A 60,948-nucleotide genomic window follows, 5' to 3' on the forward strand; every position below is an offset into this window, starting at 1 on the left:
GCTTACCAACTGAATCGACAAATACTGCTGAAATACAGTTAAATGATTGGGCCCCGGGAAACCCATACAATGACAGTGATCTAGATGTAGAAAGACCCTGACTAATGATGTAACATTTTGTTCCCTTGATTGCTAATGTCTTGTCTTGAATGTGTTGACACTTTGTGTCAAAAGGGGGGAATGTGGGATTTTACGACAGAGCAAATGGTCACTAACTTAAACCAATGTGGGGGGTGAATGTTTGCTTGACCCTTTCATGGTATGTGGTTCTGTCTGTTTTATTGGTTTAGTGTTTTAGGGTAGGAAGTTGTAAATAACTGCCAACAATTTGTTTCTTTGATGGTAAGAAGACTGGAGATAGCACCTGAACAAACAATGTGGGGGTCTGTTCAGGATTAGTTTGACGTATGGTATATAAACTACTCTTGTAACACAGACGGGAGAGGACTTTCTGCAAGGACGTCCTCTCCGGGCCCGTGATTAAACTGAGATGATTCATCACACTTGTGGTTGTTTTCTGAGAATTAGCAACTCTCAAACTTAACGAAATTTCTACCACACTTCCTCATCATCTTCGGAGAGCTCCAGATTTGACCCTCCATCCACAATCCTTAACAAGATTCTTTCTGCTTCTGTCAATCCCCTGTCACCTGAAGTGCCTTGCATTTTATATGAAAACAGATTTAGTAAGTCCCCATGTCCACTACGAAGGACATTGGAAAAAACTGTTGTATTCAGTAAGTTTGTATGACACCAAAACACCTCAAAATATAGCTTAACACTTATGTTTTAAAAAACATCCAATATTCAGCTTTAAAAGCACAACATCTAGATAAATCTGATAACTTACCTGTCTTGTGTCCATAAAACACAGTTGTCAGTATGGCAGCCATTTTAGAAGGACAGATCTTCGGTTTAATTGGATGAAATCCCAACAAATCAGATATCACTGGAAAGCCCAGGATGTCCTCTACTTAGCACAACAGGTTTTATGCTTGCAGACCATTTAGTTTTTTAGATAAAGTTTTGTAAATCATGTCCCCTCCAGAGGACAAAAATACATTGCTCGGTCTCAAGAGGCTAGGAGCCTTGAGGGGCCGCGGAGGAGCAGGAGGCATCTGGTCCGAGGAGGAAGGGGTCGAGCTGGAGCGACTGCTGGTTGAGGGCGGTGACCAGGAGTGGGAGCTTGGGACCCGGTGGGATGTCTCGCCCATGGGCAATAATCATGGTGCCCACGCCCTGCCCAAGGGGTGTGAAGGGTGGCCATCAAATGGCGTCGAAACCTCTCCGCCTTATCTGCGGCGGATTGGAAGTGTGGTCCAAATAAGCCGGCACGGCTAATGGGACCCTCCAACAAATCCTTCCTTGCCATCTCTGGGATGAGAGAAACGTGCAGCCAAATGTTCCGTTGCGCCATCGTCTGCCACATGGCGATGCGGACCGCTCCCACAGCAATGGGGATGTAGAGAGCCAGAATAGCGCTCGCTGTCTTGCTAACCAACAAGCTGACGATCCCTCTCCAGATCACGACAAGCTCCCTATGGTCAGATGTTGTAATCTGGTTGAACCGCAACTAAGAAAGTTGTAATGAAGAACTGACTGTGCTGTGGGAAGAGGTTGTAGAGGCGAATTTTGAAATAAGGAAGGAAAAGTGCAACAAAGCTAGCAGCTGTGTACTCCAAAGCAATAAAAAAGTGCTCACTTATCCAGTGATAGTTGGCTGAAGAGGCAGCACTGGGTCATCCATCCAATGGTTTCTGAAATCTCTTGGGATCACAAACTCCAAACTGAAGAAGGATCTCAAAAACCCTGCACTGGAGGCAGTAAATGCAAGGTTTTGGATGTGCCTTTGAAGCAGTGTTCATTTCGCTGACGAAATATTTTCGTTATAATTTTCGTCGACAGGTTTTCAATGACGAAAACGCGATAACTAAATAAAAATATATTGACATTTTCGTTAACTAATAAAAACAAGATGAAAATGTGAGTGAAGGATGTTTTTAGAAGAGATTCAATCCGACTTCTTGTAAGACACATTGTAAGACAATTTGAAAAGTAACTGATCCACCTGGTGACACGGGATGCACAAGTACACGACATCATCATAGCCTACATTGGGTCTGACTTAAACTATAATGCAAGTTAAAAGCAATGCATATCTAATTTTTGGTCTTTTATGGAAAGGCCATTTTGCATATATTTAATGAAACTTGTTTTTATTTAATTTTAAGAAGAATTTAAATTTTTAGAATATTTTGTGTATTACAATAATTTAACTAAATTACACTTAAATCAAACCCAATATATTTTAGTCGGCTAAATCTACAGTAGATTTAGTCGACTAAAACTAAAACAAAGCAGATGACTAAAATATGACTAAAACTAAAATTGCATTTTAGTCAAAAGACTGACTAAAACTAAATTAAAATCTGCTGTCAAAATTAACACTGCTTTGCTTAATTACAGCACAACATGATTAAAGTTGTAAATAAAGCATTATGGCTCTTTTATAATCTCAGGGCAGAGGTATAAATAAAACTACATCAATGTATCAATAGGTTGGAAGATTGAATTTTTTTGACTCATGTAGTCTGAGGCATGAGGACCTCTTCAGTCATACATTTAATAAATGCAAGACAAAAGTAATGGTTAGATTCTGAAACCAAATCTATCTATGCCCCTGAGTTCCCTACAGAGGGGTCAACAATGAAACATGTTAAATTGCTTTGTGTTATGAGAAAGATCCACATTGCAATAAACACATCTATAAATCACCACCAATCATTGCTTTAAGGCATTTCAATGTATTTCATGCTGTTATGATATTGTGGTGTCGGTGGTGAAGGAAGGAGAAGTGAGGACCCAAGTGCAGGACTCATTTATTCCCTGGATCTCCAGGCTCAGGCACAAAACACAAAATATACTCCACTCCTCGGCGGACGGGCAGGCAGGCAGAAATGGGAAACAATGATCTCTTCACACATGTATTAGCAATGCTCCGGCAGGGAACAAAGGAAGGCAGGGGACGTATATACACAGAACTGAAGACCAATTGAACACAGGTGAATGTAATCAGACTAATCAACATAATGCTACCCAGGATCAATACAGAACAGAAAACAGGAAGTAACCAAAATAAGGGATCAAAACCGGAAACAGATCTCAGGGCCTAACACATGCAGTATGTTTTATGTTGTTTTTACTTGCCTGTAAGGTGAGCTTGAGACTTTGAAAGGCGCCATGAAATAAAATGTATTATTATTATTAATAATAATATTTGATATTACTTGTAATTAGTTACTGGATTGCATTATGACACTTAGTGGCACAGTTGACAAGTGACGTCAGGAATTTAAGTCTCTGTGAGACACCTGCATTTAAGGAGGGACTTTCTTTAACATCTAATCTCACACCTCACCTGTGTGCAACACTAAGACAACTGTACATATACTGACCATGAACATTTCAACCATTTTTAAAAATTGCAACCTGTCTTCTAAACACTGTTTAGAAGTTTGACATTTGTGTTTTTGAAGATTAGCACAAAATGAGCAACACATCTAGTATCATTGTATTTACTTTGTCTGGCTTCAATGAAACAGTCAACTACAGATTCACACTTTTCTCTCTCACTTTATTAAGCTATTGTGTCATTTTAGTAGTAAATGTGTCCATCATTTTAACCATAATGCTGGATGAAAACTTACAAGAACCAATGTACATTTGTTTATGTAACTTGTGCATTAATGAACTTTATGGGACTACAGGTTTTTACCCTAAATTTGCTTCAGATCTTCTGTCTGATATTCAGGTAATATCATATGCAGGATGTCTTTTGCAAACCTATGTTATATATTCCTCTGCAATGGTTGGCTTTTCTATTTTAGCTCTAATGTCTTATGACAGATATGTGGCCATATGTCGACCACTGGAGTATCACTCTGTTATGTCTCTGAGAAGGACTGCAGTGTTAGTCAGTTTGTCCTGGTTTGTACCTTTCTGCTGTATGACTGTGAGCATCAATTTGACACCCACACTGAAATTATGTGGCTCACACATTGAGAAACTCTACTGTGAGAATGGGTCAGTTATTAAACTTGCTTGTAGTTCAACAACAACAAATGATATAGTTAGATTGATACTTATTTGCTTCTATTGTTGCCATGTCCTCTTCATTTTAGGTTCATATGTGCAGCTGGTAAAATCAGCTGTAAAATCCAGAGAGAGCAGGAGAAAGTTTACACAGACATGTGTGCCACATTTATTGAGTTTGATTAATGTCACAACTGCTTTGCTTTTTGATCTCATCTATTCAAGGTATGGATCAGCATCTGTGCCACAGAGTGTAAAGAATTTCATGGCCATAGAATTTCTGTTAATCCCACCTATACTGAACCCTGTTATTTATGGGCTGGTCCTGACTAAAATTAGAGGTAGAATTATATATTTGTGCATAAATGCAGGTCAAAGGTTGAAATTAAGAACAAATGTTTGATTTATGTAACCACATCAAAATTAAAACTCATTAACAATGTTATTGTTGGATTTAACATTTTTGTTAGTGTTATTGCTATGTTTATTGTTATTGTTGACGAAGATGCAGCAATATGCATGGGCATTTAGGGCCTAGGACCCCCCCCCGTGCCCTCGTGCTGCATTCTTAAAAAAAAAAGTATAAGAACACTGAATGAAACATATTTTACTCCAGAGCCAGCTGTGCATATTTAATATAATGTCATATTACATCTATTAAATTTTTACTTTACAATTACCTCTAACAAGAGGCTTTTCTTGAATTTCTGTACCTTTATTCATCAAGTCAGATACATCTGAACCTATTTCTCAATCAAATTATTTTAATATGTTAATGTGAACATTATACAGTATACAAGTGGGATACTGATAATAATAATTCCATGAACACAGGTGCATGGAGTTATTATGTGTTCATGGACCAGCAGACATTGGAAAAATCACTGATGAAAAGACTTTGGTCAGAAATAATTGATGGTGAGCTAATGAATTATCTTTTATTCCAAAAACTGTGTTTTGCGTCATTACTGCACCATGAAAGACTCTAGATCAAATCCTATGCTCTGAATTGTTATTTTGTCTTGTCAAGCATATTTTTGGCCTTAGTGCATGACTTTGCTTTGGTGCAGAACATATTTTGTTTTTATCTCAAGCATATCTCTGTAGATGTGTAACTTTATTTATGAAGTCAAGTTCAGTGTTAAGTGCCAAAGTTACTGTGAAGCACTGATGTAGAAAATAAAGTGTTCCTGAAGTTAGCCTACTGTTGTGGATATTTTGAGAAACACCAAACTCTTGTCACTCCTCTAGGATGAACTCCTCTATGGACTACAGCTTTTAAGTTGGCAATTTTCACTCTGAAATATTTTATATGATTTTTTATTACTATTTTATGCAATATTATTTCATATATCCCATATTGTTTGCTGTAATAACACCAAACTCTTGTCACACGTCAAGGACAACATCCTCTCTTCTGTTACTTTGGCCATTTTCACTCTGCAATATTTTTATTACTTTTTATGTAATATTATACTTGATATCTCACATATTGTTTACTGTAGTAACACCAAACTCTTGTCACACATCAGCGGTGAAATCTTCTACAGACTAGAACTTTAAAATGGCTGCAATATTTTATATGAATTTTTATTCATATGTATTATTATTATTATTATAAAATAAATATTATAAAATATTATTTTATTTTATTATTTTAATTTATTTTATTTTATTTTATATTATATTTCATACCTCCCATATGCCTCCCAAATTATATTAATTAATAGTAATTAATGCAACCACAAGGAGGCACAATCCAGTGTCTTCATGTGCCGTTCCCAAGTCCGGGTAAATGCAGAGGGTTGTGTCAGGAAGGGCATCCGATGTAAAATTTCAGCAAAATCAAACATGCGAATCACAATATTGACTTCCATGCTGGATCGGTCGCGGCCCGGGTTATCAACGACAGCCACTGGTGCTGTTTTATGAAATTGGACTACTGTTGGTCGAAGAAGGAGAGGAGGAATGCATGTTCATAGGCAAAGAGAGAAGAGGAAGGGCAAGAGTGTAGGACTTAGAGTAGGGACTTTGAATGTAGGGTGTTTGTCAGGGAAAACTAGAGAGTTGGCTGATATGATGGAGAGAAAGAAGTTGGATATCTTGTGTAGTCAGGAGACCAGGTGGAAAGGTAGAAAGGCCTATAGATTAGGAGCAGGTTTCAAGCTGTTTTATCATGGTGTGGATGGAAAGAAGAATGGAGGAGGAGTTATCCTGAAGGAGGATTTTGCTAGGAATGTTCTGGAGGTGAAGAGAGTGTCAGGTAGAGTGATGAGTCTGAAGCTGGAAGTTGAAGGTGTGATGTTGAACGTTGTCAGTGGTTATGCCCCAAAGGTAGGATGTGAGTTAGAAGAGAAGGAAAAATTCTGGAGGGAGATGGATGAGGTGATTCAGGGTATCCCTAGTGGTGAGAGAGTGGTGATTGGGGCAGACTTCAATGGACATGTTGGTGAGGGAAACAGAGGTGATGAGGAAGTGATGGGTAAGTTTGGTATGCAGGACAGGAATGCAGAAGGACAGATGGTGGTAGACTTCACAAAGGATGGGAATGGCTGTAGTGAACACATTTTTCCAGAAAATCGAGGAGCATAGGGTGACATATAAGAGTGGAGGCAGGAACACACAAGTTGATTAGATCTTGTGCAGACGTTCCAACCTGACAGATTTCAACCTGAAAGAGATCAGTGACTGCAAAGTAGTGGGTGGGGAGGGTGTAGCCAGACAGCATAGGATGGTGGTGTGTAGGATGACTCTGGTGGTGAGGAAGATGAAGAGGACAAGGGCAGAGCAGAGGACCAAATGGTGGAGTGTTGTGTGGCTTTCAGGGAGGAGCTGAAACAGGCTCTGGGAGGTCAGGAGGTTCTTCCAGATGACTGGACAGCTACAGCTAAAGTGATCAGGGAGACAGGTAGGAGAGTACTTGGTGTGTTATCTGTAAAGAGAAAAGCAGATAAGGAGACTTGGTGGTGGAATGAGGAAGTTCAGCAGTGTGTTAAGAGGAAAAGGTTAGGTGAGAAGAAGTGGGACACTGAGAGGACAAAAGAGAACAGACAGGAGTACAGGGAGATGCAGCATAAGATGAAGGTAGAGGTGGCAAAGGCCAATCAAAGGGCGTATGAGGATTTGTATGATAGGTTGGACACTAAGGAGGGAGAGGTGGATTTGTAAAGGTTGGTGAGGCAGAGAGAGAGATGGGAAGGATGTGCAGAAGGTTAGGGTAATCAAAGACGGATGGAAATGTGTGTGCAGAGTTGGGGAAACAACAGAAAAATAAAGCTGATGAGCCACACAATGAAGATATGGGAAAGAGTAGTGGAGGCTAGGCTGAAGTCAGAAGTGAGCATTTGTGAGCAGCAGTATGGTTTCATGCCAAGAAAGAAAACCACAGATGCAATAATGCTGATGGAGAAGTACAGAGAAGGCCAGAAGGAGTTGCATTGTGTCTTTGTAGATTTGGAAAAAGCGTATGACAGGGTGCTGAGAGAGGAGCTGTGGTTTTGTATGACGAAGTCTGGAGTGGCAGAGAAGTATGTTCGAGTGGTGCAGGACATGTATGAGAGCTGTAAGACAGTGGTGAGGTGTACTGTAGGGGTGACAGAGGAGATCAAGGTGGAGGTGGGTCTGCACCAAGGATCGGCTTTGAGCCCCTTCTTGTTTGCTGTAGTGATGGACAGGCTGACAGATGAGGTCAGACCAAAATCTCTGTGGACCATGATTTTTTCAGATGTCATTGTCATCTGTAGTGAGAGCAGGTGGAGGAAAATCTAGAGAGGTGGAGGTTTGTTCTGGAAAGGAGAGGAATGAAGGTTAGCTGCAGTAAAACAGATTACATGTGTGTAAATGAGAGGATCTCAAGTAGAACAGTGAGGTTACAGGGAGTTGAGGTGAAGAAGGTGGAGGATTTTAAGTATCTAGGGTCAACAGTCCAGAGCAACAGAGAGTGTGGAAAAGAAGTGAAGAGATGTGTGCAAGCAGGTTGGAATGGGTGGAGGAAAGTGTCAGGTGTGATGTGTGACAAAAACGTGTCAGCAAGAATGAAAGGAAAGGTGCACAAGACAGTGGTGAGACCAGCAATGTTGTCTGGTTTAGAGACAGTGGCACTGGGAAAAAGACAGGAGGCAGAGCTGGAGGTAGCAGAGCTGACGATGTTGAGGTTCTCTCTGGAAGTGACGAGGATGGATAGGATCAGGAATGAGTACATCAGAGGGGCAGCTCATGTTAGATGTTTTGGAGAAAAAGCCAGGGAAGCCAGATTGAGATGGTTTGGACATGTTCAGAGGAGGGACAGTGAATACATTGGTAAAAGGATGCTGAGGTTAGAGCTGCCAGAAAGGAGGCCTAGGGGAAGGCCAAAGACGAGATTCTTGGATGTAGTGAAGGAGGACATGAGGGTAGTTGGTGTGGGTGTGAAGGATACAGAGGATAGCGTTAAATGGAGGCAGATGATTCGCTTTGGTGACCCCTGAAGAGAGTAGCCGAAAGGAAAAGAAGAATTAATTAACAGTAATTAATAAAGTAATTAATTTGGATGGAGGAAAGTAATAAAGTAATTATTTATTTTTGGGCATTTGTGTGTGCATGTGTATGTGGTGTGTGTGTGTGTGTGCGCGTTATTTTTTATATTGTGAAATTATAGAGTCTTACGACCATGGACACAAAAGACTTCCTGAATCAGTCTTGGCTTTAGGAAGAATTAGTCTGTGGCTGAATGAACATTCCATTCGCCACAGTTCCTCATGAAGTGGGTGGGCAGGATTGTCCAGTATGGATTTGATTTTGTCCACCATCCTCCTCTCTGCCACAGCCTCCAGACTGTCCAGTTCCAGTCCAGCAACAGATTTTGCCTTCTTGATCAACTTGTTTAGTCTGTTTAGTCTGTTTAGGATGCCTCACCAGCCTTGATGCCACCTCCCCAGCACACAACTGTAAAGAACAGTGCACTTGCTACTACAGACTGATAGAACATCTTCAGTAGCTTGTGGCACACACCAAAGGTACAGAGCCTGCTGAGGAAGAACAGTCTGCTCTGTCCTTTCTGGAAGAATGCATCTGTATTGTTTGACCAGTTTGTTGTTAATGTGGACTCCAAGGTATTTGTAGGAGTCCACAATCTCTACTTCCTCTCCAAGGATGAACTGAACTTTAGACAGTTGTTACACCAATCAACAAAGCTTTTTATCAAGTGTCTGTACTCCAGTGCTGCTCATCACTGGGCCTGTGTATTGTGTTGATGAGGAGTCAGATGGTGAGGGCAGGGGAAGAGGTATTGGAGGTGAGGTATACTTCAATGTTGTATGGCTGCTGATAGAGGAGGTGGCATCAGTGGGTAATGGGGAGGCAGCATTTGCAGAGATGTTGGGTGGAGGGATGTGAAGAGACCCTAAGGCATCAACTAAGGTGGTGGAGGGATGGTGTGTGAGGACACTGGGTCAGAGTAAGAAGCAGAGGTGGTGTCAAATCTATTGAAGAAGAGGTTAAGTTCATTAGCAAATTTTGAGTCTCCTCCTGCTCTTGTCAGAGCACTGTGTGAATTCTTAGAGTTGAAGTCCCCCAGCAGAATGAAGGAGTCCCAAGTTGGAGCACTTTCCAGCACCCTTCCTAGGGAGTCCAAGAAGGTCAGGTACTGCTGTAAGAAAACTACAGTAAGAAACCTATCCCCAACCCAAAGGCGCAGGGAAATGACCCTCTCATTCATTGGGGAAAACTCCAGCACATGGCGGCTGAGCTAGGGAGCTATGAGCAAGCCCACACCCATCTGCCGCCTCACACCACGGGCAGCTTGAGAGTAGAAGAAGGTCCAGCCCCTCTCAAATAGTTGGGTTCCAGAGCCCAGGCTGTGCATGGAGGTAAGCCCATGGATGGCCCATATGGATTCATCCATAAGGGGGTTTTTGAACTGCTCTTAGTCAGACTCGTCACCTAGGACCTGTTTGCATTGGGAGACCCTACTAGGGGCATGTAGCCCCCAACAACATAGCTCCTAGGATCATCCCAGCACTAAAGCCCCTCCACCACAATAAGGTGGCGTTTCAAGGAGGTGGGGATGCTGGTGAAATGAATGAGTCAACCATTTGATCCTAATGACCCTCACCTGTGCTCACTTCTATTGTTCACCTAACAACCCTATTCAGGCCAGGTGTGAATTGAAACCAACTCAGGAGTGTGGGTCTAACAACTCTCGCCACACTTGCATAGTTCACCCAATGAGCCCTACACTCCTAGGGCTGGAGTGAAACCTGTGATGGACTGGTGACCTGTCCAGGGTGTACCCCTGCCTTCCACCCAAAAGAGAGCTGGGATAGGCTCCAGCAGATCCCCGTGACCCTTGTGTGGGTATAGAAAATGGATGGATGGATGGGTGGAATGAAGCTAACCTCAAGGATAAATTTGAGATTCCATACCAGCTTCCCTTTAGACTAATGAAGCTGCATTGATGAGTAGTGGAACGTTTCGATCTAAAAAGTAGAAGTCCAGTTGCCATGATTCGACCTCTAGTTAACTTCACCTGGACAACTGATAATCTCCACGGACATACATTAAATGTTGTTTTACATCGTACACAGATGGCTAAGTAGACAGTAATTTCTTAGAAATCGCACGAGGGAAATGGCAGCAGAGATCCTGATGATTCATGCTATGCAAGTGTGTGGTGGTGGGGGGGTTTGTGGGTGTGTGTGTGTGTGTACATAAACACATCTTATATGTATATATCATTTCAGTTTCCAGGGAAGACTTCTGCTCATTATGTGGAAACAAGAACCTACCTCAAAAGATTGGGTGAGTAATGACGTAATGCTTTCCTCTGTGCAAACGGGATTGACGCTGATGACAGCAGAATCTGCGGTGCTGCAGAGGTGATTTTGCAAATGCTGAAAACTACAGAGAAACAGTCATTGATCCGATCTGCTTCGGCTGCTTCATGAGATCTATTATGACCCCTTACATCCGGGGGTGTTAGGGGGTATTAACAATCTGCGTACAGCAATCCCCAGCTGTGAAGCTGCCAATACCCACCGTTTAACATTTTTTATTTGGTCAGGACGCTTACACCTTGCATGCATTAGCTAGGAAAAACTTCCTAAGGCGGAGGGTGTTGTAGCCGGTATATACAAAGAGTTTCAGGCTGATTTGGTGGACATGAGTGAATATGCTACAGAGAACAATAACATGCGGTACCTTGTAACATGTATTGATGGGTGAGATGTCTTACATGTCTCGCTGTGACAAAAGCATTTAAGGATATTCTGTATGAGGGGCGTGTGCCTCTGAAAGTACAGACGAATAAAGGCAGCGAGTTTTATAGTAAGTAGTTCAAACAGCTGATGAAAGAGTATAAAATCACAGATTTCTCTACACTAAAGTAGTAAGTATAGTGGAGCGGTTCAACCGGACATTAAAGACCCGAATGTGGAGTGTGAGGACCCAAGCAGGCCGAGCAAAGAGGACACAGGTATAGTTTCAAATAGAGGACTTTTATTTACCCAAAAATATGAACTTACAAAACTAAATACTTGTGGGCCCATAAAAGAGGTCAAAACAACAAAACTCAACTCAAGATAATTTAACTCAAGATTAAATGCAGCTGCGCGGACCTCCCAACTGAACACAAGGAGGCACATATATAATGGCTGATCAAACCATTTAAGACACATAAGGCGTAACTGAAAACAAACTTACAAACAACTGCTAAAGAACAAAATATAACAACAAATCTTATACATACAAATAATTAAATTAGAATATCAAAAGAATATCAAAGCACTTTGGTGTGTTTAGAAAGGCCTACCAGCAGACGTTCACCCATGAGTATTTCACCATAACAGATCGGGCAGTAGCCTACAGGTTGTGTACAGGCTGAGTGATATAGCTGGCGAGGCAGAACGGACATTTTACCAGCAAGAGCTCCAGCCTGTCATAAGAGCCTGTGATAAAAACGCGACTTTTAAAATAGAGAAAATACTGGCCAAACATAGAAACAAGGTGTTAGTGAAGTGGCAAGAATGGCCCGACAAATTTAACACTTGGGTGCTTGCAAAAGATGTTTTGAATAGGCTACATAAGAGAGGTTACACCGCACCACTTGGTCACATAGTTGCTAAACACGGTGGATGCTGACAAAAGAGGCACCCCCACTATTATATGCATTGTTAAAAAAAAAAAAAAACGATAGCCTGATACCGTGGGATCTTGGAGACGGGGAAAATACCTTTTGAAGCTAAAAGAGAGATGACCTCCATGCCATCATATGGTTAGTTGGTTATCACTTACGTTATCACTTAAGTTTCACATAAGTGATGAAAAAAACCGTTTTTGAAGATGGACAAGAAGGGCACTGGCTTTTACGTCACGTTGCCTAGCAACGCATCATCATACTTATATCCCAATAATAAAATATGGAATCAGTGAACTACAGTACCCTACTACTTGGGTCAGTTTTTTCCAAGATGATGCGGACATATCCATACGTGATCCTAAGAGTCCCTGTGATGGACTGGTGACCTGTCCAGGGTGTACCCCTGCCTTTCAGCCCAGAGAGAGCTGGGATAGGCTCCAGCAGATCCCCCAGTCTGAGCCATCACAGACACAGGTCCCTTTGGATTTCTTCATCTTCAGCAGTGGGGATGAGTATATTGACCTGAAAGATTCACATCTGTATGTGCGTGTGAGAATCATAAATGCTGATGGAAGCAACATAGCATACGGAGCAGATGTAGGGTTGATAAATTACCCCGGCTGCGCCTTGTTTTCACAGGTGGATGTGATGCTTGGGGACAGACTAATTACCCAGGCTTCTAAGACGTATCCCTATCGTGGGATTATAGAGTGTCTGATCAACTATGGGCAAGACACACTGGATACGCAGTTCAACACTGCGTTGTTTGGTAAGGATATGCCTAGTCACATGAATAACACAGCAGTGGATGGAGACAACAAGGGGCTGGTGACCAGAGGGAAATACACAGAGAACAGCAAGCTCGTGAAATTATTTGCACCTATACACGCTGATTTGTTTTTTCAGGAGAAATTTCTACTTAATGGAATTGACATTTCTATGAAATTCATACGGTCAAAAGATTAACTCTGTCTAGTAGGCCAGTATTCGTGGGAGTATTACCAGTTGATGAAAACAGCAGCCACTAACCGTGAATGGGAAACAGAAACCCACGTCATCTGGGCGTCATCTTAAAGACAGACCATTGGCGGAGGAGTTCGGACCTTGTTCTGTTTTAATCTGGAACCACAGCATGAACACCATTGAATTGACTTGTACTGTCAGAAGGATAACTAGTAAGGACACTGATTTTGTGGGGGTGTCTGTGGCCAGTCTCAATATATATAGCCACGTTGATTGTAAACACTGATCCATCGTACCTACCTGGCCAGCACTGGCTGGCAATATATTTTACAGGTGATCGGTTTTTTGACAGCTATGGACATTCACCAGACAGTTTTCACCCTCATATAAGTATGTTTCGAAAAAAAGGCCGCCAGGGTGCTTTATTCCAACAGTCAGGTACAGTCCAACCTACATACGGTCAAAAGATTAATTCTGTCTAGTAGGCCAGTATTCGTGGGAGTATTACCAGCTGATTCAGCCTACATACCTGAGTGGTACATCAGCATCTTTCCTCTCTTCTACTAACGATTACCTTGGAAAAGACGACCAGCACAGAACTTAACCACAGGGATTAAATACGGGGCCAACCGGACATGACATGACACGCATATGTAATATGCACATGTTACTGCGCAATCAATAGCAACTAGTGCCGCCTAGGACTAGGAGGAGAATGTGATGTCGTTTTATTGATGTAGTATAGTTATTAAAACATAGATTGTGTGATGTTTAAGTGCAATGCCTGTTGTTACAGTGGTCAACCACTAGAGGGTGTTGATTGTCATCCTCTCTTACATTTAAAGGACTATGAGATAGATTGGACTTATTACAGTTAAGACATTATGGTTTAATCCACAGTTGTTTTTTTTATGATTTGTGAGTAAATGTTAAGTGAGACTAAGTTTTTTGAAGGTGAGTACTGGGGACAAATACTGTTTTGGGATGGTTTGTGCTTCCTGTTTAAGTAGTACTAGATGTAGTATAGTTATTAAAACATAGGTTGTGTGATGTTTAAGTGCAATGCCTGTCGTTACAGTGGTCAACCACTAGAGGGTATTGATAGTCTATGATTTAGAATTATCCTGGATAAAGAAGAAGAAACACAGACCCAAGATGGGGGTTGCACCCTATCCATATTAGACACAGTTAAGACGATCCTGTATTAACTGCAGTTGACCAGTAAAGTTCTACAAACTGAGACCTGGCCATCTAAGTCTTTTTGGGGTTATGATACCACAATTGATTAATCATTTTATGATTTCCATATGTTCATATATACAGGCACACTCATTTTTGATGCCCCTTCTTGCGCCCATACCAGTTAGGCAATTCATATACTACTATCATGGTGCTAAATTCCCACAGAGATGGAGTTGATCAACATTGACCCTCCTCCAGATGCACCAGTTGAAGAGGAGATTGAGGCTAATGTAGATGAAAAGATTGACGAGCACCCCTGGCCATATTTAAAAGATTACTTTACTGGTAAGTTAAAAAAAGTTGTAAGTTAAAACACTAACAACGTATTATGCAATGTAATCGGTGTTTACATAAAAAGACTGAACTCTCTGCTTACAATAACTCTGCATCAGACCTACTCAAGCATGTGGAGATAAGTTGAATTACAGTGGGTAATTGCAGCCATTTGCCAAAATCAAAAAAGTTCATTTTATTTCTCATTAATGTACACTCAGCACTCCATCTTGACAGTAAAAACCAGAAATCTAGAAATTTTTGCAAATTTATTAAAAAAGAAAAAGTGAAATATCACATGGTCATAAGTATTCAGACCCTGTGCTCAGTATTGAGTAGAAGCACCTTTTGAGCTAGTACAGCCATGAGTCGTCTTGGGAATGATACAACAAGTTTTTCACACCTGGATTTAGGGATCCTCTGCCATTCTTCCTTGTAGATCCTCTCCAGTTCTGTCAGGTTGGATGGTGAACGTTGGTGGACAGCCATTTTCAGGTCTCTCCAGAGATGCTCAATTGGGTTTAGGTCAGGGCTCTGGCTGGGCCAGTCAAGAACGGTCACAGAGTTGTTCCGAAGCCACTCCTTTGTTATTTTAGCTGTGTGCTTAGGGTCATTGTCCTGTTGAAAGGTGAACCTTCGGCCCAGTCTAAGGTCCTGAGCACTCTGGAAGAGGTTTTCTTCCAGGATATCTCTGTACTTGGCCGCATTCATCTTTCCTTCAATTGCAACCAGTCGTCCTGTCCCTGCAGCTGAAAAACACCCCCACAACATGATGCTCCCACCACCATGTTTCACTGTAGGGATTGTATTGGGCAGGTGATGAGCAGTGCCTGGTTTTCTCCACACATACCGCTTAGAATTAATGCCAAAAAGTTCAGTTCTTGGTCTCATCAGACCAGAGAATCTTATTTCTCATAGTCTGGGAGTCCTTCATGTGTTTTTTGGCAAACTCTATGCAGGCTTTCATGTGTCTTGCACTGAGGAGAGGCTTCCGTCGGGCCCCTCTGCCATAAAGCCCCGACTGATGGAGGGCTGCAGTGATAGCTGACTTTGTGGAACTTTCTCCCATCTCCCTACTGCATCTCTGGTGCTCAGCCACAGTGATCTTTGGGTTCTTCTTTACCTCTCTCACCAAGGCTCTTCTCCCACGATTGCTCAGTTTGGCTGGACGGCCAGGTCTAGGAAGAGTTCTGGTCGTCCCAAACTTTTTCCATTTGAGGATTATGGAGGCCACTGTGCTCTTAGGAACCTTGAGTGCTGCAGAAATTCTTTTGTAACCTTGGCCAGATCTGTGCCTTGCCACAGTTCTGTCTCTGAGCTCCTTGGACAGTTTTCCTTCGACCTCATGATTCTCATTTGCTCTGACATGCACTGTGAGCTGTAAGGTCTTATATAGACAGGTGTGTGCCTTTCCTAATCAAGTCCAATAAGTTTAATTAAACACAGCTGGACTCCAATGAAGGAGCAGAACCATCTCAAGGAGGATCAGAAGAAATGGACAGCATGTGAAGGGGTCTGAATACTTATGACCATGTGATATTTCAGATTTTCTTTTTTAATAAATTTGCAAAAATTTCTACATTTCTGTTTTTTTCTGTCAAGATGGGGTGCTGAGTGTACATTAGAGAAATAAAATGAACTTTTTTGATTTTGGCAAATGGCTGCAATGACACAAAGAGTAAAAAATTTAAAGGGGTCTGAATACTTTCCGTACCCACTGTATTTGTACTGTGCCATATAATGTAGCATGACGGCCTGCAGTTAATAAGTTCTCAGAACTAAATACATTTGCCTTGCTGTAAATGACTGAAGCTGTTTGAGTCAAATGCAGTGATTTATTTTAGACAAAGAACATTTTACTTTTTATTTTATTTTATTTTTTTATTATGCCATGCATCAGTACAGATCACGCACATACATGATCGCACGCGCGATTCATTTGCAGTCGGGATGCGAGGCGTGAACACTTCCTGCTGTGACTGCAACTGGGAGGGAGGGACTGCTACGAGAGGACTGGGCCGCCTGTGAAGGCTTTGGGACGGGGGAGGGGCTTGCGGCTGCAGCTGATTTGCAGTCTTATGGCGGCAAATTGAGAAGTGTAAGAATGGTGCAGTACAAACACATCAGAGTCTCCAAAAGTCTCAAGTAACACCAGAAAAAGTCGCCAGATTTGTCGCTAGTCGCTTTTTAAAAAAAGTGTCGCTAGAGGGGTTTGAATACTCGCTAAATATAGCGACAAAGTCGCTAAGTTGGCAACACTGTTTTCATGTGTAACTTGCCTCTAGCTCTGTTTACACTGTAGCGTCGTAATATTTACCGCCTGGGATGCACAGACTTGATTGGCTGAGTGGTATCACGTGGGATGGCTCAAACCGCATGCAATTGCTCTGTGCGTTTCCACTACTGTAAAGTCTAAAAAAGCTGCTCCGGTGGAAATAGAAGCGCCCCGTTAGGTTTTAAATCACAATCTTCTGTTTTGGCTGTACGTCCGGGTCCGTATGGGGCGGCTTCTGGGTCCGCACCCGGACCGCGGTCCGCCTGTTGGTGACCTCTGGTATAGACCATATTACTATACTGGTGCTCTGAGCCTCTATGCCTTGTCTGATCAACTGGATCAACCATCGGGATGCTGCCATCAATTGATGTTCTGGTCTACCGTTTGCATGGAATTCCACTTGTGTCCTGTTTAAATCTGGGAATTTGAGGGTCAGAGAGTCTCTTAGTTCAAACACAAACTGGTTCTGTTTGTGGTTCTGTTTCACTATATGAAAGAAGGTCAAAGAACTCTAAATGTCACATGAACTGTATGGCAACAATTGTAGGGGGAAAAAAACTGCCCAACACTACTGCCAATCTACATTACAGCATATTTATTTTTTTAACTGAAATTCTTGTTTGAGCAGCAGTTGGTTTTTAAAGTTACTGGACTTCACCCTCAACAAGTCAACTTGATTTGATTTGACTCAAACGTGCAAATGGACATGGGTTAGCGCCACATTTAGTGGAAAAACTACAGTAGTTTCCAGTTCAGCATTATTTATTATTTCTTTTTTACTCAGTAATGGATGTGATTTGAAATGTACCGAAGTACAATAATTAAAAATATATATACTTACACAGTACACAGTAAACTTGCAAAGAGGTGGTTGAAACTCACCAAACCCACCAAAAGTCAGACCAGGCAAGGAAGGCACTGAATGGAGAAATATCCAGAAGACCAACAATAAACTTGCCCATTGCCATTGCCATTAATTGCCCATACGAAGCCTGCTGGCTCTCCTAATGATCCATGCCCCCCTCACCTTTTCAAGGAGGTTCTCCAAAGTTTGGCTCTCATCTCTCATAATGTGCTTGCCATTATTAATTGCAGCTTACTAAATGAGGTGGTTCCAGTAAGTTAGTAAGTTTTAAACATGCTGTGGTAAAACCATTGGTGAAGAAAGCTGGCCTAGACCAGTCAGTACTTTCAAATTATAGGCCAATTTCCAAGCTTCCCCTATTCTCAAAAATTTTGGAGAAAATTGTGTACACTCAGTTAAATTCTTTTTTAGATGAGCATTGGATTTCTGAGGTTTTCCAGTCTGGGTTTAAACCCCATCACAGTACTGAGTCTGCACTTTTGAAGGTTCTCAATGATCTTTTGTTAGCCATTGACTCTGGCCACACTGTCGCCCTGGTGCTGTTGGACCTAACAGCTGCCTTTGACACAGTGGACCATAATATCCTCCTGTCCAGTCTAGAGAAGTGGGTAGGCATTCAGGGTCGGGCCTTAGAGTGGTTTAGATCGTACTTGACTAAGAGAAGCTTTTCTGTTCAAGTCAGAGACACTATATCCTCTTCAGCACCACTGAGGTGGACTGCCTCAAGGATCAGTCCTTGGGCCTCTTCTTTTTTCTTTTTATCTGCTCCCCTTTGTATCAAAGTTTAGGAATTATACAATAATTATTGTTCGCACCGAGTGACATTGCTACCGAGGCCCCTATTGTCCAGGACATCTTAACCCAATCTTAAAGGTCTGTGGTCACAAACCTGGGAGTAAAAATGGATTGCAATTTTAAATTTGATGCACAGGTCAGTTCAGTGGTGAAGACTAGCTTCTTCAAACTGAGGCAAATAGCCAAAATTAAACCTATTTTATCTTGGAAGGACTTTGAAATTTTAATCCATGCTTTTATTACTACTCGTTTGGACTATTGCAATTAACTCTATGCTGCACTTAGTCAGACATCTATTGCTCGGCTGTAATTAGTTCAAAATGCTGCGGCCTGTCTCTTAACTGGTACACATAAATGTGACCGGATCTACCCAATCTTTACATTGGCTTCCGGTGCGCTTTTTAAACTTTAAAGTTTTTAAACTTCTTTTATTGGTTTTTAAATGCCTCCACAGTCTCGCCCCACAGTACCTGTCTGACCTGTGCCGGCATTATTCTCCTTCAAGTTCAGGTCAGCCGATTAGTCTCTCCTTGTTATCCCAAAGACTTGGAGAAGACTTAGGAGAGACCGCTCTTTTCAGTTGCTGCCCCTAAACTTTGGAATGAGTTGCCATTCATTTTAGACAGATTGAGTCACTTCATGTTTTTAAATCTCTTAAAACTCATCTCTTCTCTTTGGCATTTAACTCAGCTTGAGATGTTGGCTTTTATTTTATTTTTTATTTATTTATTTGTAAATCAGTTTTACTCTATTTTATTTCATTCAGATTTTACCATTTGTTCTTCCATCTTTTTGTGTTTGTGTCTATCCATAGGAACACTTTTAGCTGTACACTCCACAGAGCTGGCCTTTATGGAAGAGTGGCCAGAAGAAAGCCATTTTTGATTTTGCCAAAATGCACATGGGAGACTCCCCAAACGTCTGGAAGAAGGTACTGTGGTCAGATGAGACTAAAATTTAACTTTTTGGCCATCAAAGAAAACACTATTTCTGGTGTGAACCCAACACCTTAGAACACCATAGCCGCAGTGAAGCATGGTGGTATGATGCTATGGTGATGTTTTTCATCAGCAGGAAGCAGGTCAGAATTGACAAAATGTAGGATGCTGCTACATACAGTTCTTGAAGAAAGCCTGTTTCAATCTGCTCGAGAGCTGATCCTGGGGAGGAGGTTCACCGTCCAGTAGGACAATTCCTCTAAACACACTACTAAAGCAACACTCAATCGGTTTAAGGAGAAACATTTTAATGTGTCGGGATGGCCCAGTCAAAGCCCAAACATCAGTCCAATAGAGAATCTGTGGTCTGATATAAAGACCTGCTGTACAGCTAGATAGATGTGTTAAGTTCATAGAGACATACCCAAGGACACCTGCAGCTGTAATTGCAATAAAAGATGTAACAGTAACAGACCATCTGTGAATAGTTAAGCAAAACCAAGTTTTCTGTTTTTTATGCTTTATTTATTTGCTTCACAATAAAACATATTTTGCTTCTCAAAAGTTATAGTCAGATTTAGAGGCAGTGAATACTGAATGATGCAAGATGGCGCCGCAGATGGCCACCTCGGTCTGGAACTCTCCAGTTGTTTTTTTTTTTTTGCTACTTTGTCCTGCACTTTGTTTCTCTAATAAGTTTCACTTGAGACAAACTGCTAAACATTCGGTAGCACTCCCAGGACACTTTTCCTCCAATTTTTGTATATTCAGACGTTTTGTGGAGCACTCTAGTTGGCGGAGCGGTTGCGCTTCTCAGAAAGCGCAAACGAGGGAACAGCGCTGGTGCGTTGGTGAAACTTCGTCAGCGCGGCCTCAGGACAGCACTGCCCAGCATACATCTGGCGAATCTCTGCTCCCTATCCAACAAAATGTACGAAATACATCTGCTTATCCGGACAAACAAGGACTTTTCGAACTCTGCTGCTCTGTGTTTCACGGAGACCTGGATTAATGGAGCCATACCAGACAGCGCGCTCCACCTTGCAGAGGCCTGGAAAGCACCAGGACCAGATGGGGTTTCACCAGCATTCCAAAGAACCTGTGCTGACCAACTGGCTCCCATCTTCTCTTTGATCATCAACAGATCACTGGAGCTGTGTGAAGTCCCTGCATGCTTCAAACACTCCACCATCATCCCCATCCCCAAGAAGCCAAAAATCACAGGACTCAATGACTACAGACCGGTGGCTCTGACATCTGTGGTCATGAAGTCCTTTGAGAGACTGGTGTTGGCCCACCTGAAGAACATCACTGGATCCCCTGCAGTTTGCCTACCGATCCAATGCATCCTTGTATGATGCAGTCATCATGGTGCTGCACTACATCCTGCAACATCTGGACAAACCAGGGACTTATATGAGGATCCTGTTTGTGGACTGCAGCTCAGCGTTTAACACAATCATCCCATCACTCCTCCAGAATAAACTCTCCCAGCTCTCCATTCCTGACTCTATCTGTCAGTGGATTACAAGTTTCTTGACAGATAGGCAACAGCTAGTGAGGATGGGGAAATTTACTTCTGGCTCCTGCGTCACCAGAACCGGCTCCCCCCAGGGGTGTGTTCTCTCCCCACTGCTCTTCTCCCTCTACACAAACAACTGCACCTCCCATGACTCCTCTGTGAAACTCCTGAAGTTTGCAGATGACACCACTGTCATTGGTCTCATCCAGGACGGTGAAGAGTCTGCATACAGACAGGAGGTGGAGCAGCTGGCTCTCTGGTGCAGTCACAACAACCTGGAGCTAAACACGCTCAAAACAGTGGCGATAGTAGTGGACTTCAGGAGAAAAACCCCCGCCCACCATCATGAACAGCACTGTGGCACTAGTGGAGTCATTCAGGTTCCTGGGCACCACCATCTCTCAGGATCTGAAGTGGAGCCTGCACATCGACTCCAACCTGAAAAAGGCCCAGCAGAGGTCGTACTTCCTGCGCCAGCCGAAGAAGTTCAACCTTCCACAGACGCTGCTGACCCAGTTCTACTCAGTGGTCACCGAGTCTGTCCTGTGCTCCTCCATCACTGTCTGGTTTAGCTCTGCCTCTAAATTTGACATCTGTAGACTCCAGAGAACAGTTCGGATTGCTGAGAAGATCATCAGTGTTCCCCTACCCACCCTCCAAGACCTGTACACCTCCAGAGTGAGAAAAAGAGCTCAGAAAATCATTCTAGATACCACTCACCCGAGCCACCACCTCTTCCAGCTCTTACCATCTGGCCAGCGCTTCAGAGCTCCAAACATCAGGACAGCCTGGCACAAAGGAAGCTTCTTCCCTCAGGCCATCTGACTCTTAAACTCATAACTCTCCACCATTCCCTTCTACTACCTGCACTATAACACTGGAACCTTTTTTGCTCTTTGCACACTAAATTAGTTCTTCTTACATTCTGTTTTTAGGTTGCACCTTTTGTAAGCACACTGGACTCATAAGTTATCTGTAATTTGTTCACTTCTTATCTGTGCACTGTTCATTTTTGTATGTGCACCCACACACACACACACACACACTTGGCAATAAAGGTGATTCTGATTCTGATTCTGATTATAGTCATGTTGATTTGTTAATCAATCCATTTTAATTCCAGATTGTAAAATAATAAAATAGGAAAAAGGCAAAGGTAGGAGAGGGGTGAATACTTTTGCAAGGCACTGTTAAAGACATATAGGTGTCAGTTTATTTCAGATTCTCCATAGACTATTGAAGTTTCTCAAAATTTCCACAACAATAGGCTAACATCAGGAGCACTTTTTTTTTCCTAAATCAATGCTTCACAGTAGATTTGGCACTTAACCCTGAACGTGACTTCATAAATACAGTTATACATCTACAGAGATATGCTTGAGATAAAACAAAATATATTCTGTTGAAAGCAAATTCATGCACTAAGGCCCAAAATAAGTCTGACATGAGAAAATTAATTTAAAGCATAAAATTAGATCTAGTCTTTCATGGAGCAGTAATGACACATAAACACACACTTGAAAAAATAGATTTTTTCACTAAAGGAAATCAGACCAAAGTTTTTTCATCAGTCATTTTTCCAATGTCTACTGGTCCACCTTTGTAGGTTCTTAGTTTTTGCATAAACCTTAGAGCTTTTTTTCTTACACTGGACTCTAGCTTCACTATGTACATCGTCAAGCTCATGCAGCCAGTCTCAAGCTGTCTTCATGGAGTTACCATTATCAGTATATCACTTGTATACTGTATGATGTTCACATAAACATGTCAAAATAATCTGATTGAGAAATAGGTTCAGATATATCTGACTTGATGAATAAAGGTACAAAAATTCCATCAAAGTCTGTTGTTAAAGGGAATTTTAAATAAAAATTTAATAGATATAATATAAAGTTATATTGAAGATGCATGCATCGGGGTCTGGAGTAAAATAAGCTTCACTCAGTGTTCTTATATACGTTAAGGTTGAAGGACAGGGGCATGAAGAGGGGGGCTAGGCCCTAAATGCCCATTCACATTTCTGAGGCTACATCCAAACAGTAGTTTGTAGCAATAACACTAACAAAAATGTAAAATCCAATAATAATATTGTTAATGAATTTTAATTTTGATGTGGTTACATATATCAGGCATTCATTCTTAATTTACACCTATGACCTGCCTTTATGCAAAAAGATATTATTCTACTTCGAATTTTAGTCAGGACCAGCCCATAAATAACAGGGTTGAGTATAGGTGGGATTAACAGAAATTCTATGGCCATGAAATTCTTTACACTCTGTGGCAAAGATGCTGATCCATACCTTGAATACATGAGGTCAAAAAGCAAAGCAGCTGTGACATTAAGCAAACTTAATAAATGTGGCACACATGTCTGTGTAAACTTTCTCCTGCTCTCTCTGGATTTTACAGCTGATTTTACCAGCTGCACATATGAACCTAAAATGAAAAGGACATGGCAACAATAGAAGGAAATAATAATCAGTCTAACTATATCGTTTGCTGTTGTTGAACTACAAGCAAGTTTAATAACTGACCCATTCTCACAGTAGAGTTTCTCAATGTGGGAGCCACATAATTTCAGTGTGGGTGTCAAACTTACGCTCATAGTCACACAGCAAAAAGGTACAAACCAGGACAAACTGACTAACACTACAGTCCTTCTCAGAGACATAACAGAGTGATACTCCAGTGGTCGACATATGGCCACATATCTGTCATAAGACATTAGAGCTAAAACAGAAAAGCCAACCATTGCAGAGGAATATATAACAAAGATCTGCAAAAGACATCCTGCATATGATATTACCTGAATATCAGACAGAAGATCTGAAGTAAATTTAGGGTAAAAACCTGTAGTCCCATAAAGTTCATTAATGCACAAGTTACACAAACAAATGTACATTGGTTCATGTAAGTTTTCATCCAGGATTATGGTTAAAATGATGGACACATTTACTACTAAAATGACACAATAGCTTAATAAAGTGAGAGAGAAAAGTGTGACTCTGTAGTTGACTGTTTCATTGAAGCCAGACAGAGAAAATACAATTATACTAGATGTATTGCTCATTTTGTAAAAATCCTCAAAAGCCACTGTCATACTGATAAACAGTGTTTAGAAGACAGGATGCAATGTTTTGAAAAGGTTAAAATGTTCATGGTCAGTATATCTGTAGTTGTCTTAGTATTGCACACAGCTGATGTGTGAGATTAAATGTTAAAGAAAGTCCCTCCTTAAATGCAGGTGTCTCACAAAGAATTAAAGTCCTGACGTCACTTGTCAACTGTACCACAATGTGTTGTAATGCAATCCAGCTAGTAATTACAATTCATTTTAAATGTTATTGGTGAAGCAATTTAACATTTATCACTATTGACCCATCTGTAGGCAACTCGGGCAAAGATTTGGCTTCAGAATCTAACCATTACTTGTATCTTGCATGGCTAACAAATGGCCAACAAAATTCAATCCTGCAACCTATTGATACACTGATGTAGTTTTATTTATACCTCTGCTCCGAGATCCCAATAGACTTCAGAAACACACATCAGTCCCGCCTCAGCACGTAACACCCCCTCCCACAAGAGCAAACCCGTTTTCCAAAAAGAGAGGTTTTGTTCACACATCACCTTGCTACAGGGTAAAACGAAAACAGCAATAGGTACAGAAATATGACTCACTTTCTAGTTCTCATCCATCTTGGCTGAGCAAGGAAACGAGAACTATCTAGTCACACCTGCGTGACAGGGCGACCACATTATCACTTCCCTTTGTTTGTCTTATAGTTAAGTTGTAACCCTGAGCTAACAGTGACCAGCGCATTAATCGCTCGTTGTGATTGTACATTTCAGCTAAGAACACAAGAGAATTGTGATCAGTGTAAACTGTCACCGGCAGTGGACTAGAGTTAACATACACCTCAAAATGTTGAAGGGCAAGCAACATAGCGAGTGTTTCTTTCTAAATAGTTGAATAGTTTATCTAGTGCTAGTGCCTAGTGCTTGGAATGGGAAAAGACAATATTGCTGCCACCGTGGCATCCACTGGCCTGACCTGCCCATGACCAATTAGTCTGCCAAGATAGACAACAGAGGCCTTACCAAGCTCACATTTAGGTAGATTCAACATGCCAAAGAATGTGAAAGAGGGTAGATATATGGTAAGTTACAAAAGATGCTCTAGCAGTTAGGGCCACCTGCCAATAATCCTTGAGCAAATCAAGCGTTGTAATGAACTTTGCAGGACCGGTGCTGTCAATGAAATCGTCTATGCGTAGCAGAGGCAAAGAGTCTGGCACGGTAACCGCGTTAACTTTGTGAAAATCATTGCCAAAGCGGGGAGTGCCATCTGACTTCTGGACCAATAAGCAAGGGGATCTCCAGGGGCTGTGGCTGGGCTTAGATAAGCCATTTTCCAATAGGTAATCAACCTCGCCTTTCATAACCTCTCTTTTCATAGTGGAGCAACAGTAAGGGTGTTGCTTAATGGGAATAGTTAAGCCAAAATCAATGTCATGATGTAATATGTTGGTGTAGGGTAGGAATGTCACTGAGCAGAGAAGGATCAGAATGAAACAATCTAGGTATATCATTCAGCTGCTCTTTGGGCAGGTAGGGCAGGTGGAGATCTAGCTTAGTTAATATGTCAGAGTTAACCAATCTGCCACACTGTTGACCTTCAGATGTCATGGTTAAATCATCAGGTGCAGCCTCAGCATAGATCAAGGAGGGAGCTGTTTCTCTTGGAAGAGCAATCTCCAGAGTACTTCCTGACCTCTCCAAGGTAACCTCTTTGGAATAATAGGGCTTAAGCATGTTGATGTGACAGATACATTTCTTCTTTCTTGATTTCTTGATATAATTTGTCTGTGTTACTTCCTTCTCTACCACACAGGGAGCCAAGAATCGGGCAGTGAGAGCTGAACCTGGCGTTGGTAGTAGAGCCAATACCTTCTCACCTGGGCTGAATTGTTGTTCAACTGCTCGTTGATCAAAACGCCATTTCATGTTAGCTTGAGATGAAGCCAGAGCTTCACTTGCTAACTGGGTAGCATAGTGTAGGCGATCTCGACATTTAGTAACATAATCTAATATGTTAACTTTAGACAAAGAGCTAGATAATAGTTGTTCCTTTAGGACTTTTAAAGGACCATGTACACTGTGTCCAAACACAGGTTCAGCAGGACTGAAGCCTAGAGATTCATGTTTTGCGTCACGGATAGCAAAAAGCATGAATGGGCACTTCTTCATCCCAATTCGTTCCTGTGTGATGGCAGTATTTTGCTAGCATAGATTTAAGTGTTTGGTGTCACATTTCAAGTGCACTTTGTTACTCAGGGTTGTAGGCACTGGACACTGAGTGAGCTACTCCTAAAGACTGCAACGTTTGTTGGAAAGTTTTGGATAAGAAATTGGTGAAATTTGGACAATTCGCAGCAAATCAAAAGTCATAAAAAATTTCGTTAGGGCCTTGGTAATAGCAGGTGCAGTGATTTTTGCTCTGATTACCGAATTTTGTTTTTGGTAGCGGACCAACACAGTCTACTAGAACATGCTCAAACGGTTCACCAACAGCTGGGATGGGTTGTAACGGGGCTGATTAGGTTTACCCACAATCTGGCAATTGATACAGGATCTTCAAAAACGCACCACATCAGATTTCAAAGCAGCCCAAAAGAAATGCTTTAAAATCCTATTGTACCTCTTTGTAACCCGTAGGTGACCAGACTACACATGCTCATGTGCCAACTCTAACACATGCTGATGACAACCAGCAGGCAGAGTTATCTGATACAGCATCAAAGTGACCATCAGCCAAATTATCAGACCAGGGACCCATTTGTGCATTAACACAACATTCCCCAAAAAAGTAAGGTTGTTTTGAAGTACATTCACTTACATTATCCAGAGCTGCATTAAAACACTGTACCAGAGAGGGATCACTTTTTTGATTGCTGATTAGGGCATCACGACTTACAACTAGGAATGCCAAACTTGGAATAATACCACTCTTTCACCGACACTTCTTCAGATTCTGTAACTCAGGCTTGCCAACAGGGGGCAACCTGTCATCAGAGAGAACAGAGGCAAATAAAGAGTCTGATAGATCCACCTGCTGAGCAAGTTGTACCTGAGCCTGGTGTGTCCAAAAATTAATGTGCTGTCTGCATTCAATTCCCTTAATCATATAACAGCGGCACTGTCTCGCAGACTTATTGTGCACCTCGAAGAGGGCCAGTGATTGATATCTGTTCTTTATAAGGATATTCTGTTCTTCTGTCACTCTGCTCTGAGGAACATTTGCGGTGGCAGTTCTAACATTTAATTATGATACATTGTGATTTATCTTGTAATTATTCCTACTGTAATGGTAGTTTAACAATGGAATTATATTCTGCAGTCTATTTAGTGACACACCATTAATGAACACAGTTTTACTGATAATGACCTAAGGCCACATGTTAAAAAATAGAGATACTGCTTTATTTACAATTTTAACCATGTTGTCTTGTAAATAACCAAATACAAACTCATGGTTGACCAAATATTAGTTCTTGCTCAATCAACACTTTCCTTTGTTGCTTTATGTTTAATTGTATTTCATCTCTACTTTTTGAGTACTAAGATAATTTTTCGTTTCTTAATCACATTATATGTGGAGAACAATTTGCTGACATGCAGGAACAGGAACACACCTTAAACATCTGACTTTTAACATCCTATTTAGATGTTAAAGCTGATTTCACCAATAACAAACATATCCATAAACATAATTATGATAAATCCAGGAACAAATCACTTCTTGCACAATAAGTTGTTTCCTTTATTGCCTAAGGTTTGATTCTTATTCATCTATACCTAATTAATATCATAATAACTATTTGCCACTTCATCAAATTATTGATAAAGAACAATTCACTGACATGCAGGAGCATGAACAAACCTCATACACCTGATTTTTAACATCCTATTTAGATGTAGATGATTTTACCAATTACAAATACAAACAAACAAAATATTAACTAAATAAATAACAATAATAATAAATCCAGTAATACAATTGTTAAGTTATGAAACTGGAATCAACAGAAAAAAATGCAGTTACAACATAGATGTTTTTCACATATAAGCCCCATATTTCTCTGAAGTCAGTATTGCAATTGCCTCACAGATGGATGGTCATCAAGAAAATAATAATTAAACCAGTTTGTGTAGATAGAGTGATTTTGGGGTTTCTACATACATCAAACTTTCTGTTTGAGTTTAATCCTTTGACCTGCCTTTGTACACAAATATATTATTCTACTTCGAATTTTAGTCAGGACCAGCCCATAAATAACAGGGTTGAGTATAGGTGGGATTAACAGAAATTGTATGGCCATGAAATTCTTTACACTCTGTGGCACAGATGCTGATCCATACCTTGAATACATGAGGTCAAAAAGCAAAGCAGCACTGACATTAAACAAACTTAATAAATGTGGCACACATGTCTGTGTAAACTTTCTCCTGCCCTCTCTGGATTTTACAGCTGATTTTACCAGCTGCACATATGAACCTAAAATGAAAAGGACATGGCAACAATAGAAGGAAATAAAAATCAGTCCAACAATACTGTTTGCTGTTGTTGAACTACAAGCAAGTTTAACAATTGACCAGTTGTCACAGTAGAGTTTCTGAATGTGTGAGCCACATAAGTTCAGTGTGGATGTCAAAGTTACACCTATAGTCACACAGCAAAAAGGTACAAACCAGGACAAACTGACTAACACTACAGTCCTTCTCAGAGACATAACAGAGTGATACTCCAGTGGTCGACATATGGCCACATATCTGTCATAAGACATTAGAGTTAAAACAGAGTAGCCAACCATTGCATAGGAATATATAACATAGATTTGCAAAAGACATCCTGCATATGATATTACCTGAATATCAGACAGAAGATCAATAGTAAATTTAGGGTAAAAACCTACAGTCCCATAAAGTTCATTAATGCACAAGTTACACAAACAAATGTACATTGGTTCATGTAAGTTTTCATCCAGGATTATGGTTAAAATGATGGACACATTTACTACTAAAATGACACAATAGCTTAATAAAGTGAGAGAGAAAAGTGTGACTCTGTAGTTGACTGTTTCACTGAAGCCAGACAGAAAAAACACAATTATAGATGTATTTCTCATTTCTTAATAATCCTCCAAAACGTGTCAATCTGAAAAACAATGTTTAGAGACGAGGAGGCAATGATTTGAAAAGGTTTAAAAGTTCCTTCTTTGTCAGTATACTGTATGTCCAGTTGTCTTAGTGTTGCAGACAGCTGAGGTGTGAGATGAAATGTTAGAGAAGGTGGTAGTCCCTCCTTAAATGCAGGTGTCTCACAAAGAGTTAAAGTCCTGACGTCACTTGTCACCTGTTCCATTAAGTTTTGTAATCCAGTGCAGTACAAATGCAAGTAATATCAAATGCTGTTGGTTGTGACTTGTAGATGTGTTATTACAACTTTGCTCATTCTCACAACATAAAACAATTTAACATTTATCATTGTTGATCCATAATTAGGCAACTCAAGGACATAGAGTTGGTTTCAGAATCTATCAATTATATTTATCTTGAATTTATTTATTTTGTGTAATAACAGAAGTGGTCCTTGTGCTCACGGAAATCATAGATTACCAACAAAATTAAGTCGGGTAATCTATTAAATGATGCGCTCATTTAGTTTCACTGATGTTGATCTCAGGCCAGAGATTAGAAAAGAAAGATAATACTTTATTTGCAACTTTAATTGTGTTGTGAGTAAGCACAGACAGACAAACTCCTATTTAACCAAATATCAGTTCTTCCACAATGAACAGTGTTTTTGTGAAGATTCTCAGTTGTCCCGGTCACTCTGAAAACATTTAAAATAACAATGCAAAGTTTTTAGCAAATTACTACCTTAAGAGCTTCACTGGGCACTTCCTCCACACCTGCAGGTTTATGTAATTTAGATTTTTCTATCACTCTATGCACCTCTTTTACAGTAATCTCTTTCTTTAACACATTAGTGCAGGGTAGGGATGAGTTGAAAATTTTAATTTCATACAAACAACTTCAAATGGAATAAGCTTATTTATGTCTTTCCAAAATAATTGTGAATTGCTGCTTTGTAATTGGTCTAACTGAAACGCTTTCTTGAAATGTCTTTTCAGAAATCTGAGAGTTTTACCAAAATCAGACTGGCAACATTTAAATTCATAGTTAAGCTCTCTTCTTAAAATAGGGTCCTTACATTTTATATACCTTTTCTTTGCCGAACAGAGGTTTATCCACATACTTGTAATTCATTATTGCAGTACAGTTGTTTTACTCATAATATTTCCTTGGACTGTCTTTTTTATACATCTTGTTTCCTTATTCACTATTCCACAGAGACTTTCATAGCAATAGTTAATAACCCATTATCCTGTGTTTTTTGCCCTTTTTCTAATTGCTCTGAGATTTCATTCAGGGCTTTGTACCAAGCATCAGAGCCAGGAAAATCATTAGGTGAAGTTCTTATTGGTCTTTTAACCTGCTGCTTTAAATCAGTTTCCTCTTTAAAAAATACATTCAATTTGGAAATGCAAATAAAGTAGACAGTGATCAGGAAGCCTACAGCCATCCTCCATCATGTTTATCACCTGTTCATCAGCTCTTTCCACAAAAACAAATGGAGTAAAAACTCAAAATTACACACATCTTTAAATGTGGGGTCACAATGTAGTGTACCACAGCTTTACCCCTGACAGATATAAAAGTGAAATCATCACTTTCTGGGTTTATTCTTCCATTCAAAACTACGATGGCGTAATATTCTGAGAATAAAACATTTTAAGATTAAAATTGTAAGTTTAATAGAAAAAAAATTATGTTGCGGTGGTGTGCTGGAGAAGGAGAAGTGTAGGACCCAAGTGTAGGACAATAAAAATGCTTTATTTCCCTGGAATTGCCTCAGTACAATACAAATAAAAATATTTTTGACTTCAAGAACAACTGGTAGTCGTGTCTACAGTTACTAATGCTCCCGCAAAACTCAAAGGAAAGCAGGGTACATACATGGGGAGTAAAAACAAAAGGCAGATTGAAAAAATGTGAAACTAATTAAGGTAAAAGAATGTAAAGTTGCTGGGGACGAGTGCAGGGAAAAGAGGAACTGAACACAAAATAAAGGTCCCCGGCAGGATGTTTCCTGTTTGGGTCTTTTATTTTGATATTCATTTCCTGTTAGTTTTTTGAAGCTCGGCTTAATCTGTTTGATTAGTTTCACCTGTATCTGCTCTGTACCCAGTAATTACCAGGATCTGATTCACCTGTGGCTTGCATATAATCTGCAGCCACACATTCTTTGCCGGACTGTGAAGTGCTCACTTTCCAGCACTCCACACAATTTCTGCCTGACCAAACCTGATTCCTGACGGCCACACCTGACACCTGATGGCCTTACCGGATCCCTGAATGCCTGACCTGATTCCTGATGACCTGACCTGATTCTACATTACAAACAGCAATCGCAAGGTTGTGGCCTACTACATCCAACGCACATCACCAACATGCAGGTGTTTCTAAGGAGACACACTGACACTTTTGCCAGAGACCCCAGTTTTATTTGTAGATGCAGCACAAGCCGTTAACGCATTGAATCCTGGTGGGGCATTCTAAGAGAACAAAGCATTCAGTTATGGATGAACTTGTTCAAAGGCCTCCAAGAGAATGGTCACTTTTCTGGAGACTTTTCGGATAAGAGTTTAACACAGTTCTGCATGGATTTGCATCGATGAGATCTGGAATCAAACCCGGCTGTACTGCGTAATAGTGAGTAGCAGTACTCAAGGCCTACACACCTGTTTTATAATGGCTGCTCTCTATAACCTATTGACAGAATAGGAGTAAACAGGTTGCATTTTTATAAAATATGGTGATACAATTACACACTTAACTATGCACTCTAACATCTTTCTTGCCCCTCAGGAAGAAAAATGTACAGATCTGATGTAAACATTATTACTTTTGAAAATAAGTATAATAAAATACTTATTTGGTATGCAAATTCCACAACTGTAAACATTTAAAGGAACTGTCTGCTCAACACACCTGCATTTTTAAAAAGTCCCCCTTATCCAGATTGCCATCTATATCCGCAAAAACAATGGATGTCAAAGGGCATTCTCTTGTGGTGTAGAAGCATATACCTGAAAATAGTACTTGGGTAAACTGAAAATGTGTCTGGTAAACAATGTATAGGTCAATGAATTTTAAAATTTCATAAAAACATGCAGCTGTTCTGCAAATACAAACAAATTGCAATTACAATATACTGAACAAAAACAGTTACAGTACTGAACTGCGTGGAGAACGTTGGTTACGTATTGTAACCCAATATTCTGTGAATTGGGTGCAGCCCTCTGGGCTATCGCTATGGGTCATATAAGATGAGATAAGAAAACCTTTATTTGTCCTGCAGTGGGGAAATTGCATTGTTGCAACAGTAAGGACACTAAACAGCAGAGTGCCAGAAGTAGCAGGATGTGAGATAAATAAGAAATTCAAAATATTAAAAAATACTAAGTGGAATAAAATTATGAAGCTCTCCCCGCAGAAAATGCTTTGTGAGCAGGTGACTGAACACCGATCTATCGCCGAACCCTTCACGGCATAAGGAAATAGCTGCGGCATATGTTTTAATGGTGCTAAACGCCAAGTTTCTCTCCAGTAATAACTGGACAAAAAGACAGAATCGCGGAGAAAGGGCATGCAATGTGTCGTGTTCTCTGTGCACTATCTCTCAAACGCGGCCCATTTAGCCTCATACGACGCTGTAGTGGACCGGGCGCGTGCCCCTTGTAGGGTGACAATGCTGCCACCAGCGGAAAACCCCAAACTCTCTAAGTGGTTCCTCTCAGCAGCCAAACCCACAGGTGCTGCCCTATTACCGGAGGGCTGACTACCACGCCCCCTGCCTGCAACAGAACATCCTCCCTCCATGGGATCTTCCAGGGGAAGATGCCTGCGTGCGCTGCAGAAGGGGAAAACACGATGCTCCGGGGCAGTCCCGGGCTATCACAATCACTTGCAGATCCTTCTCCTGAACCTGGGCCAGCAGCTGAGGGATCAGGGAGACCGGGGGAAACGCATAGAGAAGGTAACGGGGCCATGGCCGATGAGTGAAGGTGTACCCCCAGTGCAGGGTTGTGCTTTGCACGCAAAGAAAACCACAGGTCACAGTGTGCGTTATCGCAAGCTGCAAAAAGATCCACTGCTGCGTGTCCGAACCGGCTCCATATCTGAGCCACCAGGCTTGGATGGAGATGTCAATCCCCTGCGTGAGGACCACCACGTGACATGATATCCGTGGCCACGGTGCATTCTCCTGCACTGTGTATTGCTTTCACAGAGAGAAGCTGCGTGAGTCCACAGCAGCAGGTGACGAGCCTCAGTCGGATAAACCAGCGCTGAAACAGCCTTGTATGTAATAGGCCGAGTGGCACCACCGGATGAGCCGCTGCCATCATCCCCAGAAGGCGCATCACCGATCGAGCCCTGACACGTCTGCATGGAGCAAAGTGAGGCATTAGGGAGGAGAGGGTCGGGCCCTCATATGTAATGAGTTCAGTTCCACCCCCAGATACACTATGGACTGAGTGGGCTGGACGCACTCTTTTTCCAGTTTATGGTGAAACCTAAAGATCTCAAATGATCTGCTAGTTCTACCGTCTGCTGCCACGACTCCTCTGGGGAGTGGGCCAGGACGGCCCCGTCATCCTCAGGCTGCAGGAGTGCAGCTAGCAGGAGCACAGGCGTTGTCATCGCCCTGTCCTCCATAAGAGGCCAATCTTTGTCAATCTGTGGAAACAGAAAACTAAATTGAAATTATTCTAATTTAAAACATAATTATGTTACATCCATAATTGGCAAATAATTTGTTCAAGGGAATTTTAATTTATTTTAAATATTCAAGTCAAATAATTTGTCATTCTTCGGTTATGATTTTCACACCAAGTTTCTGATATTTTACTGGTGACGTTTCGCTGTTACTCCAAATGAGCTTGCAGCTCATGTGATGGTGGTGAATGAATGAATGAAGCCCACCACAAGTGTGTTAATTGAATTACACATTAGAGGAAGTGAGTTGTTTACCTTCTATTTGAAAAGTCTCGAGATCTACACCAGAATTTCTGAGATTGCTTTAATTACTGAGGAACATTGCATTGTGCAAGGTTGATGATGCCTGTCCAGTTCCAAAACAGGATCTTCACAGAATAATTTTGGAACTGAGAAAATGACTACAGCCACATTACAACCTGCTATATCTGACTCAAAAGATGCCTGTAGTACTCTGGTGTCACTTCCTCAGTCGATGCCTAGGTGATTGCAGCATTGAATTAATGTACAATAGGCACAGATGGTTGGACAATGATGAAGATGGCAGCAGCACTACAGAAACTTTTTGTAACCTACATGATGTTCAGGAAGCAATCAAGCAGGCATAACTGAGCAGGTGACAGCTAAGGACCAGATTGATCTAGCTGGTTTGGAAGAGTAACCCTGATAGCAAAATGGGATTTGCTGATGTATACCACTACTGTCCGTTGTTGGATGTAGTGATATGGGCTACGCCAGGTGTAAGCATTCCATATGCAGAGCGTATGCTGCTTGATTTAAAGGTTAATTTAAGCTTTCTGTATTTCTTTTAGTTCAGGCAGCATGTTCGGGGCATTATTAAAGATTACAAGAGAGGCAAGACACGAGAGGTTTAACAGTGCACACTGCACTGTCTACTTTACAGCAACTCTTGCAAACTATTATTTTACAGCATATGTTTTCATTCACTCTGTGTCATCCCTAAGGACCACTGCATTGATTATTTTTACAGAGAGCAGAACAGAAACAGTCAGACTGACAAAGGGAGGCAGTGCTCATATTACACAAGCAATGGCATAATGCATTAATTATTAGAATTAAATATCTGTATCCACATTTTCTCTAAGTTCATACAGTGGTTTTTCAAAGGTATAGACATTACAGAGAGAAAGCTGATGATTAACAGGTAAAAAGTAACAGCCAAGACAATCAGAATACAGGCCTATGATGGACACATTTACTACTAAAATGACACAATAGAGAAGACAGCGTCGCTGACCAAACACCAGCTGTTGCATTTGCATGATGCATTTCCTTTGTTGCTCTAGGTTTGATTTGTATTTCATCTATGTCTTTTGCGTATGATAATATTTGTATGTTTCTTAAACACATTGTAAATTGAAAACAATTTGCTTATATGTATCCTATTTAGATGTTAAAGCTGATTCCATCATTAGCAAACAGACCCATAAAAATAACAATATTGATAAACACAATAACAGATCAGTTCTTGCACAATAAGCTGTTTCCTTCATTGCCTTCAGCTTTACTGATATCTATACCTTACTAATGTCATAATAACTCTTTGTCACTTATTTAAATTACAAATGGAGAACAATTCACTGACATGCAGGAGCATGAACAAGCATCATACATCTGACTTTTAATTTTAGATGTAGATGATTTTACCAATTACACATACAAACATACACAAAATCAAAACAAGAATAAGAAACCTAATAATCTCATTACTAGAATTGTGAAAAGTGAAATCAATAGAAAACAAAATGCAATTCTAACATATATGTTTTTGATGTTCGAACCCCATAATTGTGTGAAGTCAGTAACATTACAATTGCCTGACAGATTTATCAAGAGATTCACAATAAAACAACTTTGAGTAGTCAGGGTGATTTTGGTGTGGTTATACATATCAAACTTTCTGTTTCAGTTAATCCTATGACCTGCCTTCATGCAAACAGAAATCATTCTACCTCGAATTTTAGTCAGGACCAGCCCATAAATAACAGGGTTGAGCATAGGTGGGATTAACAGAAATTGTATGGCCATGAAATTCTTTACACTCTGTGGCACAGATGCTGATCCATACCTTGAATACATGAGGTCAAAAAGCAAAGCAGCTGTGACATTAAACAAACTTAATAAATGTGGCACACATGTCTGTGTAAACTTTTTCCTGCTCTCTCTGGATTTTACAGCTGATTTTACCAGCTGCACATATGAACCTAAAATGAAGAGGAAATGGCAACAATAGAAGGAAATATTAACTAATCCAACTATGTTGTTTGCTGTTGTTGAACTACAAGCAAGTTTAACAATTGACCAGTTCTCACAGTAGAGTTTCTGAATGTGTGAGCCACATAATTTCAGTGTGGGTGTGAGCATTACACCCATAATCTGACAGCAGAAAGGTACAAACCAGGACAAAGTGACTAACACTACAGTCCTTCTCAGAGACATAACAGAGTGATACTCCAGTGGTCGACATATGGCCACATATCTGTCATAAGACATTAGAGCTAAAACAGAGTAGCCAACCATTGCAGAGGAATATATTACATAGATTTGCAAAAGACATCCTGCATATGATATTACCTGAATATCAGACAAAAGATCTGAAGTAAATTTAGGGTAAAAACCTGCAGTCCCATAAAGTTCATTAAAACACAAGTTACACAAGCAAATGTACATTGGTTCATGTAAGTTTTCATCCAGGATTATGGTTAAAATGATGGACACATTTACTACTAAAATGACACAATAGCTTAATAAAGTGAGAGAGAAAAGTGTGACTCTGTAGTTGACTGTTTCATTGAAGCCAGACAGAGAAAATACAATTATACTAGAAGTACTGATCATTTTGTAATCATCTAAAACAACAGTATAAAACTGATAAACAGTGTTTAGAGTAAAGGATGCAGTGTATTGAAAAGGTTAAAATGTTCACTGTTTTTCAGTATATGTCCATTTGTCTTGGTGTTACACACAGCTGAGGTGTGAGATTAGATTTAGAGAAGACAGTCCCTCCTTAAATGCAAGTGTTTCACAGAGAGTTAAATTCCTGACGTCACTTGTCACCTGATCCACTAAGTGTTGTAATGCAATCCAGAATACAAGCCAGACAGAAGAAATTACTCATAAGTCATCTTTTGAATCCTGCATGTAATTCAGTAACACTTGAACTGAGCAGGCTACCTCAGAATTAGGTGGCGCCAGAACCAAGCTTTGGGGAACTCCATATGATAACAGAATGTGTGTGTGTGTGTGTGTGTGTGTGAAAGTGCCCCAGATCCTGGACATATTTGTTCATCTAACAGTTCATATGCTGTAATTCCTGACGTATTGTCCTGCCTACTCCCTGTTCTTACTTCTGTAACGCAATCCATTATCAAAATACACTTGATAAATGTTGGTTCCTTTTAGTTGCATTTTTTTATCCTTACAGTATAAAACAAGTAACATTTACCACTAATGATTTTTCTAGTCAAGGACGGCATGGTGATTGGGTGGTTAACACTGTTGCCTCACAGCAAGAAGGTTCCTGGTTTGTACAAGGGCCTTTCTTTCTTTCCATTTTCTCCCCGTGCTTGTGTGGGTTTTCTCCATTTTCCTCCCACAGTCCAAAAACATGTATGCCAGGATGATTGGCGATTCTAAATTGCACATAGGAGTGAATATTCATGTGTGTGGTTGGCTTTTCCACTAGCACTGCTCAACTTGGTGTTTTGGTTTTCCATTAGGGGATAGTACCTTGTGTAAAGTACTTTTTTTAGTACCTGCTCAGGTGAGGTTCTAAGCAAGCTGAGCCGATATTAAAATGTGACGTTAACCAATTGCGGGCCACTGATTGGCAATAGAGTGACGTCACTAGAACAGTAATGAGCGCGGCATCTGACCATGTCTTACAAACCCGCCATTTTTAAAAGCCATCAACAGCTACCGTTTGGTTTCCATTTTTATTGTCTTTAGCGAGGCAAATGGCTAATGCTACTTGCAAAACAACATTATGGCCCTATGAGGAGGTGTGGGTATTTCAGTTTCGCGTCACCGTGCTATGATGGTTGCGCCCACCTTGAGGTAGCACTCAATTGTAATGGAAAATGGCATAAAGCGGGTCGAGCAGAGCAGATTAAAGCCGAGTAGTGCTAAAACTGTTACGTGCGAGAGAGGAGAACTCACACGCAGATCACAGGGCACAAGTCTTTTATTAACACAAAGAGTCTTAATGAAAGTTGAACGGAAGCAGACCAACTGGCGATGTGTCCATCAGAAGCCTGCGACTTTATGGGGGTTGCAGGTGTGACTGATTGGTACTGTATTCTTCTGACTCGGCGCACCTGTGCTCAATCAGGACAAACAAGGGGAAGACACACACCCAGACACACGAGGAAAAGGTGGGAACACAAGAAGGAAATAGAGAGAGGGAGAGGCAGGTTCTGCCGCCTCATGACAACAACTGTGTAATGGAAAAGAGGCATATGTGGCCCTGTGATGGACTGGCGACCTGTCAAGGGTATACCTCAGCCTGACACACAGAAAGAGCAGAGGCCGAAGACCCTGGCCAGGACATTACCCCACAGCTATAGATGGGATGGGCAGAGCAACCAGGCCTGGTTACCCACCACCGCTATGCCCATGTGAGACACCCCGTCCATCATCCATCCACTGTGCAACCAAGGCCCCAGACAGGCTCCAGAGCAACCATGTCAAGAGGGTGGCAAGTGCCCAATACCCAGTAGTGCGCCACATGCCCGGAGAAGTGTCACAACCCCCACACCTCAGCGCAGATGAGAACTCCAGCCAGGGCCCAGACGGGCCCATGGTGCCCGTAGCCCACAGCCCCTAGGCCACCTGGGCTGAAAGGGCATACTGAGATACTAATTCATAAAATGGAAGAAAACTGTTATTACTGTTACCGATTATATGAACCATTTTTTCTATCCCTTAATCCTGCCATGTAGAGAAATTTAAGCTTTTATTATTTTGAAGGATTTCAAGATTGTTCCAAATGGGTGTGAACCTGCATAGAAGGTGAAGACCTAGTTATTCTAAGGAATTTGCACCAACTTGTCAGACTGGTGCTTATATTGGTACTTTTAAAGCAGTTGTGCCATTGGAGAGTGGTGCTGATAAATGTCAGTCTGGATATTTCTTTAGAAAATGTTTGTTCAATGTCAATGTAGAATTGATCAAAAACCTAGCTTAATCTGTTTTAAAACATATTGTAATTGATTGGCTAGAAAGTAGTGTAGTAGAAAGTAGTAAAAGGATGGTAATGCTAAACCACAAATGTTTTCCTTTTTGTAGAATTTTTAAACTTATACACAGTGGTTTGTTGTTCCATGAGAATTTTGAGCTATATGAATTAACTGATTTAAACCAGTCTGTGGCTGGTTGAACAGGATTCATTGTAAAGAGGTAGTATTGATTTTAGTACTGGGGTATAATTCAGCTTTGCTAGGTCCAACAACTTAGCGGAGATGTGAATGCCTAGTTATCTAATACTCCCTGACTGTAGTGAAATAGAAGGTGTGCTCTGGAAATGGAAGTTAATGGGTAGCCGGATTGACTTAGCACAGTTAACAGTATTCAGAAATAGAGGAATTGTGATTGTTTCTGAGAGAGAAAAAACTGGGTTTTGAATCAAGAGTAAAATATCATCAGCATAAAGGCTTATCTTGTGGTTTATATGTAGCATAGTAGCATAATTTGCTTAAAATTTTTTACTGTACTCTATTGCTGACTGATGATGAACAAACTTCTATGACCTACATTTTAACAAAGATTATTGTTGTATATGCAATGGTCTTAGTAGGGCAAACATTTTGTGTATAGCTTGCCATTTCTATCCAAATATGCAGGGTTTGGAAATTTTAAATAGTTATCTAATACACAATAATCCATGTAGCCAATGTTAAGTCATCAACCACACAGTAAATAGGCATTCTTTTTCTGGACATTTGTTATTCAGTGTCTGACACCAATGGCCTTCTCAGTGTAAAGGGAGTTTGCAGACAGGTACATCTGCATGGAGACTGCCGGTCTCGGAGGAGAACATCAACAACAAATTGATGTCCTGGGGATACAGTGGACTAATGACCCGGAGACTTAATAATCCTGTTTACTTTGTATTTCTCTATGACATTGCATCATAACAGATGAGAGTTACATCAGCTAATGTTAATTATCTCAATAACGTGGCAATCTCATGTGTATAGACAGTCTCTGAAGAAACGTGTTGGTTGATGTCCTTCAGTGTCTCACATTACTGGTTAGCCAAGTTAAACTTTCATTAAAGTTTGTGTCACTTAAACACTATACTGACTAAATATCTTGCACAGAGTTTGTGTAAAAAAAGAATGAAAAGAGAGAAATACTAAAATGTAAAAAATATTGAGTCATCCAGAAAAAAATATATATATATTCTTATTTTCTTTTGCTGATAGAGAACTGTCACTGTTGAAATATAGCCTGACAATCAAGGAATTTAAGTAACTAATCATTCAGGTCCAAGCTGGGCTTTTTTTTAAAAGATGTTCATAATTGAACGTTTTTCACCTGTGAACTATATTCAAGATCAAATACTATTGCATTTCATATTTTCCAGATTTGATAAGTCTGAATGTAGTGGTTTTTGATCAAAACTGGGTCCAATGCAGTATGGATGAAGAAATTAGCAAATCACCTTTTCTGTGTTCACACATACAGTTGAGGATAAAATTATTATCCTCCCTATGAAGTTTATTTTAAAATTTTACCAAATGCTGTTACACAGATCAAGGAATTTTTAAACACAGCTTTTCCTAACATAGTTTTATTTTGGATGCTTACATAATTTTACTTTGCACACAGATTTTTTTTTTTTACAAAATCCAAAATTATTAGCCCGCCTAATGCTAATAGTTAATTGTGTATCCCTTTCCTTGCAGTTTGTAACAAGTCTCTGACACATCTGAGGAATCCCAGCCCATTCTTCTTTGGCAAATCTCTCAAGCTCCTCCAGATTTGATGGTCTTCTGCCATGGACCCTGGTCTTCACTTAACCCCACAGATTTTCAATGGGATTCAAGCCATAACTTTGTGCAGGCCAGTCAATAATGTTCTCTTTGGTGTTCTGGAGGTAGTTCTTCACCAGGAGCGACATATGTTTTGGGTCATTCTCATGTTGGAAGACAGATCGAGAACCCAGACCCAGTTTTGCTGCTGACTGCTTCAGGTTTTCTTTCAAAATCTTCACATATCCTTCTTTCTTCATGATTCCTTCAACCTTGACGAGATTCCCAGTTCCAGACACGGTGAAGCATCCCCACAGCATAATACTCCCACCACCGTGTTTAACTGTGGGGACGGTGTTCATTGTGTTATACGCTTCTCCCTTCTTTCTCCATACATGGGCAATGTCTCTATGGCTCAAGAGCTCTAGTTTGGTCATGCTTCCAGCATGCATAATCTTTTTCCAGGTTGTCCTTAGCATACTTCAGTCTGGTTTCAAGGTGTCTCTTCAGTAGAAGTGGAGTTTTTCTTGGCCTCTATCCTCGCAGTCCATTTCTGTGCAGGGCTTTAGTGACTGTCTTCTTTTACACTACAATTCCTGACTTGGCTAAGTCATTAACTAGTGTTTTGGTAGTTCTACTGTCTTTAGACACATCTCTCACTAGTTGTCTTTCCAGAGTCTTTGAAATCATTCACTTCCTGCCTCTGCCAGACTTGTTCTGTAGTGTGTGGCTCTGAATTTCTTGATGATACTTCTCACTCCACTTCTTGACACTTGGAAACGCTATGATAATTTTGTATATATCCTTCTCCTGTTTTGTATGCATAATGCTTACTTAAGTAACAGCTCAAACACTTAATGAAATTTTTATCCTGTGTTTAAAGTGTAGGACAAGCCTCAGTTATAACTTGATTGATAGATTGATTACAAGCTGTGAGCATTACAAAGTTAAAGCACATGGTTGCACAACAGTGGTTTGTGTTTTGGCTCAATAAAAAGGTCAGTTTTTAAGGGGGGTAATAATTTTGATCCTTGTAAGTTTTCTTTTTTCTAAAAATTATTCTGTAATTTGTTAGGCCCCGAGATCTTTGTTTCCTGTCTGTCTTTTATTTTGGTCAGTTTCCTGTGTTCTGGTTCTGTTTGTAGTAATCCCAGGTAGCTTTGTGTTTCGTTGGTTCATTGGTCAGATTCCGTTCACCTGTGTTAATTAGTCTTTAGTTCTGTCTATATATGTCCCCAGTTTTCCTTTGTTCCCTGTCGGAGCATTGTGTGCAAGTGATGCCTACCACATCCTTTGTTTCCTGTTTCTGTTTGTCTGCCGGCCTGCCGAACGGCGGAGAACAAATTATGTTTTGTGCCTGAGCCTGGAGATCCAGGCAAATAAAGCTGTTGTGTCCTGCACGTGGGTCCTCACCTATTCCTTCATCACACCGACACCACCGATATCCTAACAGTTACTGTGTGCAAATACAGTTAATTTATGCTTTCTAAAGAAAGCTAGTATGTTTAGACGTGCTATGTTGAAAATCCCCTGCTCCGTTAAAAACACACTTGGGGGCTAAGAATTTTGTCCTCAACTGTATATGGAATCTGCTTGTCTTTCAGGCCCAGGTTTGACAAGTGTACAGTTCATGTCTTGTTTTTTATGATACACCTTATCATATTTCTGATTAGATTTTTGTTTTGTTTTGTTTTCAAAGATAAAAGTTTCACAAAAGTGGGCTCTATAGGGATAAAGCCTTTAACTAGGATATTTAACACCCTTTCACAAACAAAATTTAGTTTGTCTCTACATTACATTAATATTGTAATTTAAACTTCTCTTAACCTCTTCTTTAGCTGTGAATTCAGGTGACTATAGTTGCTGCAGTAATAGATGGAGATTCAAAAGAAAATGGATTTAGGTTTGTAAATAACTAATAAGTAATCCTACAGTATTGTTGTCATCCCCCACAGATACAAATAGAGTACTATGCAAAAGTTGCAGGCACTAAAAGAATCTGTCGTAATAATGTATTTGTATTTGCAAGTTTATTTTGAACAGAAGCCAAAAAAATGGCGTAAATTGAGAAAAAGAAGAAACAATGCCATTAATATTTTTTATTTACATTTAATTTAAAAAATAACAAAATCCAATTAATGTTTGCTGTGATCACCCTTTGTCTTTAAAGCACTATCAGTTCTCCTCAGTATGATAGGTTGTTCCAGGTATCTTGGAGAACTTGTTAGAGTTCTTCTGTGGGTTCAGGCTGTCTCAGTGTTTTCTGTCTCTTCATGTAATCCCACACTGACTCCATGATGTTGACATCAGTGCTGTGAGGCCCATGCCACCTATTGGATGACTCCTTGTTGCAGAAGGATGGTACTTCTTTTGGTTCTAGTTGTATTTTTGTGGTCAGTGTCATGCTGCAGCATGAATTTGGGACTGATCAAACACCCATGATGGTACTGTGTGCTCAACATATAAAATGTTTAATACTCTTGAAAAATATGTGTTTTATAGGAGTGTTCCACGACCTTGTTAGTCCACAGTTGTGTCCCTATTTGAAAATGTCCTGGAAAAGTATTTCTTCAAAAGTGGGGACCTGCTTCCAGTGTAACTTATGTGCCTGGTAAAGCTTGTTATCATTTTCATTGAGATATGCAGTAATTAAGCAACTTACATACATACACTTAATTTTTGTATTTAGTTCAGGATTATATTTAAATAAGTCAGGTTACTTTATTGCATTGGAATGATACAGGGTTGGACAGTACTGTGCTTATAGACTTCAGTGATTATCCATTGGGTTCAGTCAGTCTGTTCTCAAAAAAGCTTCCTAAAAGCTGAAAAATCATTTATTTTTTGTCTGTCCTTGGTTCATCGCTCAGTGCCTTTTGTTTTACAGTAGTGTGAAAAAGTGTTGGCCCCCTTCCTGATTTCTTATTTTTTTGCATGTTTGTCACACTTTGTTTCAGATCATCAAACAAATTTAAATGTTAGTCCCAGATAACACAAGTAAACACATCATGCAGTTTTTAAATAAAGGTTTTTATTATTAAGGGAAAACAAAATCCAAAACTACATGGCCCTGTTTGAAAAAGTGTTTGCCCCCTAAACCTAATAACTGGTCAGGCCACCCTTAGCAGCAACAACTGCAATCAAGCATTTGTGATAACTTGCAATGAGTCTGTTCCAGCACTGTGGAGGAATTTTGGCCCACTCATCTTTGCAGAATTGTTGTAATTCAGCCATGTTGGAGGGTTTCTGAGTATGAACCACCTTTTTAAGGTCATGCCACAGCATCTCAATCGGAGTCAGGTCAGGACTTTGACTAGGCCACTCCAAAGTCTTCATTTTGTTTTTCTTTAGCCATTCAGAGGTGGACTTGTTGGTGTGTTTTCGATCATTGTCCTGCTGCAGAACCCAAATTCACTTCAGCTTGAGGTCACAAACAGATGGCCAGACATTCTCCTTCAGGATATTTTGGTAGACAGCAGAATTCATGGTTCCATTTATCACAGCAAGTCTTCCAGGTCCTGAAGCAGCAAAACAGCCTCAGACCATCACACTACCACCACCATATTTTACTGTTGGTATGATGTTCTTTTTCTGAAATGCGGTGTTACTTTTACGCCAGACGTAATGGGACACACACCTTCCAAAAAGTTGAACTTTTGTCTCGTCAGTCCACGTCTCATCAGAGTATTTTCCCAAAAGTCTTGGGGATCATCAAGATGTTTTCTGGCAAAACTGAGACCAGTCTTTATGTTCTTTTTGCTCAGCAGCGGTTTTCGTCTTTAAACCTTGCCATGCAGACCATTTTTGCCCAGTCTCTTTCTTATGGTGGAGTCCTGAACAGGGACCTTAACTGAGGCAAGTGAGGCCTGCAGTTCTTTGGATGTTGTTGTGGGGTCTTTTGTGACCTCTTGGATGAGTCGTCGCTGAGCTTTTGGGGTAATTTTGGTCGGCCTGCCACCCCTGAGAAGGTTCTCCACTGTTCCATGTTTTGGCCATTTGTAGATAATGGCCCTCGCTGTGGTTCGCTGCAGTCCCAAAGCTTTAGAGATCTCGATTACTTTCTTTCTCATTTGTTTTTGAATTTCTTTGGATCTCAGCATGATGTCTAGCTTTTGAGGATCTTTTGGTCTACTTCACTTTGTCAGGCAGGTCCTATTTAAGTGATTTCCTGATTGTGAACAGGTGTGGCAGTAATCAGTCCTGGGTGTGGCTAGAGGAATTGAACTCAGGTGTGATAAACCACAGTTAAGTTATGTTTTAACAGGGGGGGGGCAAACACTTTTTCACACAGGGCCATGTAGTTTTGGAGTTTGTTTTCCCTTAATAATAAAAACCTTCATTTAAAAACTGCATGATGTGTTTACTTGTGTTATCTTTGACTAAAATTTAAATTTCTTGATCTGAAACAAAGTGTGACAAACATGCAAAAAAATAAGAAATCAGGAAGGGGGCCAACACTTTTCACACCACTGTATATATGCTTTCTTTTTGCTTCTTTTTTCACATTTGCTCATGTTTGTCTATTTGTTTTGCTCCTAGAGTCCTTTCCAGCCACATTTATTTACACCTCATCCTTTATCTTTCGCCGCTGTTTGTGATAAGCTCTTATTAGCGGTTTTAGTCTAAATGCCATCTGGCCAACGACAGCCATATCCTGATGCATTATGTTTTCAGGTTGTCTGTCTAACCCGTTCTGATGAACATGATATTTCAAAACACCTTAAAGGAATTTTTTCAAATTTGGCACAAAGTCCAATTGGACTCAAGGATGAACTGATTAGAATTTAGTGGTCAAAGTTCAAGGTCCAACCATATGCATATGCAACCTTTCTCTATGTGTCAGCCCATCTGTCCAGAGTGCCCAGTGTCACCCGGGAGTAGATCCAGCCTCCCCACAGCCCTTCACGGAATAAGCAGTATAGATCGGGGGTGGGCAATTCAAGTCCTTGAGGACCACTGCTTGCTTGTTTTCCAACTATCCCTGCCCCACCCGCTTCTGATTATGAACCCGTATCAGCCAATCAGAAGCTGGAAGATACCATCTCAGTTGAAGGGACAAAGTGAATTTGTATTTTCCAGCATCTGAAACAAGCAGAGAAGTGGTCCTTAAGAACTGGGATTGCCCACCCCTGGTATAGATGATGGATGGAAAAAAAGCTTGCAGACGTGTTTAGCATTTAGCAACTGTGGCCGCCAGAGGTCAGTATGGTACCAGAAAATGAATTGCACATAAGGTCCCTCAGTAAGTTTTATATCAAGAATTAAAAATGTGTTATGTTATAAAATAGTTAGATAGTATCATTTTCCATCATCTCTGAAAAATCAGAACAGATGTCTGAGATTATGTGAAAGGCATTTGCATGGGGATGGAAAAGTAACATGTTTGGGAAAATGTAGTGAAAAGCTTTGCAGTGATGCCCATGGATGATTTTGGTGACCAAAGGTCAAGGCCATTGTGATCTCCTGTCCATCCCATTGTTGTTATTGATTTGGATCCCAAAGAATCCCACGTGCTTCACTTTCTCCCCCTGGATGATAACCAGTACAGGGGGACTCCTGATCCTCTGGTTGTCCACAAGCTTATTGGGTTTGAGCTCCAGGTGACTATCATTGTAAAATGGGACAAAGCTCTTTATCAGACTTCTGTGTTCCCCTGTAAAAATAGTCTCTAAGCTGCCATATTTTTTACTTCGTTGTTCACTATTCACATTTCACTGTATTGATCATTTTCTCTTTGCCAAAAAAATACATGTAATATTTTCTTATTAAATGAATTACATTTAAGTTTTTACTACATATATGTAATTTTTATCCTAGTAGTAGTGTCATATATGATGTATAGTATGGATCTCGACAGATATGTAACTGTAACTTTGTGGGTTGGTGAGGCACAAACCCATGAGGTAGTTATGTCTAGTTTTTGTCTAAATTTGTACAGTAGGCATTACTCCAGCTTTTACTGACAAAAACAGATTAAAAAATGGTCAAAAGTGAAGAATCCAGTGAGAAAAATATAGTCTAATAAATTTTGTCTTCATGGAGCCGAATAATAGACATTCAGGTGACAGAGAATATTTTGGTATTTTTCCTAAAATTGCGTGTACTACATTTTCTGTTTTTAGTTGGATTTATTGATTACTGATTCAATATCCAGCTTTAATCACACAGACATCTGACAATTGTTAGAAAGGAGAGACAGTTGTAAAATACCTGGTGGGAACCTTGAAGATTTGAAAGATTTTCCTCACTGGACACAAAACATGGAGCTTAAATGGATCCATAAACAGGGCATCATGTCCACCATATCAACAAGGTCATAAATAGGTGTGTGTGTTTCACCTTTAACTGCATATTTGCTGTTAATCAGAGTAACCCTTAAGTTTTCTTCTCCATTATTAAGTTTTAACAATGTCTGACATAACAGGTTTCAGACTTCAAAAAGAAGAATTTAAATAATAATTTAAGTTGACAGTTTTAAAAATTTCCAATGTTATACTGTTTATGTTACAGTGCCTCATGAAAGGACATTTTAATTTAGATAGATACTCACAAACTCCTGAAAGGCCTGAAAACCACAGAGCAACCATGCAAAATGGATTTATTTACTACAGGACAGAATAACATGACTGAACAGCACTCAGAATATTGTCTCCATTGGTCAGTAATGTTCATAGATATTTTCCAGCTTTCCTGAAAAGAACATATCAGCTCCCACCTATAATGAGCAAAAATCACCAGGCCTTATAAATGTCTTACGGTCAGCTTATATGTCCAAATGTGTGCATTCAGGTAGCCAATAACAAGCTTTCTCGTTTGGTGACCTGAAACATGGAACTTTACCAGTAATATGTATGAATCTAAAAACACTATGTGAAATGACAGAAAAGATCTATTTTATCTGTGATAGGCTGGTGATGTGTCCAAGGTTACTCCAGCTTCCTCCCATGACACACAGTTTATATTCACTGGTGAATGTGAGTTTGACTGTCTGGATAACAGCATACAAACTCCTGCATGCAGTAACTGTGGCCACCAGAGGTCAGCATCATACCAGAAAATGAATATTACAAGTACAGTCTATGAAGTTTTGTCAGGGCTTACAGGTGTGTTATGTTACAGAAGAGGTCAAAACACTTTGAGAGAAGATACCAGTCTGTTTATTCTGCCACTGTGGGACCAGGAGAATATGCACATCAAAAAAGGTGCCAGAGATGGTGTAAACCTTATTCATATCGGGACACAACAGCAACATGTTTGGAAAACAACTGTTCAGTGATGCTGCAGACAAATATGTAGCTTTTTGCCACAGTTTTGATTCAAAACAGAAAACATTTTGTCTTCATGCAGAATAAATTTGATCTTGCAGTGACCAGTATTCACCAAACTACTTTATTATTTTGACTATACAAACAGGGATCATAAAGGCAACATATTAAATTCATTAATACTGAAGACTGTGTATTAGACATAAAGAATAAAGTGAGAGGAAAAAAGAATTTTACAAACTGTAGTGTAATCTTTGTCCTATATCACATTATTAAAGAGATGCTAGTACCTTATACTATCTCATTTAAGAATAGCAAAATACATGAGTTCAACCCTGCTTCTTTCCCTCTGATCAAGATCCATTAAGATTTCTCCTCACTTATGGAATGAATATTTTGTATACTAGTATGTGTCTGTAAGAGACACTGCAGTACTACACTGGGGTGCTTTTTTACATTTGGTGGAAAAACTAAATTTCCAGCGGCCTCTTATCTGGATATTCTCAGCAGATAAAGTGTTGTGAAAGTTGTGTTGCTCTGTGGGGCAGTTCTGAGAACAGACAGACAATGCTCTCTGCAACAACCTGAAGCATAATCATCAATGTGCATATTTACTATATTCACGTTCACCCACAATAACTTGTTCTTGTGTGATTAAGGCAGCATACCTGCCTACGGCACTGCAGTTAGAGTAATAGCCCAGAACAAATGGTATCATTTTGTTATAAATTACATTTAGGATTGTAAGAATTTGGTTCCCCATTGGCAATAACTCCCTGTTTAGCTGCACCACAATGTTGCCTGTGTGTCATTACTAATGTCCTTACAATCATGTGTTGTTGAAGTGTACAATCATCTGGTGTGCCCTGACATTTATGTGATAAGTGAAAGCAGTAGGGGCCAAACTGGGCTAAGGTGATCAAAGAACACCTCTAGGATCTGTCTCAAGTTTCAAACACAGGCAAACCTCTGCTTATGCACTGCTGGATGATTTGACATTAAACACCACTCGTGTTGACAAAACAATCTCAGGCAAGATCTCCTTACACAGAGACTGAGATTGCTTTGTCCATCTTTGTTTCCTATGTCAAAAATTTACTGTTGGGCTCAAAGTGAAAGAGATTCCATCTCTGAACACAAATGGCAGGCATCAACACATTACAAACCGTATCACTTTTATTCAAACTGTACACATACAACAGGCTTATATCAATAAAAAAACAAGTAAAAAAGACAAAAATGGGTATCCCCATAAATACAATATGTCTTAAAATAGTCTGTGGCTACTTGAGAGGTTGCATATGTTCTGATAAAAACACACACAAACACTCATATTCTTTCTGCAAACTTACACAACAGGTCAGTCTGGTATCAGTGACCATGGCAAATCTCAGCTGAAGACAGTTTCACAGAATATTTTTGCCTTGCTGGGTAAAAACACTGTGGATGAGAGATGATTAATGTCAAGTGGAGAGTTGGCCTATTTCAAAGCCATTTCCACAAGATACTTTTAACCAGGGTTTGAGGTATGCAATAAATACACATGGGAAATGTTCTTAAATGCAAACTGCTTTGAGGGTTGGCACATAGTGTATTATCATAAGTGGAATCATAACTAAAATACCAGTGAGTTCCCCCTCAATCTGAAGGGGGTTTCTATTAAGCATACATGTAATTTATGTGGGGAAAATGCAGTATAGAAAGAAACAAGATAATTTTTTAAAGTTTAAATTCTTTATGAAAAATAGTTTGTGTGAATGTTGAATTTCACCCATAAACAATTATTTTGTTGTAAAAATGTGTTATGTGCCCTCTCTCTCCCTCTGTGGGCATGCATGTTCTTTGACAGTGTTTTCTGTTACTTCGAACACAAGCCCTCTTTCCAGGGACACAGAAAATAAATGCAGTCTCTCTGTGTAAGACATAAGGACTCATTTACGTACTTTAAATGTTCAAACTGTTTGCAAAAAGCATTTAACAGTTCAAGTGAAATTATAAGATTAAAGTAGATCAGTAACAGAGGGCATAAACTAGGTGTGAATGTGTACGCTCATCATTATCCAGGATAAAACAACAAAAAAATCCTGAGCAACCATTTCCACTCCCATGGATTAAACCTTGATTCATGAAATGGTGCATTAGATGTCTTAAAACCTGAAAATGGGAGTTCTGATGAGGGATCCAACAGTTGAGAGACCACACACAGAGCCAAACAATGAGCTGGTGTGTCTCCATTACAGAGTGTGTGGAGGCCCATGTGTGTGGTCCTGTAACTGTTACATCCAGATCATCCTGTGGTGGTCATTTTTTAACACTTAACCTGTAGGGTAGCTGTGCAAACCAGTACATAACTTCATTCCCCTTCGGAGTGAACATTCAACGCAGAAGCAAATATTCATCACTCTGAAAAAAAAAAAAAAAAAAAAAAAGTAAAAATGAATTTCTGGGCAGCCACTTGGCACACAAAGCCAGAGTGACAAATTGATGATCAATTCCTCAGATTAAAACAGATGAGATTGTACTCTGCAATATTTAATACAGTATTAAAGCATTTCAGTCTTGAGCTAAAGCAGAGTAACTTAAAACTTTCATGACAATGTGCATGCATCTCTAATAATAAAATCACAGTCAGAAGGTATGGCTGCTGTAGAGATCAAACCTATGACCTTTTTGCTGCAGCATGGACAGTATGCCCCATTGCTTGACCCATTAGTTGTTTCTGTTGTGCTCTTTTCCACTGAGAAACTCTCAGCAGAGCAGAAGGGGACTACATTCAATTTGTAATGTTAAGAATATAATCAATAATACCACTAAACACAACTTCACCAGTTTGGTATTACAGTTCAGGGACAAGTATGGCAAGTGACACCAGTCTGTAATCCAAAGATGCAAACGCCAGGAGTGTGGACTGTTTGGTGATACCAAAAAATAGACAAAAACAAGAAATATACTGAAAATTCATCCAACTTCTAGCGATTATAGTTCAACTCATGGTTGTGTCCAAAGGCCTGAAATGGCGTCACAACCTGAAAACACAAAAATCCGATCAGAAACGCGTCCAAAATAGTATTACAAATGAAAGCTATCAGACCTCTGTTTCATAGTTGTATCCAAATCTCCGAGGCTCTCAGCCTTTCCATCCGCTGCACTTCACACCGTGGTCTCTCCATGGTTACCGTTGCTAAGGCGCTTGTAGAACCTCCGCCATGACTGAAGAGTCTTACCGGACCAGACCCAGAAACCCGAGGTGATCCCGACTATCATGGTCATCAGGTATTTGATCATGAACACGGTGAAGTCCGGGGTCATTGGGGCGAAGTTGTGAACAGGACAGGGTACGGCGAAGCGCTTACAGGTCTGCATGTGCCAGGTCCGCTCCCAGTGCTCCCTGAAGGCCTGCTCGTAGAAGTAACAGGCGATCACTATGGTGGCCGGTACCGTGTAGAGCACACTGAAAACACCGATCCGCACCATCAGCTTCTCCAGCTTCTCCGTCTTGGTGCCGTCGTGCTTCATGATGGTGCGGATCCGGAAGAGGGACACGAAGCCAGCCAGAAGGAAGGACGTGCCGATGAACAGGTAGACGAAAAGCGGAGCCAGGACGAAGCCGCGAAGAGCGTCAACGTTGAAGATCCCAACAAAACACACCCCGGTCAGGACGTCACCGTCCACTTGGCCCATGGCGAGAATGGTGATGGTTTTGATGGCAGGGACAGCCCATGCAGCCAGGTGGAAGTACTGAGAGTTTGCTTCGATCGCCTCATGGCCCCATTTCATTCCAGCGGATAGGAACCAAGTCAGGGACAAAATCACCCACCAGATGGAGCTGGCCATACCAAAGAAGTACAGAACCATGAAGAGGATGGTGCAGCCCTCTTTTTTAGTTCCCTGAGCCACAGTCCTATACCCGTCGTCCTTGAATTTATCCACACAAACTACTTTATCCTCCAGGAAAAAACCAGCAGCATAGGCCACTGCCACCATAAAGTAGCACCCAGATAAGAAGATGATGGGCCGCTCAGGGTATCTAAACCGCCTCATGTCCACTAAATAGGTGAGCACCGTGAATAGGGTGCTCACGCAGCACAAGATGGACCAGATGCCGACCCACAGCCGCCCGAATTTAACCTCATCCTCCCGAAAATACATGATACCGGTTGGCTTAGTAGGCTCACACGGCGCCCCACAGTCTTTGACTCCCATGAAGCGGTAGCCCAGGTAGGAAGGAACCTCCAGCTGTAGAGGACAGGAGAACTGCTGGTACTGGTTGTGCTGTGGCGGGCGTTGGTTCGGCCGGCCGATATTTGGAGGAAGGGTCACATGGTCGGGTACATAGGGTGAAGATGATGAGGCCGGACTCCCGGGTTCGGAGGTGTTCTGGCCGACGCAGATCTCCCCGGCTCCGTGGACGGGGAAAGCCTCGCAGCGCAGTCGCTCCGGCCACTGGAAGCCGAATTTATTCATCAGGGCTTCACATCCCTGTCGTGCCCGCTCACACAGGGACCGACACGGGGGAATGGCCTGCTCCAGTACGGTGCAGACGGGAGCATACATGGAGCAGAGGAAAAACTTTAGATCCGCGGAGCACTGGACCTTAACCAGTGGGTAGAACTGGTGCACCTCAAGTCCGGCGTCCTCCTGGTTTGTGTGGCCCAGGAGATTCGGCATGATGGTCTGGTTGTAGGCGATGTCCGTGCATAACGGGATGGAGATGGGCTGACAAAAGCCGTGTTCTGGGACGGATATTCCACTCTCACTGTTGTAATGCTGAGCTGAAGTGGGTGAGAAACACAGTCCGCACAGCAGCCACATGATCCGCAGCAACACGGAGCCAGTGGTGGACCTGGCCGCCGCCATAGTTGAGGAGGAGGGGGGAGGGAAGGAAAAACTTTGATCCAAGTAGGGCGACTTAAAAACGGCTGAAAAGTCAAGAAAACCTACAGCAACTATCCAAACCCTGAGCTTGCAGTTCGAGTAATTCGAGCTGAAGTGGTTGCAGTCGACTTTTCTCGTATTTTATGGAGATAAATCCAACTGAATCGTTCGTCATGTCATGACTTCTTCATGGTCTTTGTAAGTGACTTCAAGCATTCCACTCTCATTCCCAGTTAAGGTGAAAGTAACGCTTAAAAGTCCCGTATTTTGAAATAATGCAAATCCAAACTATTCCAGGGCGTTCAACAAGTCAACGTTGTTACTTTAGCCTAAAATACAAAACATTTACAGAATAAAAAGGCTTATATTTCCACCGTCTTTCGACTTGACTTCACGCAGAGCGTCGCTTCACATGCTGAGCGGTTGGAAGTCCAGAGACTCGCTCTCCTCACTCCGTGCAGATTCCACCGGTTTCCAGGCGCCCCCTCCATTCACAATACCCTCCCGAGAGACCGCAGGGTGCCTTGAAACCGATGGCGCGTCTCAGCCAATCCAATCATTTGTTTTCCTACAGGACTCGTTTTTGATTGGCTTTTACTCCCCATCAAGGAAAATATGTTACAGTAATTACGCTACTCCAGAGGTTTTACAAGCATTTTGCGTTTTTAAAGGTAACATATCTGATACAAAATGTGTTAGTCTACTTTTCCTGCATTAATTAAAAAGAAAATAAGTATATAAATCCCACACTGAAAGAAAAAATAATCTTATAGAAACGTTTACAAAAAAATAATTTTGCAGTTGACAAGTGTTAAGTGTTTTAAAAGATCTGTTCACGCAAATGTACTAAAAGAAAAAGTTACTGTTTTAGGAAGAACAGCACACAAAATATATAGATACTTATAGGTTACACCGATTTATGGATAAAATGGTGAGTCCCCTAGACGTCTAAATTGCTGCCTACATGTCATATTTCTTTTACAGTTAGTAATAGTTCTACAGTAGTTCTATTCTACCATTCACGTGTATATATTTTTCTAGCATATGTGTATCTATATTTGTATATATATCTACCAAGTCAAATCCCTTATCCTACCAAGTCAAATCCCTTATCCTTACCAAGTCAAATCCCTTATCCTTACCTTACTATCCTTTTATCTTTATTTTTATTTTGTATTTATTTTTATCTTATCTTTATCCTTATCTTATTTTTACTTTTATTTTAAATTTTATTTATCTTTATTTTTTATACTCTTACTCTAATGTTTACATTTTGGACAGTCGAGAAAGGCATTCAATTTCCACTGCATGTAGTACCCTGAATGAGGATGTATGTGACAAATAAAGTTTGAATTTGAATTTGAATTTAGTTGTAATTAAATGGCAAATAAGTCTATAATATATAGTCTGTTGAGACTATAAAGTCAAACTGTTTCAGCTCAGTTGTTCAGTTGTACCAATGTATTTGTTGTAAAACAGCATCAGAATAAAACGCATTATCATTGGCATGCTTTTTCTTTTCTATATCTTCATTACATGCAGCACGTGTCCTTTCTTTGTAACAGAAAATTGTGTTTAAGTATGTTTAGTTTTAAGCTTTTTCCCATTAACACTATTGTGCAACTGTGAAATTGAGTTCTCTCCATGTCCTCACAGAATCTCAACACACACAGAGACTTGTTCTGCATGTGTAGGAAACATAAACACACAGCAGCCTAGTAAGCAAACTGTGAACAAAAAGAACTTAATAAAACCCAAATGGCTTTCACTCAATCACAGCAAGTACTTTTTGCGGTTCACTACTTAAGTGATCCATTGGAAACAATCTGATGGAGCTTCTGAACTGATCTGTATCATTGTGAGAATAAACAACAACAACAGTCAAAGCCGCTGTAATTCGGACTGACAGCATGATCAATTTGCCCAAAGGCAACTGAGCATGGGAGCTGTAGGCGGTTCCTGGTGGCCTCACTGCATTTGGTGTGTTTCTACCCAAAGTGGGATAAAAGAGGGTGGGGGAAGGGACAGGAAGAAGAGAGAAGGTCGAAAAGGCCAGGGGGAGAAAGAAAAGGAGACAAAGCAGGAAGAGAAGCTGAACCAAAAGGAAAAGTCTGAAGAGTTCCTCACCATAAGCCTGTTGGCCAATCTGAGTTTTAACTTCACCACAGAAAGATATCCATTGAAAAACTGAAGGCAAAATGTCATAGTAGTTGATCATCGTACTTCTAAAAAGTTTGTTATGCTTTCTCAGACCATCCTCAGTGAAAGGGACATTGTCCCTACAATCCATCAAAATCTTTTTCACAAATACATTGACCACATATAAGCCAATGCTTATTTTAGCAATTGCCCATTAATTTTGCAGGACAATTTATAATCTCCTCAAAAAACTCCACTTTAGCTCATTCAGAATGATACAATTATGGATCTAACAGGTAAAAAAAATTGAACACACCACACTATTTTCAATCTTTGCACTAGCATGAATGTCATAGCGTTATTTCTTAATTTCTTAATGTTCCTGTATGAACTCACTAAAGGATAATATTGCTGGCTGTCTGTTTCCATTTTGTAATATTTCACCCAGCAATAGGCCTACACTAATTTCTGAGAGGTAGATACTACTGATGACCAAAAAGGAGGAAGTTGGTCTACATAAACATTTTCATTATGTTTTCTGGTTGGGAGCAGCTTGTTCACTTTACAGACAAGCTTTTCCAGGAAGATAAATAACCAGACCTAATTAGAGACACACGGTTGCTCACAAACCGGTTCAAACCTGTAGAGTATGCTGAGAAAATGCTTACAGGAAAATATTAAAGGTGAAAGACATAAATATTAGGCTATGACTGAGCTTCAGACAGCTCAATTATTAGAGATGGATAAACTTTAGTGCTTGTATTTGGAATATTGATTTCACTAGTTGGAAATGAGAGCTGACGGACAGCTGAGCAATAATTAAGGACTACAGCTTTTAGAGATATTGATTGAAAATGTTGTTAGTACACTGTGATTTCCCAGGAGAGCATTTGTCAGATACCAACTGATCAGTGTCACAGCTCACAGTCACTGACGGTATAAAAAAGGTATGTAAATGTATGGATGGAAACGCAGGTTGGATGGATGGATTGTAGGGTTTTTGGGGATTGTGCTAGGACTCTAGTGAATGAAGAGCTTAATGAATCAGTCAACTGAATGAATGAAAATTGTATTTCAAACATTGCATTTTGATTGCAGGACAAACATGATTACATTACGTAGCTGCAATATGCCAAACAGTCTTCCAATACTTTTAGCTTAGGTCAGTACATGACCTAAGTATGATAATTTCCCTTTCATACTTAGAAATACTGTAAATAGTGATCATTTTGAAAATGGTTTTCAAAGCTGAAATATGAAATTAAAAAAACAGACGGTTGTTCAATAAGAGGTGATTCAAAGGATGGATTGATTTCCATGTTGCCTGGTGCTGGTATCATGGTTGTCACAGTAAGTTGATGTAGCAGGAATATAAACATAAACAGGCAAACCAGGAACATGTGCCCTGTTCTTATGCCTCTGTAATAGAGTTGAAATAATTTACAATATCCATAACGATATTTTCCAAAATCTACATACATCAAAATGTGGTAAAAGTATTTAATATTTCAGGTAAAGCACACAAAACACTACAACCTTTTTCTCAAATTTGACTAAATTAAGTTTTGAGTTTGAATAAACTTTGCTCTGCAGTTATACTTAATGTTAGACCAGACTTTCCGTACCTGTTAAAAAAAAAAAGAAAAACAAATCTGTAACTTATTTAGTATTCTGGTTTACCTAGGGTCTTTAATTTGAACAGCATCATTGATAACACACACATTTATTATGCTGAAAGACAAGAAAAGAAAATGTTTTTATTGCCCAGTCCTACTGAAGTTATTTTTTTAAATCTAATGATTTACAGACTTGAGAAATGCCTAACAGCATAGCTGTAAAAAAAAGTATTTCACTTAAGAGACTAAAGACTTTGGCTGAAGGCTAGAGGCTACAGGTCATAAATGTAGCTGGGACTACATCAAATTCATCAAACCTCTTAACTATATATACATCTCTACCAGCATGTAAAACACTTTAAAGTTTAAAAGCAGCTGTTGCTGTTGTTGATGTTGATGTAAATCGGCTTGAAATTATTCTGATCTCTCTCTTCCTACCACCCTCACCCACTCACATACACTTAATTTCAAGTCTGTGATGTAAAATGTAGCAGTTAGTGGCTACACCAGGTCAAATGGGCGCACTTCATCAGGCTTTACTGTAGATGTTTGTTTGTGTGTCTGCATATATTTGTGGACAGTGTCTGCAGTGGTCAGGCAGATGTGGGCTGCCCAGCAGGTTTCCGGACAGTCAGTTACTGTTTGGACTGTGGTCTGCTGCTGCCGGACATCTGCTACAGAGAAAAAAAAACAAAAAAAAAACAACTTGGTTTACAGTAGACCAAGGTGAAATAAACACAACAAAAATCATTTTGATGCTTTGGTATGCTTGAGCAGTTCAAGGACTGCCAAAATTGTGACCACCATGCAAAGGAGCCTGTTTGAGCTACTGTGTGAAACCCAGTACTAAACAACTATTTAGATGTGGAGCTGAGGTGGAAAAACATAAGCCTTTTAGTTTGGTCTGAGGAGGTTTTCAAATTTGAGGGAGGCTTTCAGAACATGTTGGCTGACCAAGTTGGTCTAACCAGAATGTTAAGTGTTTTTGAGAAGTGAGTTACAGTTTAATACTCAATGGTTGTGTTGTTTCACAATGAACATCATGACAATCCACTTGTGAGTGGGTGTCCTGATGGCCAAGGGATGTGTCTGCTACAATTTAATGTAAAATTATGTTTTTTCCCATGATGTAATAAATGTGAATTTATATTAAAATTGTGAGTCTAGTGCACTTTCTACTTCATTACCATAAAAACACTAACCCTAGTACAGTTGTTCTTTACCTTTTTACTGTTGTAATTGTCAGCTGCACTTTGTCCCATCAGTAACAAGAGGATAAGGTTGGACATTTTAAATGCTTACTTTGACCCTTGCTTTGACCTGGCTACATGAGATTAGATGATAATGAGTGGTACTTTAAAGCCATCTGTATAAGGTTTAAAATACAAATTCAACTCTTTTTGGTTTAATATATATTGAGTATCCATTGAGCTGTATTTTCTTAGTATTCTTTTGTGTGTGCCTGGGCTTTGGTTGGTATATATATATATATATATATATATATATATATAGAGCATTATAGAAGTATGTGCGGGACACTGGCCTGAAGGGGGGAAGGGGAGGTCAACCTTAAGAAGTCAGTAGAGAGCGAGAGGAATGCAGGCAGCTGGTTTGTGTCTGTCAGTGCAACACAGAGAGCCTACAGTGCTGGACTACTTATACACACGTACATGCATGCACATGCACACACACACACACACACACACACACACACACACACACACAAAACATAGTGATGAAAGAACGATTTATTTGGACCAACAGTGTGTGTGTTCGGTCGAGTGACAAGCAGCAGGAAGCTCCCTGGCTGACGTCTCAACTACTTGAACAAAATCTCTATATGTATAACCAAAAAAAAAAAAAAGGCACATTACATAAAATGCAGAAAAAGTTAGGATGGTGAAGGTGTAGGCAAGCTTTGTTGTATTAATGCTACTGACACAGATCAGTGGACTTCTCAGCATTATGAAACTAATTGAGCATACCATTGGTGCAAACACATTGCTGGAAACACATCTGAGCCTTAAGATAATCACATTGTTAGTCAGTGTTTAGTTCATTGTTATATACATTAGATTTAGGTTGAAATTATTGGCTTCTGAATTTGAGCTTATTATTAAGAACACGTGGAAATAATGCACCTTCATCTCAAACATGTATGCCTTTTCTTCTTTTTTATCAGCAAATATATACAGCAATGTCGATACATCTGTGACAAGCTAATACTGTTCAAGCTGATTTATCAGTTGACAAGAGGTATAAATATATGTACATGTAAAAAAAAAACAAAATGTTTAGTGTGCCGAGTATAACAGCTATGTACTGTACAGTGTAGTCTCTGTACATATATTAAAGTTGCACAGAACATATTGTTATATTGTTAAACTTTAAGAGTAACTTCACTTGACATTGATAGCACATGATAAACTACATATGGTGAATAAGCATCAGCAGAATTTTATATGTCAGATAAGTGTTAAGTCACTCAGCCTGCAGGTCCATACCCTGACACTGACACTGTCTACTAGATGGCTGGAGGGTGGCAAGATAATCATGCAGGACTTGCAAACAGATGCCAAAGTCTTTGCCAACAGTCGACTTTGCTGTTCTTACCAATCTCTGGAGAGAACTGGCTGGCAAGGAAAAGCTAAGTAAATGTTTGTGAAACTTCTTCAGTCTTCCAAGGAAGAAGAACAGGGCAGTTTGAACCATATTTTCATTTACTGGAGGTACGACATGGTGAGTAATGCACACCAAGAAACTTGAAACTCCCTATCTCCTCAGCAGAGACATGGTTGCCTCCTGCAGCTTCCTGTAGACTGCTGTCTTGTTGACGTTGGGGTAGAGGTTGTTGTCATCACACCTAAACACTAAGTCTTCGACAGCAGTCCTATGGTCCTGTATGTCAGGATGAGGTTGGTTTACCAGTTCTCACCACCCAAGGCCTTTTTGTCAATGAGCCATCTGCAGTGGGAGGTGTCAAGTCCCCAGGTCAGTGGTCTCAGTTTAGAGCAAATTCTACCACTTATTAAATGTGCATTTTCCCAAGTCATTATTCATTCTATCTTCATCTATTTCAGTGATGGTGTTAATTTTTTCTGCATGTTGTAGAATGCGAACTGCAGTTAGAGTAATAGAGCTAAAATCTCAAGGGAGGTAGACAAGACTTATCTTTCAAGTTATGAAGTATTAAAGGCCTCCACACAGTGCGAGGTGATGCTAATATTGCTACATAAGAATCCCATCTGGATCCCATCTTGACTTAAATATCAGTTGAAACAGAGTTGTGCCATGGTGGTAAACATGGAATCCAGTTATTTGAACTGCAGTTATGCAACAAGCAAAGTTACGTTATATTGTGTTAAAAACTGATCCAAGTGTTCAGTTTGTATTACTTGTCTGAAAATTAGCCAGAACAATACTTGGAAGAGAGTGTTTAAAGTTTTCTGTACTCTGCATAGAAGTGTAAACAAATGGTGATTTGCAGCTGGTACTCATTGTGTCTCTGGTAATGTGAAAGTGCAATGTTCTGATTGACTGTTTGTTAATTATATCATATAAGTGTCAGTTAAAATAGACAAAAGCAACATATAGCATGCACAAAATACACAAGCTGTTTGGGAAAAATTTCTGGCTATTTCTTAAAGCATAGTACTGCCTTAAAAACCTAAAATACCATTAGCCTGAAAGCAATTATAACAACATTACTGACACTGTAGATGACCAGTCAGATTGGGGTTAACAGAATCAGTTAAGCAACGATGATAAATCTCAGTTACTTTCCTGACAACACACAATAGTCTGTTATTTCCCTTCCCCCATGGCACACACACAAAGGTCTTGGAGGTGATGTGCTAATTGATGCAAAATAGTGGAGGAGGTGAAACCACAGTGGCTGCCCCCCTAAGCTTCCTCAGAGCTTTTTTGTTTTTTTGCTTGGATAGCTTAAATTCTGAAGGTGTGTTTTTGATTGGGAATTAAATTAGAGTCTAAAATAAAGATAGAGGAGGAAAAGGTATAGAAACAGAAAGAGGATGAAGGCAAAATGTAGGAGGGAGAGAATTAGAAAAG

The 60,948-nt window shown here is 40.3% G+C and overlaps 5 protein-coding genes across 5 annotated transcripts; 1 reads left to right on the top strand and 4 right to left on the bottom strand.

Moving 5' to 3' along the window:
- Positions 1-3,547: 3,547 nt before the first annotated feature.
- On the top strand, positions 3,548-19,444 carry LOC113122967 (olfactory receptor 2G3-like). Its single transcript, XM_026294672.1, has 6 exons — positions 3,548-4,470; positions 9,611-9,707; positions 12,845-12,974; positions 14,576-14,695; positions 18,331-18,431; positions 19,433-19,444. The coding sequence occupies exons 1-6, from the start codon at positions 3,548-3,550 to the stop codon at positions 19,442-19,444; spliced, it is 1,383 nt and encodes a 460-aa protein (XP_026150457.1).
- A 900-nt stretch (positions 19,445-20,344) lies between these two features.
- Positions 20,345-24,151, bottom strand: LOC113122969 (olfactory receptor 4E1-like). Its single transcript, XM_026294673.1, has 2 exons — positions 23,240-24,151; positions 20,345-20,473 (listed from the first exon to the last, which is right to left on the bottom strand). Exons 1-2 carry the CDS (start codon positions 24,149-24,151, stop codon positions 20,345-20,347), a joined length of 1,041 nt encoding a protein of 346 aa, XP_026150458.1.
- Positions 24,152-28,325: 4,174 nt separating this feature from the next.
- On the bottom strand, positions 28,326-29,270 carry LOC113123659 (olfactory receptor 4Q2-like). Its single transcript, XM_026295881.1, has one exon. It carries the CDS (start codon positions 29,268-29,270, stop codon positions 28,326-28,328), a length of 945 nt encoding a protein of 314 aa, XP_026151666.1.
- Positions 29,271-32,990: 3,720 nt separating this feature from the next.
- LOC113122970 (olfactory receptor 6N2-like) lies at positions 32,991-36,846 on the bottom strand. The gene is made up of 4 exons (XM_026294674.1): positions 35,947-36,846; positions 33,817-33,948; positions 33,538-33,654; positions 32,991-33,299 (listed from the first exon to the last, which is right to left on the bottom strand). Exons 1-4 carry the CDS (start codon positions 36,844-36,846, stop codon positions 32,991-32,993), a joined length of 1,458 nt encoding a protein of 485 aa, XP_026150459.1.
- A 12,559-nt stretch (positions 36,847-49,405) lies between these two features.
- LOC113123544 (frizzled-7-A-like) lies at positions 49,406-53,565 on the bottom strand. The gene is made up of 2 exons (XM_026295720.2): positions 51,339-53,565; positions 49,406-50,650 (listed from the first exon to the last, which is right to left on the bottom strand). Exon 1 carries the CDS (start codon positions 53,102-53,104, stop codon positions 51,398-51,400), a length of 1,707 nt encoding a protein of 568 aa, XP_026151505.1. The 5' UTR covers positions 53,105-53,565; the 3' UTR covers positions 49,406-50,650; positions 51,339-51,397.
- Positions 53,566-60,948: the final 7,383 nt, after the last annotated feature.

Source organism: Mastacembelus armatus, chromosome 21 (assembly GCF_900324485.2).
Source record: "Mastacembelus armatus chromosome 21, fMasArm1.2, whole genome shotgun sequence".
NCBI lineage: Eukaryota > Metazoa > Chordata > Actinopteri > Synbranchiformes > Mastacembelidae > Mastacembelus > Mastacembelus armatus.

Bases quoted from the DNA above. Each gene is read 5' to 3' on its own strand.
- LOC113122967 (XM_026294672.1), top strand. From the start codon at position 3,548: ATGAGCAACACATCTAGTATCATTGTATTTACTTTGTCTGGCTTCAAT. The intron at 4,471-9,610 runs GTTGAAATTAAG...TGCTCTTGTCAG, and splicing joins TGCATAAATGCAGGTCAAAG to AGCACTGTGTGAATTCTTAG. The intron at 9,708-12,844 runs GTCAGGTACTGC...TTGTTTTCACAG, and splicing joins TTCCTAGGGAGTCCAAGAAG to GTGGATGTGATGCTTGGGGA.
- LOC113123659 (XM_026295881.1), bottom strand. From the start codon at position 29,270: ATGAGAAATACATCTATAATTGTGTTTTTTCTGTCTGGCTTCAGTGAA.
- LOC113123544 (XM_026295720.2), bottom strand. From the start codon at position 53,104: ATGGCGGCGGCCAGGTCCACCACTGGCTCCGTGTTGCTGCGGATCATG.
- LOC113122969 (XM_026294673.1), bottom strand. From the start codon at position 24,151: ATGAGCAATACATCTAGTATAATTGTATTTTCTCTGTCTGGCTTCAAT. The intron at 20,474-23,239 runs GCAGGTCATAGG...TTTGTTGGATAG, and splicing joins TAATATCTTTTTGCATAAAG to GGAGCAGAGATTCGCCAGAT.
- LOC113122970 (XM_026294674.1), bottom strand. From the start codon at position 36,846: ATGATCAGTACTTCTAGTATAATTGTATTTTCTCTGTCTGGCTTCAAT. The intron at 33,949-35,946 runs GTTTGCATGAAG...CTGTTTCCACAG, and splicing joins TTCGAGGTAGAATGATTTCT to ATTGACAAAGATTGGCCTCT. The intron at 33,655-33,816 runs GTAGAACTAGCA...TGCTCCATGCAG, and splicing joins AGGAGTCGTGGCAGCAGACG to ACGTGTCAGGGCTCGATCGG.